Raw genomic sequence first — 72089 nt, forward strand, 5'->3', positions numbered from 1 at the left:
AAATGAATAAGGACAACTGCTTCCAACTCAACTCAGACAAAACTGAAGTACCGATTTTTGGGAAGAACACCTCTGCGAGGGACCACAGCTGGAGGCCTGCAGAACTCGGACCTACACCCACACCGACCTACCATGCATGCAGCCTCTGCATCATACACAACAGTCAACTGACAATGAAATGACAAGTCAACGAAGTCACCTCCTCATGCTTCCACACATTCTACATGTTCCATGGAATCTTCAGATGAATTCCAGCCAACACCAGGAAGACTGTCACTCAGGTCCTCATCAACAGCCGCCTCGACTCATGCTACGTTCTCTACACTGGCATCTCCAATGATGGGATGAGTGAATATGATGTCAATGAATGTCATGATATGTGTAAGCTTGACAACAGCAATATCAGTAAATACAATGGAAACATATGCCACAGCCTGCGCCCACATAGCCTCGACAATGCCCATCAATCCAATATCAATGTATACCCTAACATGTGCCTGCACAGCAGCATCGACATCAGCAATAATAATAACAACGCTTGTCATAATCCATGCTTGTAGGATAACATTATTGTTGCCAAGAAGAGCAATGTCAATGTACGTTCAGACCAAAGCATACATAACTTTGACAACACCAGTAAGAACAATGTCAATGTCCAAGATGACAACTGTATGCACAATGTTGGTAATGTAGATAAAAATGATACCAGTGGCTGCCATATTATTCTTAGGAGTTCCAATGAACTCACATCCTAGCTGCCTGATTCACCCAAGGTGACCTCCACATCAACCTCAAGTCAAACATACATGGTCAAGCAGGTCCTGTGATACATGCCAATGCTTACAAAGTACCAGGTCACAAGTGGGGGTCCCCCATAAATTACAGGCACACAAGCACCCAGGGAAAACCCTGATCAATTTCTCAGATAGATTATTGCACCAGAAACAAGTCTGAGGTAATTGAACCTGATGAATCCTATTTGGCTAAAGTCCCTCAAATACCAGAAAGCTAGACACCACATGTAGATAAGTACACTCATCCAATCCGGACCCAACATGCACACCACACGTAATGATCTCAAGCTCTTCACACCAGACTTTTAGGCACATACACACTGGCCCATATTAGCTCCCATCGAGGTCAAGAGTCCTCTGTCTCCTTCTTAGATGCACAAAAGTGATTGGTTTACGACTAAGATGCTCTTTTGGAATGTAGAGAACGTTATATTGTACCTCATGAATTGTATAAATTGATGGCCAAAACTGTGTACATCAAGAGATTGTGAGCTGATGCATTCTGTCCAGCCTCTCCCGACCGCAGTGTTTGATTAAACCAACTTTTTCCTGTTTTGCCAAACTCCTCTTGTCTTTTCATTTATTTAAGGAAAATTCATATCTGAGCAACACAACCCAGCTCTTCACGAAACTCTAGACCATTCAAAACACTGGAGCTAGACTCCTCTTGGACCTCCCCAAATGAACCCACATTTGCCCCTCACCCCAGAGACCCCCACTGGCTCCCCATCCAAAAGAGATACCAGTGCAAAATCCTCACGCACCCTTGCAAAGCCCTCCAAGATCTAGGACCTGCCTACATCAACCATTGATTGAACTTCCACCAATCCTCTAGACATCTGTGCTCCTCTTTACTCACCCTTATACACACACCCCACACCCGTCACAGCCTCAGCAGTGGTCACTCCATATTCATTGCTGCCAAGACCTGTAATGACCTTCCCCTCCAGCTCTGTACAGCCCCCTCACTGGCAGACTTAAGAAAAACACTGAAGACATACTCTTGATTAGTGAGTAAGTAGCGAGGAAATAAAAATGAGTGATGACTCCTCCCACAGGCTACATTCCAAATTACCAGCAGTAATGGATTATGATCTGAGGTATCCTTAGGACATACTTCCATATCTGCTCCCTCTATTAGCTGACCCCCAGCAAAGATCATGTCTATGCATGAATATTGCCTATTTGAGGAGGATTGATAAGTATACCCTGGCTTAGAAGGATGTGGTGACCTCCATACATCTATTAAACGATGCAGTCGCTGGAGTTCTACTACAGATGCCCTAGTTTTAGCAATGGTGGCCAACGCAGATATAGAGTGGTGAGGTGGATGGAGGAGGTGCACGGGGGGCAGGAGGTAATAATAAAAGAATAATAATAAAACACCAACATCGTAATCAGCCGGTCGAACTGCGAACTGACTGAGTTGGTCAGAAAGCCTCAGACATTGGTCAAAAAGCTTCCGACTAGAGGTGGGAGGCTTTCCGACCAACATCATAATCAGCCCCTAAGTATATGTTGGAGACAATAGGTCTCAAACAGCTAAAGCTGTCTGTAAGTGTGAACTAAAAACGTCAGAAATTGTAATTTAATCAGGCATCACATAATTGAGGGCTATTCTTCTTGATGAAGTGAAAAGGGAGTGGGGGAACAATGGCAGCACTTTTAGAACAATAGATGGCACAATCAATCAGTGACACTTATAAAGCGCGCTACATACCCGTAGGGTCTCAAGGCGCTGGGGGGGGGGGGGTGCCGCTACTGCTCGAACAGCCAGGTCTTCAGCTTCTTCCTGAAGGAGAGGTGGTCTTGGGTCAGGCGCAGGTCGGACGGGAGGGAGTTCCAGGTCTTGGCGGCCAGGTAGGAGAAGGACCTTCCTCCTGTAGTCGCTCTTCGGATGCGGGGGACGGCGGCGAGGGCGTGGTTGGCTGAACGGAGGTGGCGTTTGGGAGCGTAGAAGTTGACTCGGCTGTTGAGGTAGCTCGGGCCTTGGTCGTGTAGGGCTTTGTGTGCGTGGGTGAGGAGGCGGAAGGTGATTCTCTTGTTGACGGGGAGCAAGTGAAGGTCTCTCAGATGTCCGGAGATGTGGCTGGATCGTGGGATGTCGAGGATGAGTCTGGCTGAGGCGTTTTGGATCCGCTGGAGTCTCTTCTGGAGCTTGGCGGTGGTCCCGGCGTAGAGGGCGTTGCCGTAATCCAGTCGGCTGGTGACGAGGGCCTGGGTGACGGTCTTCCTGGTCTCTGAGGGGATCCACCAGAAGATCTTCCGTAGCATGCGTAGGATGTTGAAGCACGCCGAGGAGACGCTGTTGACTTGCCTGGTCATGGAGAGGGAGGAGTCCAGGATGAAGCCCAGGTTTCGTGCATGGTCTGTCGGTTTGGGTGCGGTGCCTAGGGCGGGAGGCCACCAGGAGTCGTCCCAGGCGGAGGGTGAGGAGCCCAGGATGAGGACCTCCGTCTTGTCCGAGTTCAGTTTCAGGCGGCTGGTCGTCATCCACTCGGCTACCTCTTTCATCCCTTCGTGCAGGTTGGCTCTGGCGGCGGCGGGGTCGTTGGTCAGGGAGAGGATCAGCTGGGTGTCGTCGGCGTAGGAGATTATGTTGAGGTGGTGTTTGCGTACGATGGCCGCGAGGGGGCTCATGTAGACGTTGAAGAGGGTGGGGCTCAGGGATGATCCTTGGGGGACGCCGCAGATGACTTCGGAGGCCTCTGACTTGTACGGTGGTAGGCGGACTCGCTGTGTTCTTCCGTCGAGGAAGGAGATGATCCATTCCAGCGCCTTGTCCTGGATTCCGATGTTGCTGAGGCGCCGTACTAGGGTGCGGTGGCAGACCGTGTCGAATGCCGCGGAGAGGTCTAGGAGGATGAGGGCCGCTGTTTCTCCATTGTCCATCATGGCTCGGATGTCATCGGTGGCGGCGATGAGGGCTGTCTCGGTGCTGTGTTTGGCTCGGAAGCCGGACTGTGAGGGGTCGAGGGATCCGTTCGTCTCGAGGAAGGCGGCCATCTGCCTGTTGACGGTCTTCTCGATGACTTTGGCTGGAAACGGGAGAAGCGAGATGGGGCGGTAATTCTTGAGGTCGGTGGGGTCCGCTGTTGGTTTCTTGAGTAGAGCGCTGAGTTCGGCGTGTTTCCAGCTTTCAGGGAAGATGGCGGTGTCGAAGGAGGTGTTGATGATGTCTCGCAGGTGGGGTGCGATGACAGCGTCGGCCTTGTTGAAGACGTGGTGAGGGCAGGGGTCGGTCGGTGATCCGGAGTGGATGGAGTTCATCGTGCGGATGGTGTCTTCGGTGTTGATCGGGGTCCAGGCGTGGAGGGTGGTGGTGGGGGGGGGGTGGCTGGTCGGTCGTGGTGTGCGTTGGTTGGTTGTTGAAACTGCTGTGTATGTCCGTGATCTTGTTGTGGAAGTAAGAGGCGAGGGAGTTGCAGAGGTCTTGCGATGGGGTGATGTCGTTGTTTCCTGCGCTGGGGTTGGAAAGCTCTTTCACGATGTTGAAGAGTTCCTTGCATTTGTGTGCGTTGTTGTCCAACCGGTCCTTGAATGCTGTTTTCTTGGCGGCGCGGATCAGCTGGTGGTGTTTCCGGGTGGCAAGTTTGTAGGAGGTCCTGTTGTCCGGTGTTGGTTCCCTTTTCCAGACTTTCTCGAGGGCTCGGCAGTTCTTCTTGGAGCTCTTGAGTTCGTCGGTGAACCATGGGGCCTTCTTGCTGCCGGGTCTGCTAGGCGGGGTCCTCAGCGGGGCGAGTTCGTCCGCGCAGTTGCTGATCCACTTCGTGAGGTTGTCGGCGGCCTGGCTGGGGTTCGCTGAGCTGGCAGGAGGGTGTTGGCTCAGGGAGGTGGCGAGCTGGTCTGCTGTGATCTTGTTCCAGCTTCTGCGGGCGGTCTGTTGCTGGTGTTGGTGTGTCGTCGTTCTCTTGAAGGTGAAGTGGACGCAGCTGTGGTCCGTCCATTGAAGCTCTGTGGCGTGGCTGAAGTCGATGTCTGTGCTGGATGAGAAGACGGCGTCGAGTGTGTGTCCGGCGAGGTGGGTGGGGGTGGACACCAGTTGCTTGAGTCCCAGGTTGGCGAGGTTGTCGAGCAGGGTGCTGGTGTTGCGGTCGTTGTTGTTCTCCAGGTGGAAGTTGAGGTCTCCCAGGAGGATGTAGTCAGCGGTGGGGAGGGCATGCGGGCTGATGAAGTCAGCGATGTCCTCGCTGAATTGTGTGCGTGGTCCAGGGGGTCGGTAGATCAGTGTGCCTCTGAGGGTGGTGTTCGGGTTGGTGTGGATCTGGAAATGCAGGTGTTCGGCGCTGGTCAGGGTGTTGTCGGTGCTGGTCGTGAGACGGATGGTGTTCCTGTGGATGATGGCGATGCCTCCTCCCATCTGGTTGGCGTTTCGGTCCCTCCGGACGATCTTGTAGCCCTCTGGGATGGCGATGGCGATGTCGGGAGCTGAAGAGGCGTTCATCCAGGTCTCTGTGAGGAAGGCAACGTCAGGGGCTGTGGCGTCTAGGAGGTTCCAGAGTTCTACGGCGTGTCTGTGGACGGAGCGGGTGTTGAGCAAGATGCACTTGAGGTGTGTGCTGCTGGTGTTCGATTTGGCGGGTGCTGGTGTGAGGCAGGTCCGGATGCAGGCGAACTTGCAGGTGTGGCAGCTGAAAGGTCCGTGGGTGCGTCGTGGAGTGGCTTGGTGGCACTCTGGGCGTCGGCCGGTGTTGAGTGCGCTGAGGGTGGCGGCGGAGTACGTCCTGCGGGTCGGTCGGGATCGTCGAGGTCCAGGGGTCCTGGCCCTGGGCGCGGTCCAGGCGCGGACGGGCGCAGACGGGCTTACCTTTGGCGCGCCTTCGGCGCACAATCGGCGCGCCCGCTGCGCGTCAACGCTGCGCGTTCGCACGGTCGCCATTTAAGGCGAAGTGCGCGGGTGGGCGGAGCAGCTGGGAGGCGGGAGCGGGGAGGGTTACAGAAGACAAAAAAGGGGCGGGGACACGCGGCGGTGGCGGGAAGGGAGGGCGGGGGGCGGCGCGGTAGGCGGCAAACACGGGGAAAATGCAAATACGATCAAAACAGGCAAACAGGCACAAATTCACGCAAAAAACAGGGGAAAAAGAGAGTTAAACCAAGTTAGACAAAGCAAGCACAAAAAACCGTCAAAACAACGGAAAAAACACTCGCAGCGGCGGCAGCCGGCAAACGAGGCAGCAGCGAGGCAGAGGGCAGGCAAGGGGCACACGCAGCAGCTGGTGGCCGTGCGGCGCGGGGGTGTCCCACAAGTGGGTCACACTCACCTGCGTCGCACGGTCGCCATTTAAGGCCAAGTGCGCGGGTGGGCGGAGCAGCTGGGAGGCGGGAGCGGGGAGGGTTACAGAAGACAAAAAAGGGGCGGGGACACGCGGCGGTGGCGGGAAGGGAGGGCGGGGGGCGGCGCGGTAGGCGGCAAACACGGGGAAAATGCAAATACGATCAAAACAGGCAAACAGGCACAAATTCACGCAAAAAACAGGGGAAAAAGAGAGTTAAACCAAGTTAGACAAAGCAAGCACAAAAAACCGTCAAAACAACGGAAAAAACACTCGCAGCGGCGGCAGCCGGCAAACGAGGCAGCAGCGAGGCAGAGGGCAGGCAAGGGGCACACGCAGCAGCTGGTGGCCGTGCGGCGCGGGGGTGTCCCACAAGTGGGTAACACTGGCGTATTACATTTGTAACCAATATAGTTTTATGCGATTGTTTGTCAAATCAAGCTAATAATGGCGTCAAGAACCTGCATCATACTTTACGTGGACAAACGCTCTATTATTTGAGAAAGGAAATGTTTTCATTCACTTCCTGACATTTACAATACACAATCGAAATAAACAAAAAAAACTGCTAAATGTGTAACTGTAAAATTATACAAAATCTAGAATTCAATACATTTTTCAAAAGGACATTATTATAGCAATGTAGAGTGTGATGAGCACCCGTGAAATTTAATTATATTAAAATACATTTCCAACTCACAAACAGAAGTGTTATAAAGAATAAGAAACTTCTAATCAATTACTTCAGTAAGGCATTCCAATGGTAATTGAGCATACTTATTGACTTAATAACTACAATTTATTTTGCTGGGAAACCGCAAAGGAAATAAAGCCCACTTCATATTAAAAAGCTTCTTTTTTTACCACTTGAATGCCTGTTCAGTCACTCGTTACAACGCAGAAAACCAAAGCAGCAACAGCCAATGAAATAATCAATGCATTATACTTTTTCAATAGCTAGCTCAGAAAATAATATCTCGAAGTGCTGTGAACAATACACATCACAATAACAAAAGGCTTCCTTAAATTATATTGACTGCGATGTACAAACAACGTCTCATTACTTACAGTGATATCACATATACAATATGCATGCATGTAGCATAGAGGGAAAATCCACCTTCTTAATAAGAAGGGATGAGTATATTTTTAAATATAACCTTTTGAATGTTCATTAACTAATTCTGCTGCTGCAAACACCCTCCTCGCAATCAGAAGAACTTTATTATTACTGCTGCTCCTAATACGGCGGTATTGTGTTGTGTCACCAATGCGGGCTCATGCATCTGACTTAGTTTGTCCCGATAGAAGCCCAATAGCTTTTAGAACCCTGGTCTTCCCCTCGAGTCATCGCCAAGGCTCTAAAGAGGAGCACAAGTTAAAAGCACTACTGGTTATCTTTTGAGGTGAATACTGTTTAATGATTGGAAACTCCTTATATTGAGCATGTTTTTACTGAGATGAAAATACTTCTTTTTATACATCGGTGTGAAGTCCTAGTTTGTGGTGTTTACATTGTGCTGCTGTAATAATGCGCAAATACTTTACAGATTGCCTCTAATGATAAGCATGCCTGCTGTGCACCAAGCTACCAGAGGGTGAGAACAGATCATCTTTGGTGTGTAACTGACTTACCCTGACTAGAGTGGTGGCTTATGCCTACGTTAGGTGCAAACCCTAGCAGTCCAGAAACCCAATTTGTAACAGCTGGCAAATATGGGAAGGAAATATTAGCCATTGGATGACTCGTGTCCTGATTATTACGTGGGGGGGAGGGGGCATGTACTAACCCACGATCTGGATTTTTACTTCATAGGTCAGATGACTGATGATTATGGTTATTTTCCTTTCAGATGAAGAGCTGCGGAGTGAGTGTGCATTGCCCAAAGATTTTTTTTTTTGTTATCTGCAGCTTCCACGTTTTTATCTGCATTTGCATGTGAATGAAATGAATCTAGCATATAATGATTTCTTGAACTTTTCAAAAACACACTATAAAGGCGGGTCATACGTATTTTTGTAGACATATTGGATGACAAAAAAGGACACAGGTTTAATAATTAAGCATCTAAATGGACCAGGCAATAGTTAGGGGGTGGAGGGAGCTCAACCATTATACACTACTTTAGATTTACTAATTTCTCCAGAATGCTTAGGAATTTTTATTACCCCCCCCCCATCTATGAATCAGGCATGATGGCCCACATCACAAGCAATTGTAGTGCAGTGTAATAATAGTGCACCCAGTATTACCAGTACTGGGGGATATGTCTTTCCAGAATGTTGAATTATTCGTTATTATTGCTATTATTGAGCAATAACATCCAGAAACCAGTTTTACTGCTCTGGTTTCCATATGTGTTCCCAGTATTCCTTGCTTGTTACAGGGAGGGCAATTTTCACCACCCTACCTGGATCTCTTTGTACCGGGTATCAATCAAAGTAGTATGTATCAAGAAATACTACTTGCACAACTACTGTATGTCTCCTAGTACCAATTTGTACCGAAACTCTTTTTTTCTGCCTCAAATTGTATGGTAGCTAATTGTCTTAACACCTCATTCAGAAAATGACACGGTGCCAGCAAATTGCAAATGTGTTTGCAGTCATTATTCACTATGAATTATGACTTTACTCTCTGAACACATAATTGAAAGTAGAAATTGGTTGTTTACCTTTTGAGTTTTCAAATCTGTTTGTGTCTTGGGATTTGAATTCAAGCCGTGTGGAATGGAAAATCCTCCCATTTCTGGAAAAAGTGGTAATTCTGGAGAAGAATCAATTGATGACATTTCCATAATCGTAACCAGAGTATAGTGGAAAAAATTCCAAAGAAAACACTCATCCGAATTTAGCACTACCCAGTACAACATTCATAGGTGCAATTACTTTGATCATGCTACCCCTATTTCCTCCAATGGATTCACATAGATGCGGAGGCCCTTAACAAAGGGCTTCGTGGCACATGTAAGAAGAAGATATTCAAGGCTAACTTTTTTACTGCATATTTATATAGGAAAAAAACACAAACAAATACTCACTCTGAGGCATGGGCTTCGCCAGGTATTACAGTGAGTCAGCTTTCAAATGATCTTCCTTAACTGAACGTTACAGAAGTCTCACCCCTCCAAGAGGTTTTTAAATGCTTTCTCTGCTATTTCAAATTTCACAGAACATTCAACATTTAGGATTAGCTGCCTGCTGCATTTCGAAAGTGTCCGTTCTCAAGAATTTGCATTTATGTTATGAAAATAAATTATTTCTTATGTTTGCTCTTGTAAATTATATTAAATTATCCTTGAAAGGAGGGGAGTAGGGAATACGGTAACCTTTTAAATAAATAACAAGCTGTGATGCTAACGTTTTCTATATGCTGAAAAATGTGTAATATGCCGTAAAGAGGCCAAGTGAGACACTGCATTCTCTTAATGTCCCAGAAGGAAAAACATTTAAGCATAGCAAAGCACTGAAATGGTGATTCTGTTTTACTACGGTAATTAGTATATTTGGCATAATAGCATTCTTGTTCCGAGCTGAAAAATATTCACAAGGAAGCCCTTCATTTCACTTCACTCTATGCTTCTTAATTACAAACAATGCTTATTTGGGTACGCCAGTACATACCTCGAGATCTTCAAGTCATATCTTCGTATCCTATAGGGACCAATTTAGGGCCTGAGTCACACAGTCGTTGCTTTGGCTTGCTCTCGTTATGCTCATGACTTACGTCTGATCTCTAGAAGTAAGCCAGGAGTAAACCAGCAATAAACTTGGCTAGCTGCCTCAACCAGAACTTTCAACCTATGTCTAAGCCACGCATAGGTGGAGGGAGAATGAAAGTATGCCTCGCAGTCAGTGCCACACACTCCTATTTTATTCTAAATTGAAAAAAAAAAATCCTGCACACATGGTTACTTACCTATCTGTAACACAACACGGAACAGAATGCGCTGGACTCGGGTGGCTTGCTACGTGGCTCAGTGTGATAAAGTCAGAGTAAGACTTGTGTTTTTGACTGGAAGGTGGGCCTTTTTGTTTGAGACGGGGACACCTCACATGTGTACCTAAGCAAATGAGGAAGTGAAATACGAGGTAATGAGTACCACTGAGCTGGTTAACTACAACACATATGGCCTATTTTAGACTTTGGCTGGCTGAATATTTCCATCTTTCATTGTGACAGATGATTGTCTGCCACCAATCTGGCAGCGGAAAATATACTGCATTTTGAGTATTTACTGTGGATGTGTGTGATTGTATCTCAACCCACGAAGTGGCTGGGATTCTCTGGTGTTTGACATATTTCATATTTATATTACACTGTTTTACTTATCTATCCCAAATAATTTTTTGTTAACTAAAGCATTGAGCAGATTGACTTCAAAAACTATTTAGTTTTATTTACCGTGTCATACTGTGTTCCTTAACCAGGCCCAATATTACAGTGGATTCCCAGTGTTTCCCTCCCTACCCTGATACAGCCTAGTATTGACAGGGAAATTGTCTTATTTTGAGCACAACAGTAGTGTGGCCCTCGAACAACAACCCTACTCATGCAAGGTGAGACCCAGTACCTTCGAACAGGGACAAAAAAGAGGACTTTCATTGCCATATGTACAAGGAATGTGGCGCAGGACAACAAGTCACAGGGAAAAGGCATGAATGTGATGTATTTAAGGCACACAACGCATTCCAGTCGTTCCCCCTGCGCTTGTGCACAATAGGCACCTAGCGCCAACGCAGGCACCCTTCCACAATGGTACAAAGGTACACAATGCATTCCAGTCGTTCCCCCTGAGCTTGCGCACAATAGGCACCTAGCGCCAACGCAGGCACCCTTCCACAATGGTACAAAGGTGCCTGTGTTGCATGTAGGATTGTTTTTGTGATGGAAACCGCACCTTCTTGCACCAAAGCAATCCTTAGAGGCATGTTCCTCTTTCTATTTGAGCTGCAGAAGGCAGCACACTTAGAAATAGGAAGTAACAACCAGAAATGCGGATGTTTCGCATCCTTTAGTAAATCTGGTAATGCATTAAAAACCATGGGAGTTGTGTGGCAACACCAACCACAATGCCATGTAATGCGATGCAATGCCTCCCTTTTGCAGAGTCATACAAAGCAGCGATTTGTGCTGCATTGCATTACATCATATTTTCGGAGCCATTCAAAGCCATGCAACCTGACTTTGAATGGCTTCAAAAATATGCCAAAGACGTTTACGTCATGCATGTACTACATTGAGTGGTGCAAGCATGACGCAAAGCTCTCATATACATAACCCTCAGTTTATACCATCTGAATCAACTTTCTCTTACTGCTTGCTTTGTCTAAGCTCTATTTGTGCTGTTAAATGTCATGACATGAAATGTATAATCAGTAAAGGTAGCATAGGCTTTTCCACGCTATAGCTCCCATCATCATTGGCCGGGTAACAATGGAGTAATGAAGTAATACAGCTCCAGTTAATACTATTACCATGTTGTATTACCACACCATCACTGGATCATTACATGTTTTGGGCCTGGAATGGCGAATAGCATGCAGGATGTGCAAATATCGTAATGTTTTCCTTATTGTTTCCCCAATTCCTGGCCCATATCTGGACACATATTCATCTTACTTTTGGCCGTTGGATACATTAATTGGATCCTGTGCTTGCTGGTGCTCAACACCAGCACTTAATTGGTTTCCGGTGCTCGGAACGGGCACCTAATTGTCAACACAATATTTACAACGGTCTACCACGTGGTGGCGCTACTCATCTAATTTAGAGATGAGCAGAACAACGGTTGTTTAGGAATATAATATACATTAAAATTGCTAATACTTGCCTCGCCAGCCATTCCCTTAGCTTTGGGGACCTGGAATAATCGGAACTGTCACATTGAAATGCGAGAGACATGTTTAGCCGTTGTTTTGGCAGCGATGACAGTGGCCTCCTGGTCAGAGCCCTGGCACTTAATATTTTACAAATTAAGCACTGGCCTAGAAACAAGGCTTCAATTATAAGGGGTTCCTATCCCTCCTTCCCTTTCTGTGAGGAATGGCACTCATCTTATCTTTCAAGTCTGTTCCCTTTTAACTTGCTTTCTCAGTGCTTAAAGTTGGATGCCTGTTAACGCAAATTTAGTGTCTGACACCTGCATACTTGACTTTAGGTCTTACACTCTTCAGTTAAACTCCTTACATAGTATGCTATTATAAATGGCATTCTCAAGATTTGAACATCTGTCTGCACTTGGCCTTGAAATTGATTTGATCTGACGTTTGTATGCTATTACATAAAAGAAAGAAGCTCACCGCGCCTTTTCTGCATTTTGCCATATCAAAGCTTGATTCAGATATTTTACACTTTTATTTCTTATTCTTTTTACCATCCACTTCCAGTTACACATTTTCCCTCCACTTGAAGTACTTAATTAGGTATTTTAAAGTGCCTCTTCTCCCTTAGTGTGTTATAGACAACATTTTGAACAATATTCCTACTATATTCTGACTCTTAACGCATGCCATACTTACATGTCATTTGTAATTTACTTGCTTTTCTATAAAAAATAAACTTTGTGTAAACCAAAGTGAAACAAAAAAATGGTACAATGGAAAACCTAAAGGTCTCGAAATTGCACTTAAAGATGCTCTTGTTTCAGCGAGAGCCCATTAGCATCAAATGTGCTACACATGAAAGAAAAAACAAGACATTTTCAAGAGATAGATGGGTATTCAAAGGATCTACTGAGTATTATCTCAGGGGGAAAATAACGAAAATGTAAAAAGTACATAGGAAACCGTGTACAACATTCCTTTAAAATACATGTTCACCTAAAGAAAATGCAGTACGCTTGACATAAATAAATACACCACAATACCTATTCTGAAGCAATATGTTTCCCACAGGTAATTTAATGGTGGTAGAATCAGCACTCCCATGAATGGTTCCCATTGGGAGGACAAATGATAGGATGTGGCAATGTCGGTTGTTTAGCAGAGATACATGGAAGCAAGGCAAGGATCTCCTAACCATGTTTAAAACCAACCCTCACCCTAGTGACACTGCATCTACTGCAATAATGATAGCCATTCGCCTGGCAGTATTTAAAAAATGTGCTGCATGCTATCAGTAAGACACTAAGGGGCATATTTGCAAGAGAACTGAAGAAGCAGGGGTGCGCCATATTTACGATACGGCGTACCCCTGTATGTTCCCTGGCTCTGGCCCTAAATTCAGTTGCCTAGCACCAACGTAGGCCCCCTTGTAAGGGTACCTGCGTTGAGGGAATGATTGTTTATGTGCCGGTAGGAGCCCCTTCACATCAACAACCACTAAAGGTGATTTGAAATTCCTAAGTGTGCTGCATTGTGCAGCACCAATAGAAGTTTCAAATCGTCATTTTTTTATGATTTTTAAGGTGTAGAAAGGGACACCTTCCCGTACATAGACATTCATAGCAGTTTGCTGCTTCTATGTGTGCTGCACAATGTAGCACACATAGAAACAGTAAAAAAATAGGAGAAATTCATAATTTCTCCTCATTTCAACATATTAAGACAGGTTATTTTTTGTCTTTATTTTGGTGCTGTCCCATATTTACGCCATCCTTGTAAATAGGGGGTAGTTTAAGAAAGCAATGGGTATTGCGGCGGAATGCCCACCACAACACCCGTTGCCCACTGTTAGAACTGGCTATTTCTGGTAGGCTAAGGCTGACGCCAAAGCCAGGCAGAACCCACCATTCTAGCCACGGCTAGAGAGTCACACGCCAAGATGACCCCTGCTCACCCCCTTGGTAGCTTGGCACGAGCAGACAGGCCTATCCCGGAGGCAATGTGTAAAGCATTTGCGCAAGCACACAACAGCAACAACATCCTAGGCACACCACAAAAGGAACTCCACACAAGGTTATATAGAAATAACTTCTGTATTGTCAAAACACATCAGATAGAAATCACACATGTACATTGTGCCAACTGGCACGGGCAATATTCACAAGGGATTATGTACAAGACAGGGCCACCCGGACCACTGTCAGGAATCAACACTTAGCAGAAATAGCACTTCTAGAACATAGAATATAGGATATAAAATCACTGTAGCACAAATTAGCAAGTATAGCACACAACCAGTAACTACTGGTAACAGGTAAGTACCACCTACACAACCCTAACCATCTTAGGAGAATGTCACGCAGGGAACCAGGACCTCACTAGGACCACCTGTACTGGAAAGAACAACCACCTAAGAATACAATACATTTAGGGGTGTAGGAAAGAACAAAACACATGATGTATAAACAACACATTCAGAGGTGTAAGGAAAGAAAACACATGGTGCACAAAAACACATTAAGAGGTGTAAGGAAAGAAAACATATGATGCATAAAAACACATTCAGAGGTGTAAGAACAAGGAAGACACATGATGCCTAAAAATATTCAGAGGTGCCAGAACACAACTCAATAGCGCAAAAAACACATGATGCCTAAAACATTCAGAGGTGCAAGGAAGAACCACACAATTTGCGCAAAAACTTACATAAGCCACCACCTGTGGCAGTCCCTAGGCCAACTGGCCTTGTTGGGGCTAGGACGCCATGTGTCCCAATGTCAGGGTCCTAAATGGTGCAGCTGCCCACTAATTGCTGGGCAGCTGGGAATCAATAATGATGGGGCCACGTGGGAGCCATGCAGGCTCTGAACAACTGGTCGCCCCATAGCCTCTCTGGGCTCCAAAACTAAGTGGCCCTCGAGAGCCTCGTAGGGCTCATAAAACAAATATGCCCCCTCGAGCCTATCTACAACAACTGTGGGACCCTGGAGCCTCGGGGCCAAAAATCAACAATGCCCCAGGTCGGAGCCTCCCTGGGCTCTTAATCACAAATGTCCCCGGGGTTCCTTCGCGGCTCTAACAAAGAAATGCCGCCTGGATGGAGCCTCTCAGGGCTCAAGAACAACGTAATGCCCTCAGAGCCTCGGGGCTCTAAATCATAAAATGCCGCCTTTAATATCGGTGGAGTCCCGCTCGGGGGACTCAGAACCCTGGCCCCATGCCGGAGGAGCACTTCGCAGGAGGGAGCGGGCACCGGCAATGTGCCCTGACGCCCACTGCTGCCCCAACCAGTACCGGGCCCCACTCACCGGCTCGCAGGCTTCCTCTGCGGGGCTCTCCTTCGCCGGCGCTTTCTCTCTCGGCTCCGAGCAGCGGTGGGGGCGGAACGTCCTGAACTCCTCGGTAGGGACTGCTCACGCCGGCGCTTCTTCCTCACTTGGGGCTCCCTCAGCACACGGGAGCCCCGCAACAGCCCACACTTCCGCTTCCCTTCCTTCCGCCTCAGGTCCCGGGCCGGCAGCCAATCACAGCGCGGCCCAGGAATGATGTCACGGGGGTGTCCCGGGCCGGCCGGCGGTGATTTTTCGGGGCAGTACCGAGGGGTGGGCACCCTCGAAATCCATTTAAAATATAGAAGCGAGGTGGGCACTCGCTAAGGGGCCCATAAACGGGAGAATACCCGTAATTATAAAAATAAAGTGCACACAAAGCACTCGGGGTCACACAAAGGGCAGGAGCGCTTCCCCCCTGGGGTAACCACAGCGCTCTGCCAGAAAATGAAAATAAAGTGCTCCAGTGCGCAGAGAGAGACCCAGGGGCATCTCAAAACAACCCCAGCACTCCCAAGGTGCTGGGGCAGCCCCCAAGACCCTAGGGCTACAAGCAGCCCAGCAAAACGGGCCCAGCAGTCCTGGAGGGATTAAAGTGGAGCAAAAAGCAGCTCCCAAGAAAAAGGAAAGTCCTCCAGCCTCCAAGTCCATCAGGCATCCAGGGGCTGGGCAGGGCTCAGGGAGGCACGCCTTCCCCTGAGCCCAAGCAGCAGCACACCCCTGGCAGGATTCAAGTCAGAAACAAGAACATTTTGTAAGGGGACACAGCCCCTTTTTGTACAGCAAAAACCTTTGTCTAGCAGGGCAGGCAGTGTGAGAACCAGCTACAACTGGTTATAGGGAACTCCTTTCAATGTGAGGGGCAGAGGCGACAGCCGCCCACCAGGAGGTGGAGCCAGAATTGTGGCAGGCAGGCACAGCCCTATTCACTCCCAGGTGCTATCTCCTCCCACCACTCTAGTTGCAGATGCAGTCATTCAACCAAGGGCTGACTCAGACAACCTCCTGGGGCTCTCCAGCCCCTGTCACCCTCAAACCAGACAGTCAATCTACAAGCATGCCCAGGCACACTCCTGGAGCCAGGCTTCAGCCAATCACGTGCCAGCAGACTCACTACACACACACACCCATGTCTAGAAGTGGCACTTCCACCCTAGACACATTCATGCCACATACATCATTACGCAGCATTCAATCTCACGAGTTCGCACATACCAACCTCGACCCTGCACTCCCCACACATCAGGAACTACCATGGTCACACATATTACCCATTCATTCCTATGGGAGGGCAGGTCACTCACCACACATACACAGAGAGCTCACGCACTTTACACTGTACCACAGTGAAAAAGTGCGCAAAGGCCCAAAATCACCAACACCAGGTTCCAGAAACAGGCTAGGAAAAAGCAAAAACTTTAGGGGCGAACCTGCCAAAAAGGGCCAGGTCCAACACAACCCCTTTCCAGCCAAAACACAGGGTAGACCAATCACTCCACTGATGGGCTTCCCTGCTTTGGGCGATAAAACACGGACACGGGCCCGCACGGCAGGGACACCCTCCGGTTTTGCGCCATTCTGAACCCACATAGATTTTTCTCAACAAGAGCTTTCTGGCACAACTAGGATACCCCACTGGTACTCTCTAGTCATCCACGGCCAGGACCAGGCCCTAGGCCATCCAAATGTCACAGGTCCTGACCACTTCACAGAGTGGGGGGCAGTAACCCCTGGCACACAATAGCCATTCTCCACTCTCCCTCTCAGTGTAACTACACCTACCACTGATCCTTCAACTAGGGACCATACCCTCAGGCTGACCAGAGGTCACGGGCAAGCATGCCCCACCCTACCTCTACTTCTGGGGTTCCGCACCCTCCCAGGGAAGCACCCACCAGAACACAACTCTCCTACCAGTTCAGGACCTCACTCCATTACTGGTCTACTACCTGGGATCTGGAAACCATTTCACTTCGGAGGTACAAAGCACACAGCACAGTCCATCTTCAAGCAGGTGGGGGGCACAGCACACAGCAAAGCCCCCTTTCCTCTACCTTAGTGGAAACAACCAACTGCAGGTGAGCCCCAGATCACACAGCAAGGGCAGCCACCTCAGTCTCTTTAGCTGATCTACTTTGGCAGAGATTCCTCCTTGACCTGGAGGTTTCCTAATCTCCCAACCTAGGATCTAAACCCTCAGGTTGCACCTAGGTCAGAAGTAAGGACACCGTCCCTCTGCACCCCCTTCCAGAGTTCTGCACCCTCCCACCTTGGAGCGGTACCCCTGGAAGCCAAAACCGGTCAGGACACTGATTACAGATGCCCTTCCCTCCAGGTCAGGCTGAACCTGAACCTGGCCTCCCCCCTCCTCGGGGAACGACCTCCAGAGGCCCCACAAGTGGTCAAGCACTCTGGACGGTCAAATGCCCAGCGAACCAGGACTTCTGCACCCTCCACTAGGAGCGGTAATGCCCAACACCAGGACCGCCGGAGTTCTGGTTACAGACACTCCCTGTCCTATAGACACAGGAAGATCCTCTTCAAATGACCTGCAAGTACAGCCTAGGCCCCTGACCTGGCGCTCCCTTAGGGAACCCTCCAGGCCCTGAGACAGGGTTTTGGGCCAACGTGGGACACACCATCCCACACTCACTCCGCCTCCACTGAGACAGGACGTGAGCCCCTACACCCCTACCATCCTACTGGGACCTAGCTGGGCTACACATGAACCTCTTCCCCTACACAGGATCATCAGATACAAAAGCCACTACTTTTAGAATCACTCCCTAATGCCTCTGCAAGACATCTAGCACACCGCCAGACATCCACCTTCTTGTCCAGTGCCTCTGCAGGACCTCCTGCACACTACCAGAGGTACACCTCCCGTGCAAGCTCCTTTTATCACACACAAAAAAACTCACACCACTCCTCCAGTTCAACACACCACTCATCCACACACTCCCCCTCCAGACTGGTGAGACAGTTCCTCACTGCCCCTGACTCTCAACCTGTACCCCTCTTACTGAGCACCAGGCACCATACTCAGGGAACTGGGAATGGGACTTCACGCACTGGACACATTTTAGCTGCCACCACTGGATCCTACCATACTGGGAAATTCAGACACACACACTACACTCAGGGAATAACCACCCTCCTGAGCAAGCCATTTCTCCTTCACACTCCCTCTCTTCCATCTACCCACACAGGGACAGGAACAGGGATTGGGCACTGGACCCAGCAAGGGATTCCTGATGTATGGGAACCTCCCCCTCTACTGGCGTCCCGGCCTGTCATTTTCTCTCATCTGCCACTAAACATAAAGCGCAGGAACACCATTTGAAAATGACACTCTTGAGGAAAAACAAAATCACAAACAATAATCCCAAACATGTGACTATCTAAAAATAAAAAATGCAGAGTTTTGTAAAGTAGCCAGCTGTCGCTGTGGCACTGCGCAAACACAAGTCCTAATCCTCACCGCTGTCCAACAATGTTAGAACTGGCTATTTCTGGTAGGCTAAGGCTGACGCCAAAGCCAGGCAGAAACCACCATTCTAGCCAGGGCAAGGGAGTCACACGCCAAGATAACCCCTGCTCACTCCCTTGGTAGCTTGGCAGGAGCAGACAGGCCTATCCCGGAGGCAATGTGTAAAGCATTTGCGCAAGCACACAACCGCAAAAACATCCTAGGCACACCACAAAAGGAACTCCACACAAGGTTATATAAAATAACTTCTGTATTGTCAAAACACATCAGATAGAAATCACACATGTACATTGTGCCAACTGGCACGGGCAATATTCACAAGGGATTAGGTACAAGACAGGGCCACAGGGACCACTGTCAGGAATCAACACTTAGCAGAAATAGCACTTCTAGAACATAGAATATAGGATATAAAATTACTGTAGCACAAATTAGCAAGTATAGCACACAACCAGTAACTACTGGTAACAGTTAAGTACCACCTACGCAACCCTAACCATCTTAGGAGAATGTCACGCAGGGAACCAGGACCTCACTAGGACCACCTGTACTGGAAAGAACAACCACCTAAGAATAAAATACATTTAGGGGTGTAGGCAAGAACAAAACACATGATGTATAAACAACACATTCAGAGGTGTAAGGAAAGAAAACACATGATGCATAAAAACACATTCAGAGGTGTAAGAACAAGGAAGACACATGATGCCTAAAAACATTCAGAGGTGCCAGAACACAACTCAATAGAGCAAAAACACATGATGCCTAAAACATTCAGAGGTGCAAGGAAGAACCACACAATTGCGCAAAAACTTACATAAGCAACCACCCGTGGCAGTCCCTAGGCCAACTGGCCTTGTTGGGGCTAGGAGGCCCTGTGTCCCAATGTCAGGGTCCTAAATGGTGCAGCTGCCCACTAATTGCTGGGCAGCTGGGAATCAATAATGATGGGGCCACGTGGGAGACATGCAGGCTCTGAACAACTGGTCGCCCCTGAGCCTCTCTGGGCTCCAAAACTAAATGGCCCTCAAGAGCCTCCCAGGGCTCGTAAAACAAATATGCCCCCTCGAGCCTATCTACAACAACTGTGGGGCCCTGGAGCCTTGGGGCCAAAAATCAACAATGCCCCAGGTCGGAGCCTCCCTGGGCTCTTAATCACAAATGTCCCCGGGGAGCCTTCGCGGCTCTAACAAAGAAATGCCGCCTGGATGGAGCCTCTCAGGGCTCAAGAACAACGTGATGCCCTCAGAGCCTCGGGGCTCTAAATCATAAAATGCCGCCTTTAATATCGGTGGAGTCCCGCTCGGGGGACTCAGAACCATGGCCCCATGCCGGAGGAGCACTTCGCAGGAGGGAGCGGGCACCGGCAATGTGCCCTGACGCCCCAACCAGTACCGGGCCCCACTCACCGGCTCGCAGGCTTCCTCTGCGGGTCTCTCCTTCGCCGGCGCTTTCTCTCTCGGCTCCGGGCAGCGGTGGGGGCGGAACGTCCTGAACTCCTCGGCGGGGACTGCTCTCGCCGGCGCTTCTTCCTCACTTGGGGCTCCCTGAGCACACGGGAGCCCCGCCACAGCCCACACTTCCGCTTCCCTTCCTACCGCCTCAGGTCCCGGGCCGGCAGCCAATCACAGCGCGGCCCAGGAATGACGTCACGGGGGTGTCCCGGGCCGGCCGGCGGTGATTTTTCGGGGCAGTACCGAGGGGTGGGCACCCTCAAAATCCATTTAAAATATAGAAGCGAGGTGGGCACTCGCTAAGGGGCCCATAAACGGTAGAATACCCGTAATTATAAAAATAAAGTGCACACGAAGCACTCGGGGTCACACAAAGGGCAGGAGCGCTTCGCCCCTGGGGTAACCACAGCGCTCTGCCAGAAAATGAAAATAAAGTGCTCCAGTGCGCAGAGAGAGACCCAGGGGCATCTCAAAACAACGCCAGCACTTGCAAGGTGCTGGGGCAGCCCCCAAGTCCCTAGGGCTACAAACAACCCAGCAAAAAGGGGCCAGAAGTCCTGGAGGGATTAAAGTGGAGCAAAAAGCAGCTCCCAAGAAAAAGGAAAGTCCTCCAGCCTCCAAGTCCATCAGGCATCCAGGGGCTGGGCAGGGCTCAGGGAGGCAAGCCTTCCTCTGAGCCCAAGCAGCCGCACGCCCCTGGCAGGATTCAAGTCAGAAACAAGAACATTTTGTAAGCGACACATCGCCTTTTTATACAGCAAAAACCTTTGTCTAGCAGGGCAGGCAGTGTGAGAACCAGCTACAACTGGTTATAGGGAACTCCTTTCAATGTGAGGGGCAGAGGCGACAGCCGCCCAGCAGGAGGTGGAGCCAGCATTGTGGCAGGCAGGCACAGCCCTATTCACTCCCAGGTGCTATCTCCTCCCACCACTCTAGTTGCAGATGCAGTCGTTCAACCAAGGGCTGACTCAGACAAACTCCTGGGGCTCCCCAGCCCCTGTCACCCTCAAACCAGACAGTCAATCCACAAGCAGGCCCAGACACATTCCTGGAGCAAGGCTTCAGCCAATCACGTGCCAGCAGACTCACTACACACGCACACCCATGTCTAGAAGTGGCACTTCCACCCCAGACACATTCATGCCACGTACATCATTACGCAGCATTCAATCTCACGAGTTCGCACATGCCAAACTCGACCCTGCACTCCCCACACATCAGGAACTACCATGGTCACACACATTCCCCATGCATTCCTATGGGAGGGCAGGTCACTCACCACACATACACAGAGAGCTCACGCACTTTACACTGTACCACAGTGAAAAAGTGGGCAAAGGCCTAAAATCACCAACACCAGGTTCCAGAAACAGGCTAGGAAAAAGCAAAAAGTTTAGGGGTGAACCTGCCAAAAAGGGCAGGTCCAACGCCCACCCCTTCACACTTGATGCTGAATGGGGCCTTATTAACATGGCGGCGTTAAGCCACAATGCTGCCTTGTAAATAGGGCCACTGGTGTATCGCCACAGGAAACTCATAAAAAGTTAAATTCCTGTGGAGATAAACTCTTGTAAATATGCCTCTAGGAGCATTTCTTTGCTCCCGTACTCCTGCAGGAATTTCCACAACAGTAAGAGCAAATAAATGGACTAGAACATGGTCCATTACCAAACACTTAACCAGACCAATATATGGCCATCATCCACTCCGCCTGGGTTGCATATTTACATGGTTACTGATTCGAAGGACATCAAGAAGCTTGTCTGGTTCACTTGTGGCCTCCTAAAATTCCAAAATGGAAGATTTGTGTTTCACTGTATTACAATAAGTGTATTCTCTGAAGTTCTTCACTCTTGATTGTATTTACTACAGTACAATTAAGTAACTTATGAGCAGACTGCAGGAAAAGTACATTTAGGGAGGAAAATGGGACCTTCTTTGAGGATGATTCAGGTATTTCGTTTTTTTGTGGCAGTATGTGTGTTTTTTACCATCACCAGTACTTTACAGTGAGTGCGTACACCAATCGATGGGTGGTCGTGTTGGTTCACACCTAATCCAGTTCTTTTCCTGCGTCTCCCCATGCGCCAACCCCTGATCTATCGCCCACTATTGCGCCGTTGTGTCAAGAATTTCCACTTCCTCTCTCAATATCCTCCCAGAACTTCCAGTCCTGGAATAACGGAAAAGGGCAAAGTGGTTAACAGCAACTTCCAGTAGGGACTTCTCTGTTTGAAAGTGTTAGGGCCTGAAAAGGGTCTTGCACCAGAGCCCTTGCATTTCCTTGATCCCATTCATCCTTTCTCCTCCTGCTACTTCACATCAGTCTCTCCCAAGTATCCGCATCTTGTTGCGCAGAGATAACAACTTTAGTTTCCAGTATCAGTCACAAGTGCTCCCACTCCTGTTAATCATTACCTCCTAATAGACCATTCAATCTACAGACCAAGAGAACATAGGTCTAATGGTTATCATGTGCTTGTGTCAATATTATTCGTAGGTAGAGACAATGGACCCAGAACTGAGGTTTTAGTACATATGTTGGGGGAGTTGAAAATGTGTACCCTTTGAGTGAAATCCAGACATGCCATGTCTCAGTTCACCACATTGACTCTGATGGCATCACCTACCTTTTAGATCCACCACTGTATTCTCTGTGGATCACCTTGGTTGCATCTCTACCTTATCTAGGTGGAAACTTGATATACCGTGTCTCAGTGGACCTCACCAACTCGTGTGGACGCATCTACATATCAACCTGGTGCTGAGGTGACTGTGGACCATATGGTTCATACCATCTCAACATATGGGCGGGACTCAAAAACCCACTACTGTGGTGTTTATGAATGGTCTTATGTCATTCTCTCTCCCCATCTGGGTGGAGCCCATATACCAACAACTAAGGTTTCTTTGGATCACTTATGGCATGCAATTGCCATCTCCTGGTGGAAAACATAGAACCGATATATTGGTTTGCATCTCGCAGTGCAGACCATGACCACTAGGTAATCCCATTATTGCAAAGACCCACTATCTTCAGATATTTTTGCAGTGTGCCATCTATACTCCTGGATGGAAGTCAAGGAGTATTTCATATTTCTATTATAGCTGTTTGTTTATTAGTTGGGCTCATCCAGGTTCACAGGATGTACTCTCCTAGGTGGTGCAGAAATTATTATAGGCTATTGTCTATGCTATAGTATATGTGGAAACTGCAAACACAACAATGATGGACAGAATGTGGATCAATGTCACACATTCACCCCAGTCCAAAGATCTGGGCCCAAATCCATCGTTTTTCCACTCCACACCACCCTGGGTTAGACAATGGCGATATGCAAATCAGCGCTGACCCTGTGCCCCATGGGAACAGTCCAGTCCGAACTACAAAAGCCATGTCCTTCCCAGAACAGAAACAAGCATCCGAGGACCGGACCGGTTTCGTGGTAACACCTCTCTTCAGCCCGGCTAGCTTGATTCCAGTGGTGTGGAGTGCCTGGGGCTCACGTCTGAGCATCCCCAGTACACTTAGAGCGGTAACTGCAAACACAACAATGATGGACAGAATGTGGATCAATGTCACACATTCACCCCAGTCCAAAGATCTGTGCCCAAATCCATCGTTTTTCCACTCCACACCACCCTGGGTTAGACAATGGCGATATGCAAATCAGCGCTGACCCTGTGCCCCATGGGAACAGTCCAGTCCGAACTACAAAAGCCATGTCCTTCCCAGAACAGAAACACGCATCCGAGGACCGGACCGGTTTCGAGGTAACACCTCTCTTCAGCCCGGCTAGCTTGATTCCAGTGGTGTGGAGTGCCTGGGACTCACGTCTGAGCATCCCCAGTACACTTAGAGCGGTAACTGCAAACACAACAATGATGGACAGAATGTGGATCAATGTCACACATTCACCCCAGTCCAAAGATCTGGGCCCAAATCCATCGTTTTTCCACTCCACACCACCCTGGGTTAGACAATGGCGATATGCAAATCAGCGCTGACCCTGTGCCCCATGGGAACAGTCCAGTCCGAACTACAAAAGCCATGTCCTTCCCAGAACAGAAACAAGCATCCGAGGACCGGACCGGTTTCGAGGTAACACCTCTCTTCAGCCCGGCTAGCTTGATTCCAGTGGTGTGGAGTGCCTGGGACTCACGTCTGAGCATCCCCAGTACACTTAGAGCGGTAACTGCAAACACAACAATGATGGACAGAATGTGGATCAATGTCACACATTCACCCCAGTCCCAAGATCTGGGCCCAAATCCATCGTTTTTCCACTCCACACCACCCTGGGTTAGACAATGGCGATATGCAAATCAGCGCTGACCCTGTGCCCCATGGGAACAGTCCAGTTCTGGGAAGGACATGGCTTTTGTAGTTCGGACTGGACTGTTCCCATGGGGCACAGGGTCAGCGCTGATTTGCATATCGCCATTGTCTAACCCAGGGTGGTGTGGAGTGGAAAAACGATGGATTTGGGCCCAGATCTTTGGACTGGTGTGAATGTGTGACATTGATCCACATTCTGTCCATCATTGTTGTGTTTATAGTATATGTGGAGGCATCATGCCACTTCTGGCTGAGTCATCAGACTTGCTACTGTGAAGGCAGTGAATCTCATCAAACAGTCCATGCCAACACATACCTAAATTTGGAAAGATGCAATGCTTACAAAACACTCGTTATCCAATAGCATTGTCAGACCATCATTTAAGTATTTATTACTAAAAGGTGATGGAAAGAACTACAATCTACTGAGTGATAGCTGAACAATCACTACAGCAACCCGAAACAGAAAACACTAACTGAAAGAAAATGAGCACATCCATAACAAAGAATTCAAGTGATTGATATTCTGGAAACTGAACTTCCACCGCACTCGGTCACATTACAAGCATCTAAATTCATAACCTGTTGGGAACATCAAACTAATAAATAACCAAGTGATTCTGATAGCTAAGCTTCCAAAGCTGGAGACTTCCACAACGACTGAGACTGTAACATTGAGATGTAGACACCACACACAACTGGAATAGTGTGACCAGATCCAAAATAAAGATGTTAAGTACTATGAAGTCCGCCAGTTTTTCTACACCTGTCTGATCGCATCAACTACTTCACCCTTACTTGATCAAGCTAAGCTGATGTCACCAACATTTTCATAAAAGTGGAAAAACTATCTAACCTCAAGTACCACTAGCTGATGAGTGTATTCTAAAGAATCATCTCAACTCTTCCAAAATGGATGTACTGGCCAGTTGATGGTGCCATAATTATGGCCCTATATCCACTTAATACATGGCTTAGGACTGCCACTAACCACATTGGCTATAGTGAAAAACCTTGTTATGACCATGAATTCCATACACAAGACAATTAATTGTCCAGAGACACATTCTACACAATGATAACAATATGGCTTATCTTCCTTTAAATATGACTTTCTCAGACAACTAAGGCATCGTTATTCTTAATGTTGCCACATCTTGATTGCCAATAGAGTCTACATCAAAGTCTATTATTAAATCGGCCCTCATATGGTGAATTGTGAAGTGAGAAGACTGCAAAATATCTGTCCCCTCATCACACCAAACCTTTTGTGTTCAACCCCATATAGTGGGCTACTGTTTGTGGAGCCTCAGCTGGCTCCACCAATCATATTTTCCTGACCCAGCTGTCAATCTACCACTGAAATGCCAGGTTGTGGGGCTCTGGCTAAGCTCGGAGGGAGGTTACAAACAAAGCGTGCAGCAGTGTTTTGGACCACCTGAATTTTAGTGAGTAGATTCTCATTGATAGGAGCCAGGAGGGAATTGCCGTAATCAAGGCGACTGATTAGCAAAGCTTGAGCCAAGGGTATTCTTGAGAAGAGTGGTAAGAGAGGGAAGACTCTTTTCAGCAGATGGTGCAGGCTGTTTGACAAAATTGGGAGAGGATGTAGCCTAACGGCTAGAGCGGTTGACCTCAAAGCTGGCGCCCTGTGTTAGAGTCTCAGGAGGGATGATCTACATCCTGTGATTCTGGTCAAATCACTTAATCTCCCCGTGCCTAATGAAATAAATAATGTATCTGCCTGTGATGCAACTGGTGTTCATGTAAAGTGCTTGTGAGGAGGAGCATGCTTTCACCCCATAATAGACCCCCGCCGGGGCTCTCGAGATGTGTTACTGCCCGCGGCCTCAGACAGCCAAGGGTTAACTAACCCAACCTACTTTTCCTCACAGGCGCACCACGGGGAGAACACCGACTAATGGGAGGAGGCCTGGGGAGATAGAAAGAGGGACCCGACGGGACGAGAGGCGTACCCGGAAGACGCCAGAATCAAAGAGGACAGCATGCCGCATCAGTAAGGAACCTCGGAGATCCTGCAGCAGAGGACGGCTGAAACCCACGAGGACCTTCCGGAGACCAGTGCTATCCCCAAGGAGAACGAGGACGACATCTCCGCCGACGCCGAGGCCTGGTCAGAGGATTGGTGGACGCTCCTGGAGGACGCCTGTATGCCGCCGTAACTCTGGAGAGTTACGGCTTCCGCTGTATGTGGCACGGGACAGGGCGTTTGGGGGGAGGAAGGGACGGTTGTTGTGGGCATGGGGCACTGGGATTTGTACGTTTATTTTCTCTTTTATTTGCATGGGGAGGGAGCGGGCACACAACTAAGACACTGTCAGCCTTGGCTCACCGCGACCACATTGCTCTGCAGAATCAGGCAGTACATGCCTATTTAGACTCGTGAACCTGAAGTAAGGGACGAGCCTGTTCTTTTATGTGCAGTCTTTTCTTTAAGCAGGCCCCACCTTTCAACTCCTACCTTCTACACGACCCTTAGTTAGGGTGCATCCGGTGTTTCCACCTACTCTGGTGATGGTACTGTTGCAGATATAAGACCCCGTGACAGCTTTCTTACCGCCTCTTATTTCTTTTCTCTACTGTACCTGGGGAACGTCATCACCACCCACCTGGAGAAGAAGAAACCGACGGAGAGGTCCCAAACACCACCCAAAGCTAACCATTACGGATTCTGCCCTACAATTTTTTTTTTTGTGCATTGTATATTGAATAAAAACATAGATCCATGTATAAAACCTCCTAGCCTCTTTTTCCGCCCATCCCTCTCACACTCACAGTGCTCTGATACCTTTGGATCATGTTTGCTCTATATAAAACTCTTTAAAAAGATAAATATATATATGTATATATATATATATATATATATATATATATATATATATATATATATATTACCTACTGGCGGTCGCCAGTAGGTATATATAGTTAGGATTTTTTCTCTATGGGATTTTTGAAATTTCTATGTCTAATAACTTTGGCGTTTGTGGACGGAATTGGCTGAAATTTTCAGGAAAATGGAACATTTTGTTTCTGAGCAGCCCCTGAAAATTTGGGGGGGTTTCGTCAAGGGGGGGCCGAGAAAAAAGGGGGGTCCCAAAACGTGTTTTTAACATTGAGTTTTCCATAGGGCGGTTGGCCTCACTTTTAGCCCGAACGGCTGAATGGATTTGCACGAAACTTGGCAAAATTGTAGGGACTGGTAGCCCGATGTGCCTTTGCTAGGTCTCAATATATGTGCTTCAGTGGATTTTGAGAAATTAACGTTCAAAAAAAGATATATATCTGTAACAGCGGACCGGGCAGCGCTCCGGTTCGCGGACTTTTCGCGGTACGGAGCTTTGTGAAGCGAAGCTGATTGGTTCTCCGGCGTCTGTGAACATTCCAAACAGTCCGTAGCGGCCGCCATCTTGTCTCTCGGTAGGATCGAGAGACAAGAGGAGGCCAAAGCGAAGGGGCAAATGACCATAAGGGGGCATAGTAGATCCTCGCTGACCCCCTAGGTTTGATGTGGAGGTTTTAAAAGGGCCCCGCGGGGCAAAAAAAAATAAAAATAATAATAATCGAACGGCTGAATGGATTTGCACGAAACTTGGCAAAATATTAGGGATTGGTAGCCCGATGTGCCTTTGCTAGGTCTCAATATATGTGCTCCAGTGGATTTTGAGAATTTAACGTTCAAAAAAAGATATATATCTGTAACAGAGCTCCGCTTCGCGTACTTTTCGCGTTACGGAGCTTTGCGAAGCTGATTGGTTCTCCGGCGTCTGTAAACATTCCAAACAGTCCGTAGCGGCCGCCATCTTGTCTCTCGGTAGGATCGAGAGACAAGAGGAGGCCAAAGCGAAGGGGCAAATGACCATAAGGGGGCATAGTAGATCCTTCCTGACCTCTTAGGTTTGATGTACCATTTTGCCAAGTTTGGTGTAATTCCGTTCAGCCATTTAGGCTGTAGACATATGTAAATGTCCTATGGAAAATTGCATGGGGAAAACACATTTGAAAGTGTTGAAATTTAGAACCAATTAAAATGTTACTTTGGTTTTGTATTTGTGTGTGATGAAAGTTAATTGGTTATGTATATATCTCAAATGAGAGGAAACCACAGCCATTTTGTGATACTACTGTCTGAGGTACATTTGTGAGGAATTTTTGGTGGTGAATTTCTGGTGTTTGATTTACACAGTACTAACACTTCTCCTACTTTTAAAAAGGTGAGTTGTTAATTTGTAAGGGGAACTATGTTGTACACTTGAAGATAATTTGAAAAAAATGTTCTGTTATTTATTTGCAGTCCTTCTGTTATACTAAATACTTGATAAAGTTAGTTTTATATTATGTATTACTAAAAACGATAAATGAAAGTGATTATTTTTTTCTGCAATTTACAGCAAGCAATTTCAAAATAAAATGGCTCACAATGAAGAGACCGCGGCAATTTCTTTTGAATTGTCCACTACATTGATTGAAATTGACAGCACCAATAATGAAATATTGTCACAAGGAGGAGATGACTTGAATGATTTTTTTGATCAATCTGTTGATGGCGAATTTATCGAATGTTTGGAGACCATAGAGTTACAAGAATCATCATTGCAGACTTTTAATGAGGAGATTCCAGATGAGATGATTGAAGAGGAAATTCCTGATGAGGACATGTTACTAGTTCTTTCAAATTTAGAAAATTCAGAAGAATAAATTTATATTTAGAAATCAAAAATTGTTTGAGACATTATTCATTTTTATTTTTAATTTATGAGGTTGTAGCGAAGTGATTGTAGTATAGAATGAGACTTATAGTATAGAGTGCAACATTTTTATGTTACATGGTAAGTTTACTCATATTTACTTCCCTTCTCCCACTATATTATCTCCAATGTGTATTTGACATCTCTTCTTCATCTCCGGCCTCCTTTCTCTCACTGTGTGTCTCTGATGCATCTTATCGCTGCTATTTTGTGTAATTACAGAAGAGAGTAAAATAAAATAGTTCGGAACGTGAAAAGGGGGCAAAGTAGAGTACCCCTCACCCCCTAGGCCTTCTCAGGCGGTCCCAAAAGGATCAGTTTCTGCTTTCCTGAGAGATTATGGTATGAGTTCCATATACCACAATAACTTGCATTACAACATGCAAGATATATATCTCCTATTACCAACTTTTGGAGATATTCGCGCTAAGCGCGAATATCTCCAAAAACTAACACCTACCCTGAGCAGTTCTTAGCCATGTTATCCAATGGGAGGTGGATAACATGGCTAAGAGCATTAGCTCGGTAATGCATGAATATCGCTGACTTTTTAGCGATATTCATGCATTGCGGCCGTTTTTTATCGCATTTGCGATAAACCTTGATAATAGCAAGGTTTATCTTCGATAATTTCTGACGAAGCTTAGCGGTAAAAAATTCGTTGGTAAGCATCGTTAGCGATAAATATCGCTTAACTTTGGTAATATGCACCAACGTCTGTTAACGTTCGATTCGAAGGAAATGAGGAAGTGTTGAAAAACATTGTTAGCGCCATCTTGCCTTTTTTGAAATGCCACACTTTTGTCGTGCACGGCAGCCATTTTAGATGCCTTGACCAGACCCACTCTCTGCACGCTGTCGATTCGTAGCATGGCTCCCCACCCTCGCAAGCATCTTCCCCAGGCACTGGTCACCCCCGCTCTCTGTGTTATGCATGGGCAATAAACCTCCCCCCATCTGCGCTGCTCTTCCCTGAGAATCACACTCTGTGCCCGCCCGACACCTCCCTTTCGCCCTATTCACTACCGCACCCTCTGACACTCCTCTTCCTCTGTGTCCGATTGTCCAGGCTATCAGCTAGCCCTGCAGATGTAGTTTATGGCCCCAGCTGTAAAGAATCACCCCTCTTCAAAGGAGTTATAGTAGATCAAGGCCCACACCCGATGAGATCCGTCACACCACACGTGTTCCTACTATCTGAAAACCATCCTGTATTGTGATTGGGGAGGGGACCGAGCCTGAAGCGGAAGATTCCAGGGATGACTCTTTGTACATCAAAGTTTTTACATTTATGTGTCACATTAAAAATATATAGCACTCCAACAAAGTAGTAGGATTATAAAACTTTAATAACTTATAAATATATACAACAAAACAAAAACAGTAAAAACATTTAAACAACGAAGAGACCGTGGCAATTTCTTTTGAATTATCCAATACATTTATTGAAATTGACAGCACCAATAATGAAATATTCTCACAAGGAGGAGATGACTTGAATGATTTTTTTGATCAATCTCTTGATGGCAAATTTATCGAATGTTTGGAGACCATAGAGTTACAAGAATCATCATTGCAGACTTTTCATGAGGAAATTCCTGATGAGGACATGTTACTAGTTCTTTCAAATTATGAAAATTCAGAAGATGTTGCCTGGGGGTGGGTCGTCAGTAGCAGTCTGTTGTGCGAATAGTTCCAAGGCAGCAGAACGCGCTGAAATCTAGATGCCACGAAGGTGATGTCTAGTAAGTTGCCGCCCAGCAAATAACGGCGTGGGGCGCCACGGGGGTGTGTGAGTCCAGTAGGCACCACAGCTATTCTTACCGGCATTGCAGAATTACTGCTGGGGACAATGCCTGTGCTGTAGCAGGGTCACAGCAGAAACAAAAAGGATTCTGTTGAAGATGTTGTTGGTTTTCAATTTGAAAACAGTTCTGGTGTCAACTGCTATGCTAATGTAGTGGTTAATGTTTTGTTTTCTCTAGAAAATGTAAAAGAGGGGGAGGCAGTCCAAAGTTCTGGTAAAAGGGCAAAGGAAAGGATCGGTGGTTTGAACTATCAGTCAAAAAGGGGAGGGGGTGCAACAATTTTTCCTACCGGGTCACAGTGTGCTTTCACCGGAACTGAGGTTTGCAGGATTCTAGTAATTCAAAGTGAGGCTGGCGCCAGCATGGGAGCGCCGACGTCCCGCGGATACAGTTTCGTCACTCCACGGGCGATCATGGCAGTCATTCCCCATCGGGGGTGTCTGCGGGGGTCGGAGACTCCCGCGGCTCCTCTAGAATCTTCAAGGTCGTGGAGGACTACGGTGGTGGAGTCAACCAGTGACCGGGCCATTTCTTTATGCTGGGCCCGCTCTTGCCAGGTCGACCGCCATTTTGAGAGTTCGGTAGCTACTGGCGATCGCGGGGTCAAATGAGCGGACGGGCTCCACCCTGCCGGGCGAGACGTTGCAGCATCGCCACAGTGGAAGAACCCTTTTCCGGGCGCCTGGAGCGCTGAGGGTGCAGGTGGGAAGCCTCCATGGGGAGGCGGGAGAGGCCTGTTCGCACCGTCTCTCCCTCCTAGTGCACCCCACGGCGTCTCGCTTGAGATTTGTTATGGCCGGACCAGGCGATGAGGACGAGGGGGGGGGGTCGGAGGCATGTGCAAGACATCCCCCCCAGTGTTGTCAAAGCCATTATTGAAGAAAGAAGAAATGTCCCGTCCGTCTTCGGGCCGGGCTTCCGGTGGATGTCGGCCGGACGCCCCTTGCTCTGGCCCCATGAACGGGTTCCTTGGTTTATCGGCTGCAGCCGGATCCCATCGGCCCCGGCCGTTGGTGGCCGGACCGGTAGAGAATGTGGCGGGACTACCTGAAACTGTCAAGGGCCACCGCGGCCGGACTGGGTGAGAGAGGGGAGGGTCGAGGACACGGACATTCCCCCCCCTGCAACTCTCCAGCGTTGTCAATCCCCCTGGCCAGGTCCCGCTGGCCTCGGCCTCTCCTCCGGCTACACCCTACGTGATGATCTCCGAGGCGTGGCAGCAGGACCCGCCTTATATGTGTTGCTTCCGGCTGGGCGTAGCCGAAAACCTGTTGCCCTTTGGAAGTTTCTAGAATGGGGCGGATGTCTGCTGACTTCTATCTTTCCCAGTTTGCCGTTATTTGGCCATGGCAGGCGGTGGGACAGACACGTTTTGGGGCAGTGAGGGGCGATGTTTTCAGGTTTCTTATTACGGACTTACTTCTAACGTTTCTTGTTTCTAGGACAATAATAGGTTTTATCATTACGTATTGTTATCGTTTCTTTGTTTGTTATTTAATAAAAAGTTCATCAGTGGCCTACTGATTTTCGTTTTCCTATTCTTTTCTTTCCAGGTTGTTTCATGCTAAAGTTTCTGTTAACAGGATACAGTGATCACTTCGTTATTATTGCATATGTCCTTTTCACTAGGGGTGCTCTCTTGTTGGGCCAGATGACCTATCTCTAGTAAATGGTCTGGGTGAAACAGGTGCATCAATCAGTGGGGAGTAGATAGGCATGACAGATTACAACGGGGGAGAAAGGCCCGCATTACGTACCCTTTCACTACTTGCAAAGATTTTCCTACGTTTATTTGCAAACAGGGAATACCTCCAAAAAGAACTAATTCCCAAAGAGTCAATGTTCGGACAATCAATCAATCAATGAGGAATGAAATAGGTACGACGTGTTAAAGGCTTGCGTTACCTACCCTTCACTATCTGCAAAGGGAGAGAGAATATTCCTATTCTTCCTCGTTTGCAGGCAGAGAAGATCCTTAAGAGAACCATCTTCGAACAATTCAATGCTCGATTCAAACAATCAACAAGGGGTACTGTGAACACAAATGAACGCCGCTTATGTACATACACATTGCTATTTTCAACAGGTTGTTCCTAATGTTTCTATTTTAGCGAGGTCAAAAAGAGATCCCATTAGTGGCCTACTGATTTTGCTCGATTCCTTTTGTTTTTTTACACGATTTTTCGCTATCTGCAAAGACTAAACAGAGTATTGCGACTCTGTGCTTGTTTGTAAATAGAGAATGAACCAAAGAGAACAATCAATCAAATGGAGAGAGAAGCAGGCACGACGGATTACAACGGGGGCAAAGGCCTGCGTTAACTACCCTTCACTATCTGCAAAGAGAGAGTACTCCTAATAGAAATGAGGGGTGGGGGGCAGCATTCAAAGCAGATCAGTGTGCATAAACACGAAAATGTTTTTACTTACCACGTACTTGACATTCGACAGCTTATGATATTTGCTATTAAAAAACCATTGAAATTCACTGAAAAAACCATAGGTTATAGACCATATATAGTTAGGAATTAGCATTTACAAAACCTTGAAAATTCACTGAAAAAACCATAGGTTAGAGACCATATATAGTTAGCTGGACATTTTATTGACATAAAACCAATGAAATTCCATATATAGTTAGTTGCACTAACTATATATCGCGCACCCGCAATCCACTGCTGATGATGTCACATATTACATCATTCATGACATGGTCAGTGACATCACTGATGACATCACTGATGACATCTCAAATGACATCACTGATGACATCACTGATGACATCTCATTTGACATCAATGACCACATCACTGATGATATCATTCATGTGACAATACAATGCAATCCTCACATTTTAATATAACCTCTGTTTCACCCAGTGTTAAATACAGAGTATAATTTTTGAAACCATTGACACACCAATACTAGTTACTACATACGCACTCACTGATTCCTACGTCTACACACACCTTCACTCATTCACCCATACAATCATTCATACATACAATCACTCATCTTTACAACACTATCATATGCACTCATACACCTATACAGACACTCACAGTCTGCCACTCATCCATGGAGTTACTCACACACCTAGTCAGTCCTGTAAAGAATCAATGACACTTCCATTTTCTTGTCTATACAGTTAAACATAGAGCACCTTACATTTTCAAACATATACTAACACATACTTACCTTCTTATACAATCATTGATACAAGTACACATTGATCTGCACAGAGTCACACACCTCCCAGCCAGCCACACACACACTCAGTCTCCCATACAAATACTTGGGCAATCAATCAATAACCCATATAGTTACTCATATAGCTACTGATCAACACATGCAGCAGTTTACAGAACAACAGACATAATGATGCACAAATTAAGACAGTTTAGTCACTAACCCATGCACTCAGTGAGACACATTTAATCACTCACTCATACAGTCAGTCATGCACCTACTAAATCCTTCGTCCAGACACTTACACATCCACTCATTCTTCAATATGTAAGACATATTTAAACTTTACAGAAACAAAAAATCACTGGATGTTGTTATCAGTGATGTCATCAGTGATGTCATTTGAGATGTCATCAGTGATGTCATCAGTGATGTCACTGACCATGTCATGAATGATGTAATATGTGACATCATCAGCAGTGGATTGCGGGTGCGCGATATATAGTTAGTGCAACTAACTATATATGGAATTTCATTGGTTTTATGTCAATAAAATGTCCAGCTAACTATATATGGTCTCTAACCTATGGTTTTTTCAGTGAATATATATATATATATTATATATATATATTACCTACTGGCGGTCGCCAGTAGGTATATATAGTGAGGATTTTTTCTCTATGGGATTTTTGAAAATTCTATGTTGAATAACTTTGGCATTTGAGGACGGAATTGGCTGAAATTTTCAGGAAAATGGAACATTTTGTTTCTGAGCAGCCCCTGAAAATATGGGGGGGTTTCGTCACGAGGGGGCCGAGAAAAAAGGGGGGTCCCAAAACGTGTTTTTCCCATGCAATTTTCCATAGGGCGGTTGGACTCACTTTTAGCTCAAACGGCTGAATGGATTTCCACGAAACTTGGCAAAATTGTAGGGACTGGTAGCCCGATGTGCCTTTGCTAGGTCTCAATATATGTGCTCCAGTGGATTTTGAGAAATTAACGTTCAAAAAAATATATATATCTGTAAGCGCGTTCCGGGCAGCGCCCCGGTTCGCGTACCTGACGCGTAACGGAACTTCGCGAAGCAAAGCTGATTGGCTCTCCGGTGTCTGTCAACATTCTAAACAGTCCGGAGCGGCCGCCATCTTGTCTCTCGGTAGGATCGAGAGACAAGAGGAGGCCAAAACAAAGGGGTAAATGACCATAAGGGGGCATAGCAGATCCTCCCTGACTCCCTAGGTTTGATGTGGAGGCTTTAAAAGGGCCCCGCGGGGAAAAAAAAAAAAATGTTTTTTTTGCGTGGGGAGCGCCCGGTATGCGCACCGGGAAGCGGTCTGGGGAGCGTACTATAAGGAAAAAAAGAATGATAGACTTTTTAAATATTGTATGTTTATTGATTGTTCATTTTGTTGGGTTTTTTTTGTGCTTTTTTTTATTAAATATAAATTTATTTTTGTGATTCTTTTTCCAAATTTAACAGAACATTTAACAACACATTGTCGGAAATGTCCTAATTTTCAATCAGCGAATCTACTGCATTTACACATTGAACTAATTCATGGTCCCGTGATTCATCCATGAAATCTGAGTCATAATTGTCCTCAATATCTTTTTCTGTGTTGTTCTCCAGAACAATTTTGAAGGAAATATTCTGCTCTCCTTCCATTTTCTTGCTGTAATTTGCATAAAAAATAAATATATCAGTAGAGATAGGGCCCTGTTGGGTTTAAGTTCAGACAGGTACTTGTGAGTTTATAACAGAGAAGTAATCTATGGGCACTGTATGGTTTCAGGCGTGAAGTAGTACTATTAAAAAGTGCCTGTGAAGAAGCCTAAGTAAATTCATAATTATACCACAGAAACCTAAATCAATCCATAATTATAATAAACAAGCCTTTCTCAATATCTAACTCTTACAGAGGGACAGTATATAACTATCTAAAAATGTTTTCCCAAATTAATTTAAAGTGCATGACATAGTTCTCCTTTCAAATTTACAAAATAACATCTTACCTTTTAAAAACAAGTTTAAGTTGTCAGTGAAAATGCTCTTGCAATGTACTTCAGAAAGTAGTAGTCAAAATGGCTGTGTTTCTCTCTCTTTCTTTATATATATTCAGGTACATAACCAATCAAATGTCAGGTAAAAAAAGTAGAAAATGAAAGCAACATTTTAATGGGTTGTCAATTCCAACAATTCAGATGTGTTTTGTGAAGTAATTTAACACAGGGTATTTAGAGAGGTCTACAGGCTAAATGGCTAAATGGAATTCCAACCAAATTTGTGAAAATGGTAGGGATTGGTATGTAGTATGAGCTAATCTATATTTGGTGAAAGTGTCTCCAGTGTTTTTTCTGTATATTACTTTCCCACCTTTTTTGAGCGAGCGCTTCCCGGTGCGCGCCCCGGTACGCGAACCGGCAGCGTTACGGGAGTCCTCCATTTTGTGTTTCGGTAGAATTGAGATACAAGATGGAGGGCAAATAATGTTGAGAATGGGTAGAAGGGGGTACGGTAGACGTATCCTGACCCCCTAGGTTTTCTGAGGGTGGCTGAGGAGGCCCATATGTGCGAAAAAAAAGCATTTTTTTCAAATTTTCGCACGGTTAGCGTCCGGTGCGCGTACCGGGTAGCGCTCCGGGGAGCGTACTTTGGTGAAAATTAGTGAAAAAAGTTAAAATAATAATTGTGAGTGATCAGATGTAGGGTAGCTCTGAAAAGAGATTTTGGGTCCTGTGGCTGATTTAGGTACCTACAAGTAGGTACCAATGCACAGTCTTAAATTCAGGATGAAAATTCTGTTCCCTTCATCTGAGAAGTGAACTCCATCTGCTCTGTAGATATCTTGCATGTAGTAACGCAAGTTATTGTTGTAGATGGAGCCCATTCCATGGACTCTCATGTAAGCTGAAACAGACTTATTTACATGCTTCCTCGATTTCTCAATTTGTGGACAAAATTGGTTGGACCACCTCCATTTCTGTCTTTGGCATATATTTGAATATACCAAGGCAGTTTGAGGAAAAAGTGCCATCAATTGGTCAAAGGTGTCTTTTAAAAGCATTTCCAGACCTACCCCAGTCAAAGTGCCCAAGTCATTTCCTCCACAGTGCACAATTAACAGGTCAGGTTTTGGCAAATGCAAAAAGGTTTTCACCAATGGTATCAATTGGTGACATCTTAATCCTCTGTGGCCAATCCAGTTGATTTCCACATTTTGTAAATTGAGGTTGTGTAAATTTCTGTTATCAGCGTACCTTTGAGCCCAGTGGATGTAACTATGTCCAATAATCCAGACAGAAAACATGGTGAGAGGAGGTTCTGCTGCAGTCAGATGAAGTGTGGGAATGAACTGGCAGTTGGAACAGTAGGAGTATGTAATGAAAAAAACTGTGGAGTTTCTGTGGTAATTAATCAGTAGCAGTGATTGGTGGATTTTGATTGCTGAAAACAGAAAGTTAGGGTGCATGGATGAGTTCTTTGAAAGATGTAATTTGAATGGTCAAGAAAAAATCATTTTATGAAAGATTGCACTGGATACGCAGGTGTACTGAGAGTTCAGAGTTCAAATGAAACATTGTTGTGTGAACTTGCAAACATGAGAGGTCTTTCAGGAGGTGGTTGCTATGGAAAAAAGGCAGAAAGGGCAGAAGGGGGAAGGGTGTTGATTTGAAAAAAGTGAGGGAAGAGTTTTGATTGGGTGACATGAGAGATATGTGTGATGAATTACAGCATTTCTGTGCCATTGTTGGTTGCAGCCTCTGGAGTGCATACCTTTTGCTCTGCTGAAGACAAATTTGTGTGTGTCTGAGACTGTTTTGAAACTCAAAAAGTATTTGCTAAGGTGAGAAAAGATTCATTTAATTTAGATAGAGAATAGTATGCTTTAGGGAGAAAATTATGAAGAAAGGTGTGTATTTAAAATGTTGCTTTGTTTCATAGGTTGCTTTGGGGCATATTTACAAGGCCTTTGAGTCCCTTTGATGTTATTTTTCCCATTTTAATTTAAGACATTTCCCCGTGGTGCAAGGTATTTGTAAAAACGCCCCCATGTGTGCTTGGCAAATTTAGATTTTGTTTCCTTGAGTTACATAGCCATGCTAAAAGTGATGCAAAAATGGTGCAAGGGCCTTCAAAATACGCTTTCATGTGTGTTAGGGCATTTTAAGTCACTTCCCCATGAATGTAGTTGAATAACTGCTTTACTTGATGTGTTTAAAAACATTTATTGAAGTCATTTAAGTTTCTTAATATGTACTGCTAAAGTTTCATAGGCTGCTTGGGGCATATTTACAAGGCCTTTGAGTCCCTTTGATGTTATTTTCCCCATTTTAATTTAAGTCATTTCCCCGTGGTGCAAGGTCCTTGTAAATACGCCCCCATGTGTGCTTGGCAAATTTAGATTTTGTTTCTTTGAGTTACATAGCCATGTTAAAAGTGATGGAAAAATGGCGCAAGGGCCTTCAAAATACGCTTTCATGTGTGTTAGGGCATTTTAAGTCACTTCCCCTTGAATGTAGTTGAATAACTGCTTTACTTGATGTGTTTAAAAACGTTTATTGAAGTCATTTAAGTTTCTTGATATGTACTGCTAACGTTTCATAGGCTACTTGGAGCATATTTACAAGGCCTTTGAGTCCCTTTGATGTTATTTTCCCCATTTTAATTTAAGTCATTTCCCCGTGGTGCAAGGTCCTTGTAAATACGCCCCCATGTGTGCTTGGCAAATTTAGATTTTGTTTCTTTGAGTTACATAGCCATGTTGGAGAAGCGTGGCTCAGTGGTTAGAGGCGGCAGACCCGGAAGCTGAGATCAGCCGTGGACCAGGGTTCGATTCCCCGCCTCGGCGGGTCTCGGGCTCTAAAAATTCCACGGACTCGACAATTCTCGCTCCGGTGCCTACTCGACTCACGGGGTCACACTCTGCGACTCTGGGCAATAGCTTGCTTAATCTCCACTACGGCCCCTCGCGGCGGGATGCCTGGCTTTCACCTTGTGAATACCCTGCCGGGGTATCTCACAGGGGAATACCAGGACGGGTTCCCTAAGCAAGCGCCTTGAGACCCCTGGGTGATTCGTGCGCTATATAAATCAAAATACATTTACATTTACATTTACATGTTAAAAGTGATGGAAAAATGGCGCAAGGGCCTTCAAAATACGCTTTCATGTGTGTTAGGGCATTTTAAGTCACTTCCCCTTGAATGTAGTTGAATAACTGCTTTACTTGATGTGTTTAAAAACGTTTATTGAAGTCATTTAAGTTTCTTGATATGTACTGCTAACGTTTCATAGGCTACTTGGAGCATATTTACAAGGCCTTTGAGTCCCTTTGATGTTATTTTCCCCATTTTAATTTAAGTCATTTCCCCGTGGTGCAAGGTCCTTGTAAATACGCCCCCATGTGTGCTTGGCAAATTTAGATTTTGTTTCTTTGAGTTACATAGCCATGTTAAAAGTGATGGAAAAATGGTGCAAGGGCCTTCAAAATACGCTTTCATGTGTGTTAGGGCATTTTAAGTCACTTCCCCTTGAATGTAGTTGAATAACTGCTTTACTTGATGTGTTTAAAAACGTTTATTGAAGTCATTTAAGTTTCTTGATATGTACTGCTAGAGTTTCATAGGCTGCTTGGGGCATATTTAAAAGGCCTTTGAGTCCCTTTGATGTTATTTTCCCCATTTTAATTTAAGTTATTTCCCCGTGGTGCAAGGTCCTTGTAAATACGCCCCCATGTGTGCTTGGCTAATTTAAGTACTGATAGGGTGTGCTTCTACATAGGACCTGTGTTGTGTTTTCAAATTATGACCAGAAAATCTTTTTTTTTTTTTTTTAAAACACTTTTCACATTTATGAGAAGGTCATATTGGTGTCTGCTTCTTTAAATAAATATTGAACTGAGAAATATTAAACTGAGGCTTCTGTAAGTGTCAAAGGAGGTGAGTAATGTACATTGCTCTGTTGCATACAGTCCTCATCCTCTGCGTACTCTTGGATATGCTAGACTAAATCTGCTCAATGAGATAACTAAGCTGAGGAAACACAGGTGATGTGATTGTGAATTGAGCATAAATATTTGCACGTTTTTCAATTACATCACCTGTGTTTCCTAACATTACGAATCACATTGTGCAGATGAGGTTTAGGCCTGTCCAGGGAGATAGAGGAGGTCTGGCCTTTGTTCAAGAGTGCAGTGGACATGACTCACTTCATTGGTAGGCCTGCACATGTATTATCTCCTCTGTACTCTTCAACAAGCCTAAATTTCATCTGCAACCCTGAGTAGGCCTCACCTCAAACAAACCTCTGGATAGGCCACACCTTATCGTCATCCTGAATCAATCATTTAAAATGTTAGGGGCAGATTTATGATGGGCGTGCGCCTCTTTTGTGCCGCTGTTGCGTCACTTTTGTGATGCAGCAGTGATGCAAAAGATGCACCATGTTGCAAGACAGGCCTCACTTCATCTCCAACAAGATACCGTCAGTTTAAACTGTAAACATTTAGGACTGTGTAGGGGGCATGGAGAAGCTGATTCTTCTGTAAATGTCAAAATTGATGCATACAGTGCTCAACTTCTGCGTAGTCTTTGATATGTTAGTTTCCATCTGCACAATGAGATACCTAAGCAAAGGAAACACAGGTGATGTGATTGTGAAATGAGGAAAAGAAATTCCACATTTTTCAATTACATCACCTGTGTTTCCTAACATTATGAATCACATTGTGCAGTTGAGGTTTAGGCCTGTCCAGGGACACAGAAGAGGTCTGGCCTTTGTTCAAGAGTGAAGTGGACATGACTCACTTCATTGGTAGGCCTGCACATGTATTATCTCCTCTGTACTCTTCAACAAGCCTAAATTTAATCTGCAACCCTGAGTAGGCCTCACCTCAAACAAACCTCTGGATAGTCCACACCTTATCGTCATCCTGAATCAATCAATTCAATTTCAAAGCTTTTATTCGATTTGCAAACAAATCATACAAGCAAAACATGAAATCAGTCCATTGCAATAAAAGAAAAAGTTGTTACAAAGTTTCTACAGGGGAATCCAAAATAATTCATATGGGAATAGGGCACATACTAACAAGCGTTTAAACATTGGATCTCAATTAAAAGACATGAAGATGACAAAAAGGTATAAAAGTTAAAATCGTACAGACAGGAATAAATAAATTGGCACAAAATGCTTATCCTGGCAGCTGTACGTTAAATAACAAGCCCCTGCCTGGATCATGGGACAAGAAAATTTTGATTTAAAATTTTAATACAGACAGGAAAGTATGGAAAATATAGCAGCACTAAACATTTCCTGGCAGCTGTATAATAAAAGTATGAAAAATCAAAAGGAAGAAAACATGTACAGACAGGATGGAAATAAGTTGAACACTGCTAAACAAGTGCACACCCTGGCAGCTGTACATTTTGAGGAAGTACAGACAGGAATATAGAAATCATAGCAATACAATACTTTTCCTGGCAGCTGTACATTTCAAAATATAAGTGGCAACAAAAAAACATATGTCCACGTTCTCTAAAGCTGATAGTAGCACAAGGGCTTTCTTAAAAGACGGTATATTATATTTAATAAATATAGGTTTTAAATACCTTAATCTTAAAAAGTGATAAAATTTACAAAAAAGTAAGAAATGGCAGCAACTCTGGCGTGAAACGTTGTCACAAGGGCAGGGGGTTTCAGATTTCTGTTTCTGTACTGGGAAAGCAACTAGATGGTGTACAATACCCAACCTGACGCGGGTTAAAACATATTGATGAGATGGGCGGCAGACATATAAGAGATAGGCTTGTAACCCCGATGGTAAGTTAAGTTCTCTGTAGAACTTCACAGTAGTTAGCTTACCATATACCTTATCTCGCCCTTTCTTTTTGTACATCAGAAAAGTTTGTTTAATCTCTTTTTTGGGTATTTCTACCGCAAGTTCGGGGTTGGTAAGAACATCAATATCAAACAAAGTCTTATACCAAAAACTAATATATTTCAGCCAAAGAATACGTAAAGAAAAGTCCAGGCCTATACAGTCAAGAATAATTTCTTGAGTGAATCGAGTTTCTGGCTTAGCCCAAATAGAACGCCACAATAAGAGTGGACGAACGGCTGCTAAGTCCGAGATGAACTCGACCCCAACCTCGTCATGAATTAATTGAATAGAAGCGGAATGGGGAACACATAGCACTTTTCTTAGGAACTTGTTCTCCTCTTTTTGGAGAGAGGTGCCGTCTATGTGACCCCACACCCCAGCCCCGTACAATGCCGAGGGAACACAGCGAATGTTATAGATGTTAATCATATCACGGATGCTTCTCGAACCGAGCTTAGAAGAAAATCGAAAAACGCTGCTAGTACAGCGAGTCATTTTCAACCTGGCATTATCAAGCTCTGATTTCCAGGACCCATCGTTAGCATAGGTGATTCCTAAATAACAAAATGTTTTAACTTGTAACATTTTATCGCTGTCTAGATAGAAATTCGACTTTAGTTTATTGGCTGACTCACCACACAACATAACATAGGTCTTGGATTTGTTTACACAGAGTCTCCTGTTTTGTATAAACAACATAAAACCATCAATGAGACGCTGTAAGCCTATCTGAGTGCGTGATAAAAGTACCGCGTCATCCACGTAAAGTAAGATTGAGACAGAATTGCCTCCAATCTGCGGGGCGTCTGCTGGTATGGTAGCCAAGGTGCGGTCAACACAGTTAATAAAGAGAGAAAATAAAAGAGGAGCTAGTACGCATCCTTGGCGGATGCCCCTAGATACCTTAAAGAATGGTGTACATTCACCATGGGTGCCATATCGGACTTTACAGGAAAGTTTCTGGTAAAGCCTAGCCAGAAAATGTACTATTTCTTTCGGCGCTCCTAACTCCAATAAAACCTGCCAAAGAATGCCGTGATCAACTAAATCAAATGCGCTGCTCAGATCTGCAAAACATAAAAATAAATTGCCATCTTTGGCCACTGTATATTTATTAATTAAAAGATCCAAATTCACGCATTGCTCCAGGGTGCCCATCCCCTTCCTGAAGCCGAATTGCACTTTAGTTAAAATATTCATATCTTCTGCCCAAGTTTCTAGTCTTTTAAGCAGAATTCTACTTAAAACCTTTACTGAGGCATCCAATAAATAAATTGGCCGATAGTTGGAGGCCTCGGATTTACTGCCTTTTTTATATAAGGGGATGATAACTGATTGACCCCAAGAGGGAGGAAAATTGCCTTCCGCTGCACAGTTAAAGGACCTGACCAAAATGGGGGCCCACAGATTAGGTTCTGTTTTTAATAAATCTATGGGCACCCCATCGGGTCCCGGGGCTTTCCCCCCCTTGCTATTAGCAAGGCCTTCTAGTCCCTCTTGCAGCGTAATCTCTAACGGTATAGGTAACCACATTGGCGAATCAGCAAGCGGTAGGGTTAATGATACCCTTTCTGGATTAAAAATATTAGTGAAGTGAGAGACCCAGTCCTCACAGGCAACATAAGAAGTAATTTCTGGGACACCTTCTGTGTTTAAAAATGGACTGTTGACTATTTCCCAGTAGAGTTTACTGTTTTTTGTCTCAACTGCTTCATTCAATTTATCCCAGGCTTCTCTCTGTAGTACCTTTTTCCTGTTAGAGATAGCCAGTTTGTAATTAACCCTTGCTTCTTTGATGCTAATGCCATCGCGAGGTTTGAGCCCTAAAACACGTTTTAGTTCCCGTAGGGCTACGGTACAGGGCTTGTCAAACCATCCCAGTTTAATCGTTTTATAAGCTGAGGGTTTCTTGGTGAAGATACCCTCGATGATGGTATTGATATTAATAAATTGGGATATCAGGAGATCGTGGTTAAAAACATCTTTAAGGCAATAACTAATCTCTATTTTACAGCTGATTATTACCTCCCTTTGTTTGGCCGCAGAATTGACCCCCGTCCATTTGATTCTCGGACCATTGGGTCCTTGGGACACTATATCGGTGGTGCAGGTTTCCCCAGTTCTTTGTGTGACACCCCTTGAAGGAAGGGTGACACAAATACTGTTGTGATCGCTAAGACTTTCCTCTCTCACGTACAAGCTTAAATAGTCCCCATTGCTTGAGAACAAAATGTGATCGATGAAAGTCCCAGCTTCCCTCCCTGTAAAGGTGGGACATGTGGCATTCTGCTTATTTTTGTTACAGTTTAATAGGGATAAATCTAATTTAGATAGCAGTTTGTTTAAGGTGGAGCCGTAATGGCAATGTGGGAAGTGGGGAAATTCCTCACTCCTTCCCGCACCCCTGTTAGAATTATCCGGCTCCACACCAAAGCCGCATGAGTTGCCCTTAGATTGCTGACATGGCTGCAGATTAAAATCCCCAGCCCATAGAATGTCTAACTGCTTGTTTGAGATGCCTATAGCCTTAGCAATTTCCTTTTCCAGGGGGTACAGGATATTCCCTCTGGAGGCATCAAAAATATTATTATAAAAGTTGACGAGAACCAGGTCCTTACCCTTAGCACATGCAATCCTTAATACCTGGCTGTGAGCTCCCACATTTGAGCTACTTCTAACTTTGTAGGTTTCCAATCTGTTGGAAAGGAGAATCAAAAGACCCCCCTTTGCCCTGCCAGAGTTGGATTTGGTGGCATTCAGGCAATAAGAAGAATAACCTTCTACATTGACATCCTCCTGACTCCAGGTCTCTTGGAGGAGGACTATATCGAACCCTTCTCCTATAAATCTGGACCAAAAAGGGGTATTTAACTTCCCTGCGATACCGGCGATATTCCAGGATATCAATATAAGGTCACCCGGCTTAGTTACCTGAGCTGGTATCTTTGAGGGTCCGATTACTAACCTGCATGTGGGGGATTGGGTGTTAAAAGGGTAATGACAAAGGGGAGGGGATTGGGTAAAAGAACTTTCAGGTGTGGGAGACTTATGTAGAACCATATGACCACTAGAAGACACAGGGGCCACTGTAAGAGCAGAGTTAGGACTAGGGCTGGCAGGGTCAGATCGCACATCCGCACCAGATGCCGACCGCCTGTTGGCAGATGGAATCGATGGTAATGGGACATAAAGTCAATCAACCATCTCCAGGCAGTCAAATCTGTTAGTGGTTTGGATACCCTGCCACCCGCCGTCTACAAAACGGTTGTTATTGGGATACCAGGGACGGGGTACCCAATCCCTACCTCTGAACGGTTGAATTTGCCAAGGGTCGCCATAGTCCCATTGGTGTTCTTGGTTCATAGCCCAATTTGGCGGTGGAATTGGGTAGTGGTAATTAGAAGTAGGGGGGTAAAAAAAGGAGAGTCGATGGGTGTCAATTCCCCCTTTCTTCTCTAGATCGGGCCAAGAACAAATGTGGTTCACAGTAGAGGCATCCTCGCATGTAACAATAACACAGTCCCCTTGAATGCTCTTGGGGATCTTACCCACCCAAGATACCCTACGTACCGAAGATATTCTACAGGTGAATGGGGGCTTCAAGGGCCTGTGAATACTAAGCCACTGCAGAATTTTATTCCGGAGGGACCAGTGGGGTTCATCAGTTCCCTCTGGAAGTTCCGGTACTCCTGTTAAAATTGCAGTAAATGGAGATACCTCCGGAGCCAGTTGAAATGGGCGTTTAGGTCTAGGCCTCTTTATGACTGCATGGGAATTAGCTTTGGGGGCCTTATTTTTGCAGGTAGATTGCTGTAAAGGCTCATTAGTCAGGGTACGATTGGCATCATTGGAGGTAACTTGTGGGGTCTGCACATCAATAATTTGCTGAGTAGAAGATGGTGTCTGGGGTATTGGTTTATCTTTCAGCTTAAATTTGAAACAATTAGTACAGGTGTTAGCAATGGACGGTGTTAAAATTGTAGGATCCTTTGTTTTAGATTTGGTATTAAACATAACTGTATTGACAGATGGTTTGTCTATGTTAGTCTTAGTTGAAGGGACCCCCGAACAGGACACTGCAGATGGAACCACAGATGAACCCCCCCCAGGTTTAACTATTCCTGCCCTTGGATGTATGGAAGATTTATCAATAAGTATGGCAAGCTGTTTCTCAATGGCCATAATACTCCGTTCCAGGGGCTGGAGTTGTTGTTTAAATAAATCCCTGAGTCTTTCAAACAACTGGGTATTATCAAAGTCAGACAAACAGGGAGCACCCCCCTGAACAATACCCTTGTAAGTACAATGTGAGTTAGGCGAAACAGATGTTACAGAGTTAGTACAGATAGGTATATTCGTGACTGGTGCTATAGTAGTCCCTTTCTTTTTCTTATTTTTAGAATGTTGGTTGGCCTTATTCCCTTTATTTGTGGGTATTGACTGCTTAGGAATGGCGCCTTCTCTCACCCCCATGGAGTGGATACCTTGAGTTTGGTCATCAACTACAATCCGCTCCAAATCCGGGGTAATCTCAAGGTTCTCAGTGGAGTCCAGTTCCAATGACAGGTTTGTGGCCGATAGATCTACGGCATTGGGAATGGAATGAACTTGTGCTATAACATTTCCAGATTGAGAAAGGCTGGGAATAGATGTAACTGCTGGGACTGGGGTTAAAGCTGTAGCTATGAGACCCAAGGAGGATCTCCTAGCAAACGCAAGGTCCTGGGATACCCTGCGCTCTAAAAGAGAAATGTTTAAATTAATAGCCTCAGTAGTAGTAGAGATAAATTTGTCGATGGGACCTATAAACTGCGCAGTTCTAAGTGCGGTCTTACTCCTGGATCCCCTTGTTTCTGACATAATAAGAATATACAGGCACAGAGGCGGTAGTCCAAAAGAATCAAAACACAGAACTAAAGAGTACCTTTAACTGAAGAGAAGGTCATCAAGCGATTGCAAACCAAACCAAGGGGAGGGGGCCCAGCCCAGACTGGTTCAGTCTGGAACGGGCTGAAACGGGCCCGCCCTTGGCCCGGGCTTCGCCCGGCGTCCCGCTCGCGTCCCGCGAGGCGGGGCTGACCTCGGCTTTAAGCGCCTCCTGGCGCGGCTTGTAACGTTGCAGCCCACTTGGGCTGATGGGGCTTGTAGTCCCCTGACCCGCGCTCCACTCAGCGGCTCAGCCTGGTTAGCGAGCGGCGGGAGGCGGGCAGGATATGCAGGGACACGGTGTTCTTCTCCCCGGATGAGGCGTCTACACAGCGGTACGTCTCTCTGTGCCTGGTGGCGATTCCGCTGTTGTCAGGGCTGACCTCGGCTTTAAGCGCCTCCTGGCGCGGCTTGTAACATTGCAGCCCACTTGGGCTGATGGGGCTTGTAGTCCCCTGACCCGCGCTCCACTCAGCGGCTCAGCCTGGTTAGCGAGCGGCGGGAGGCAGGCAGGATATGCAGGGACACGGTGTTCTTCTCCCCGGATGAGGCGTCTACACAGCGGTACGTCTCTCTGAGCCTGGTGGCGATTCCGCTGTTGTCAGGGCTGACCTCGGCTTTAAGCGCCTCCTGGCGCGGCTTGTAACGTTGCAGCCCACTTGGGCTGATGGGGCTTGTAGTCCCCTGACCCGCGCTCCACTCAGCGACTCAGCCTGGTTAGCGAGCGGCGGGAGGCGGGCAGGATATGCAGGGACACGGTGTTCTTCTCCCCGGATGAGGCGTCTACACAGCGGTACGTCTCTCTGTGCCTGGTGGCGATTCCCAATCAATCATTTAAAATGTTAGGGGCAGATTTATGATGGCCGTGCGCCTCTTTTGCGCCGCTATTGCGTCACTTTTGTGATGCAGCAGTGATGCAAAAGATGCACCATGTTGCAAGATAGGCCTCACTTCATCTCCAACAAGATACCGTCAGTTTAAACTGTAAACATTTAGGACTGTGTAGGGGGCATGGAGAAGCTGAATCTTCTGTAAATGTCAAAATTGTTGCATACAGTGCTCAACTTCTGCGTACTCTTTGATATGCTAGACTCCATCTGCACAATGAGATACCTAAGCAAAGGAAACACAGGTGATGTGATTGTGAAATGAGGAAAAGAAATTCCACATTTTTCAATTACATCGCCTGTGTTTCCTAACATTACGAATCACATTGTGTAGATGAGGTTTAGGCCTGTCCACGGACACAGAAGAGGTCTGACCTTTGTTCAAGAGTGCAGTGGAAATGATTCACTTCATTGGTAGGCCTGCACATGTATTATCTCCTCTGTACTCTTCAACAAGCCTAAATTTCATCTGCAACCCTGAGTAGGCCTCACCTCAAACAAACCTCTGGATAGGCCACACCTTATCGTCATCCTGAATCAATCATTTAAAATGTTAGGGACAGATTTATGATAGCCGTGTGCCTCTTTTGCGCCGCTGTGCGTCACTTTTGTGACGCAGCGGGGGTGCAAAAGATTTGCTATGTTGCGACATATTTACAACTTGATGCATCTAGGCAGATGTGTCATGCTGTAAAGTCCTGTGCCACATGAAACCTGCGTCAGATTTCATGTGAGCGTTTTGTTGTAGGGTGGGCAGTCATTTGCATGAAAGCCCTGTAAAACTAACACAGTAAAATTAAGAAGATTTCACTGAGTCACATTTATGGCATTGCTGAATCAAATCCTTACGCCAGTTTGAAACAGGCATAAGGAGTGATGCACCATGCAATGTGTGGCTTGCCCCTGTGCATTGCAGTAGATATGTCGCACTTACAACGTGATTCCTGCAATGCGCCGTTTTTGTGGAACAGATGCGTGACGCATCTGTGCTGTTTTTGCTCAATGGTGCTCTGCATTGTAAATGCGGCACATCATGGGTGGCAGAGCAGTGGCGCACGTTAACTGGTGCATCCCTGGGGATGCGGCAGTTAACATAAATCTGTTCCTTTAAATTTAATTATTAGCAGGGGACACAGTGTTGGTGAGGCTTATCCAAGGTTAAGAAGAGATGAGTCCTGTTCACTGAAAAATTGGACATAGGCCTCACCTCCTCAGCATCGCTGGACATGGTTAAATAATATCTGCAAAATGTTACTCTTGTTAAACAATTTTACAATTATAGTCTCTGAGATTTGTCTCTTACTCTGCAACATCTCATTGTTGTTCTCTTTCTTTAAAGATAACGACAACATCAATCATGAGTGATAATGAGCAATCTGTTGATCTCGATATTATCATTGAAATTGTGATTGAAACATCAGTGGAAGTAGATCCCTTGGATGATTTAAATCCTGAGGATGATGAAGAACATGGTGAGGATGCCGATTTGTCAGAATTGTATGACATAGGGTGGGAAGCTGACCTGCTTGAGCCTATGGAACTATAAACAGTTATTTTTAAAAGTTACTGGAAATGAAAAGTAACCATGTTAACCGTTTCATTTAAAATTAAACACATCTTCAAAAACAGCTTGTGTGAAGTGTCTTAAATAAAATAGGGAAATATGCTGATAAAAATTAGTTCAGATTCACATATAAAAGAGCAAAGGTCAAATGTAGAAGCATTCTATTTCTTTGTTACTATTTGTGAGTACTAAATTTGCCAATGCACTAAAAATTATTGTATGTAAAATTGACAAGTAGTGTGTTAATTTTTTGACTACTGTTATTGATTTACTGTTTGGTAATAGTGGTTAATAACATTTTTTATTATATTTTACCACAGATTCAACTGCAGATCATTTCAAAAATACAGTATGCCATCGAAGCAAAGAAGCCGAAAGGCTACAAAACGTCAAAGACAGCAGCTTACTACATGCTTGCAGCAGTTCTCTACAATAAAAAGTCGTCAAGTCACCAAGAAACCTCCGGGTAAGACAACAAAATCATTCATAAGAAATATTTGCAGAAAAAAAAATATCAGTACAGAACATGTTTTAGTCCAGAAAAAGAGAGCCAATTTAAACGGAAAGGAAAGGCCAATCATAAATGTTACTGCTAGAGCAGGAGATAACTCTGTGCATGGTAGTAGAAGGAAAAATCAGTTTAGGGACATTCGTAGACGAATGTTTCGCAACAGGATAATTGGCAATTTGTTAAAAAGTGTTAAGAAACGTCAACAAAAAGTGGCTTTTTATAAGAGAAAGAGAAACATTGAGAAAATTATTGATCAGGCATTCGAAATTAACCGAAAGTTATTTATTTTGATAATCAATAGAATTAGGAAACTAAACAAGGTAATTTATGATTTCAAAACAAATAGTAGATGGAAGAGAACAGTTAATCGTAGTAATTTTTGTGAAGTTTTTTCAGGAGAATGGATGCATAGTTCAAGTTGTGAGGCATTTTTTAATGAGGAGAGTTATTTCCAGGATAATGATTTGGTGCATGCAGTTGACACCAGTGGTCGAGCATATGAGGTGAAAGATGGTTGTCCGGTTGAAAAAGAAAAACTTGTGTCAACAGAGGCAGAAGAGGTGTTAGGTAATGAGGTTTTAGGAAGACGTCCTAAGGGACCAGTGTACACCTGGAAGTGTAGTAGTATTTGCAGTGTGCGACAGGATTCCATCAATTTGCTTTGTGATTTTGTACGGACATTTAATAAGAAAACTTTAAAACAGAAAATGAAGTTGTTGCAAGAATTAGATCCTTGCAGAGTGAGAGAAGTGACAGGTTTGCATGGTCATTCACTGGCTTGTCTTTCCAGGAGAGTATGCCAGAGTGTTTTTCATCATTTCAGGATGCTAGCAGTGCATCATAATAAAGTGAGGAAATTAGTTAGAATGTTGTATTATGCTAAGAGTCCAGCAATTATGCTTAAACAATTATGCACTGCTCTTTTGCATGGTTCTGAAGTAGATGTGAAGAATATTTGTGAAGAAATTGAGTTTTGTTACTTTGCAAGTAAAGAGAAGAATGTTGAAATTGACCCAGAAGAAGAAGGTAATGTGGAAGAGAGTGTACAGGTTTCCAGTACAGATAATTTTCAGAAGGAAATTGCCACGTTTCAGGTGAAATCAAGTGAGAGGCCTAATTTCACTTGTGTGTGTTGTCGACGCACTTATTATAAGAATCAGACTAAGTTAGTGGATTTATATGCAAAAAGTGAAAGGGAAAATAATAGTGAATGGAAGGATTTCGCAACATACTTGATGGTAGAAAATTGTTTTGATTTGGGATCGGATCAACGTGTGTGTACTTATTGTTGTAACAAATTAAATCAAAACCAGAAGCCTGCTAGAGCGGTTCATAATAATCTGGAATTGGTTGAGATTCCTTCTGAATTGAAGGATTTAAATACTTATGAATCTATTTTGATTCAAAGTGTCCATCCCTTTCAGGCTATTGTACGAATGGAGCCAAAGACAGGGAAATTGCCTCCATCAGATTTACAGAGAGGATTAAAGGGAAGAGTTGTTTATTTGCCTCTAGATTTGAAGAAAAACATTAATACAATTGGAGTAGAGAAAGTGGAAGAGGAACCTCTGGTTATCTTAGTTAATGGGGTTCCGACAAAGAGTAAGAAAATCTGGCAAGATTTAGTGGATGTTAGGAAAGTCAAAAAGGCAACATTGTATTTGAAGAAAAACAATAAGTACTACAAGAATGTATATGTTGCAGAAGAGGAAGTAAGTGAAGAAGAGGATAGCAATTTGTGTGCTGGTCAAATTGAGAAAGTAGAAGCCTCTAAAAATGAAGAAATATATGAACATTATAGTGTTCATCCTTTGCATTCCAAGGAAGTCATGGGGAATGCTATTGAGTTGTTTCAAATGAAACAAGCCAAAGGAAGTCCCATTAGTGTTTGGGAGGAAAGTTTGGAAGCTCGGTGTTTCCCACAGCTATTTCCAACAGGAGGAAGATATGATGAGCGACCTGATCAAATTCCTGCTTCTGAATACCGGACTTTACGATTGTATGCAGAAGATCCTAGGTTTCGTCAATGCATTCCCTATTTGTTTCATCTACTGTTTGAAAGCGATCTGTCTGGACTGTCATATGCAGTGAACCACATCTTGAAAAGTGGTGTACAGATGCAAAATATCTCGGCAAGGGACTTTATGGATAAAGTCAATGTGCAAGACAGTATTTTGGATTCTCACCTGATTAATCTCATGGCGTGTCAGCGTGGTACTAATGAGTACTGGTACCGTCGTCATGGTGATTTAAAATGTATGCTGAGGAACTTAGGAACTCCCACATGGTTCCTCACTCTCAGCTGTGCCGAGTATGGCTGGGAAGACTTACTTGAATTTCTACGAGAGGCAAATGGAAACATTAAAAATATCGAATTCAAGACACCCGGAGAACTGTGCTCTTTGGATCCAGTGAATGTATGCAGGTACTTCAATCATAGATTTGAAGCTATGATGTCTTTCATCATGAACAAGAAAAATCCACCTCTTGGAGAGGTGTTGGATTTCTTCTGGAGAAAGGAGTACCAAGCAAGAGGTGCTCCTCATATACATATGCTGCTGTGGATCAAAGATGCACCGAAATTTGGAACAGATCCGGATGACTTAGTGATGAGTTTCATAGAACAGTATTCTACATGTGCTGTTCCAAAGGCAAAGGAAGACAAAAGCCTAAGAGAACAAGTTTTACGCTTCCAAAGCCATCGTTGTGGAAAGTACTGTCGTCGTAAATTCAGAAACAAGGACAAGTTCTACACAAAATGTCGTTTCGCTTTTCCACGACCGGTGATTTCTAAAGGAAGAGTGAACAGTTTGATGTCTTCGCTGCGACATAATGTGATGAAGAAATCACCCAAAAATACCTACAATTTGAAAAGGAACGAAGAGTCCAAGTACATCAACGACTACAACCCAGTGATTTTGTCCATGTGGAATGCTAACATGGATGTACAGTTTGTGGCTGATAACTGTATGGCTGTGGCTCGGTATGTGACATCTTACATCACCAAAAAAGAAAAGACAGAATTGAAGGATATGTGGGAGGACATTTCCCATGAAAAGAGCCTCAGTAAGAAGTTGTACAGTTTCAGTCTGAAGATGTTGTCGCATCGAGAAATCGGAGCTTACGAATGTTCTGACCGGTTGTCTTCAGCAAGTCTCTATGCTAAATCCAGGAGTATCATTTGGGCGAGTCTTGGTCTTGCTGCAACGCGTAATCGAGTTCTGAAACCTGTACGGGAAATTGAGTATTTGGCGGAAAAGGAGCCAAACAGTACAGATATTTTGAAGACCAACATGTTGGATACATATTATCCAAATAGAAGCAGTCACCTCGAGAATGTTTGTCTGTATGAGGTTCTACAAAATTACATATTCAAGAGGAACATCAAAGAAGATATTGATAAAGGAGTGTATGCTGTAATTGGAAGTGAGGGATGTCTGGTCAAGCAAAGAAAATGACACTTGGTAAACCATCGAAAATTGAGTGGCGAATCTCCTGAAAGAAAAGAGTTTTTCTATTTAGCACTTTTGCAACTTTTCAAGCCTTGGCGTGCAGAAGAGGAACTGCTTGGAGATTTCGTCTGTTACGAAGATTCTTTCAATGCCGCCAAGGAGACCATAGAATGTCCTGTTTTTCCCAAATATCTAGAAATGTTGAATGCGGAAATCGAGCAGGAAGCAACGATTGCAGCCGAGATTGCTAGAGACAGTTCTCAGGACAGTCAGAGTTCTGTTTCATTGAGTCAGGATCCACTAGGAGGACCAGTTATCGAAAATGAAGCTGCCACTGCCATGATTGAAGTGGAAAGAGCCATGGCACATGCTCAGGAGGATGCGGTTAACTTAGACTTGGAAAGACAACTCAACGTTGAGCAGAGGAAAATATATGACGAAGTTACCAACCAAATAGATCATGGATTAAGTCATGAGAAGAAAGAGTGCTCATGTACGTCGTTGAAGCCTGTCCGACTGTACGTGAGTGGAGAAGTGGGAACTGGAAAAAGTTTCCTCAATAAAGCAATTTCATGTTATTTGCAGAAAAGGACTGAGTCATCGCTGTCTTGTGTTGTCACCGCTCCAACTGGACTGGCAGCACATAACATTAAAGGTATTACTTTGCATCGTCTACTGATGCTGCCAGTGGAGCATGATAACAAATTACAATACCACAAGTTATCTGGAGATGCTTGTTGTGAAGTTTCAAGAGTCTTGAGGAAAATGAAACTTCTTATCATTGACGAAGTAAGCATGGTTTCAAATGTCATGCTTGCCTTTGTGCATTTGAGAATGCAAGAAGTTCTCAAAACAGAGTATGATGTGTTATTTGGTGGCAAACACATCATTGTTTTCGGTGATCTTCTGCAGCTGACACCAGTGAAAGGACAACCTGTGTTCAAAATGCTCACGCATGAAGATACCAGGAAGTGCCTAGGGAGCATTGGTAACGTTAATATATGGTTAAACTTCAATTATGCTGAACTGCGTGAAAATATGCGTCAAGCGAAGGATGAAGATTATAAGAATATTCTACAAGATGTTAGAATCGGAAAAGTGACCGAGCATGGGAAAGAAGCTTTACATGCACGATTACTATCAAATTTGTATCCAGAAGAAGACGTTGTGCCTGAGAATATTTTTCAGAAAATTACTGAGAAGAAATCTGGAATATGTTTGATGCCAACTCTTCAGAATGTGCCATCTTCAACAACAAAATGTTGAATTTAGAAAACCAAGAGATTGTGAAACTGGAAGCTATTGACAGAATAGAGCATATGGGAGCAACAATTATTTTGTCTGAGAATTTGAAATCAAAATTGGATTCATTAGAGAAGACTATATCTAAAACTGCTGGTTTTGAAAAGACTCTGAATGTGTGCCTAAATTGCCGTATAATTTTAAGAAGGAATTTACATGTTGAATTAGGTCTGGTAAATGGATCAATGGGTAATGTTGTTGATTTTGAGAAATACAGAAATAGAGATGGAATTGAATTTTTAAAAATTTAATTTGATGGCATTGAGGAAGTACAGCTAATTGGTCGTTGCTCTGCTAGGTTTTTGCTTGTAAAAGACTTATATGTTCGCCGTAAGCAGTTTCCTGTTTGCTTGGCATATGCAGTGACAATCCATAAATCGCAAGGTTTAAGTGTAGACAGTGCATTGGTGAATATTGGCAGTTCTGTGTTCAAGGAAGGTATGGCATATGTGGCATTGTCACGAGTCAGAACTTTATCGGGATTGTACTTGATTGAGTGTGATGTCACAAACATTTGTGCGGATCTAGATTGTGTTAAGGAATACAATAGGTTAAGAAGAGAGTATGCGCCACATTTGCCTCAATATCCTTTGTTTGAGAAATGTGTGGTAGGCCGGAAATGAAGAAATGTGACCAATAGTAGGGAGGTTGTAGCAAAAAGACGAAAAGTCGATGAACCCAAAATTATAAGCAGAAAAAAAATAGATTCTGTTGAAGATGTTGTTGGTTTTCAATTTGAAAATAGTTCTGGTGTCAACTGCTATGCTAATGTTTGTTGGAACTTTAAAAGAAGAGATTGTGCTCAATTCGGATCAAAGATTTTGCAGTTTGTTGAATTCTGTGTTAGAGAAATGTAGCACTGATAGAACAAAAATAGAAAGTGTGTCTGAAATTCGAAATCTGTTAGACAAATGTTCAGGTCAAACGCAATTCTCTCAAAATATTCAGCAAGATTGTCAGGAGTTTTTAATGTATATACTTGATGTATTGCAAGATGAAGGTGTAGATGTAGATCACCTGTTTGGCCTTTCTTATCAATGGCAGCATGACTGCGAGAACTGTAGGGTATCAAGTACTACTAGTGTAGACTCAGAAAGATTTATATATTTAACTTTGCCAGACAGTAAATCAGTGTCCTTTAATGAGCTAGTAAAAGCAGCCGATCACAACATGGAGTGTAGCCAATGTAAGTCTGAAATGTTGTCCACATTATTTATACGAACATATGGCCAGTATGTCATTTTAATGTTCCAACGATGTAGGCCTGATGGAACAAAATTGACAACTTTAATTAAAAATGTTGTGGCTTCGCAGTTGTCAATATCGGTAAGGACTTTTGTAACTGCAGCAATTATATATCATGACGGTCCTTCAACAGCATCAGGACATTACACAGCTTATTTGAAGTCTAGAAACGGCTGGTCATTCTGCAATGATTCTGTTTCAACTTTTAAAAAAAAATTGCCTTTTGACCTTAAAAATTCTTACCTGGTGTTTTTACAACCAAAGTTTTAGGGAAAGAATCTTGGGATTTGCTCTGAGGAATTTCAAGAGGTTCTAATGGCTCCTACACTATTTGGCCTTGAGGATAAGTGTAGTACAGAGTAAAAAGTTATTTTTGAGTTTTAAGTAGTTCCTGAAAAAAAAGAAGGTTTTCTTACAGAAAGTGGTGGGCACGGATTAGTTAAAGGACAACAGAGTATTCCCCAAAGCAAACGGTGTTCTTACCATAGCACTTGACGTCATGGAAAAATAACTGCACTTTGAATGAGTTCAGAAAAACTGTTTCTTTTAATAAGCTAATTCAAGCAGCCAATCAAAACATGGAGTAGATGTAATGTAAGTCTGCAATGCTGTCGACATATTTTGAACAAACTTTTGGTTATAATGTCATTTTAAAATTCCAACTATATAAACCTGATGAAAGTAAGTTTTCAACTTTAATTACAAATGTTGTGGCTACACAGTCGTTCATTTTAGGAAGAACATTTCTAACTGCAGCTATTATATGACATGATGGTCCTTTGACAACATCCACTTATTACACATCTTATTCAAAATGTAAAAAAAGCTGATGTTCCGGAAATAATTCACATTTCACAATGAAACAATGTTGCCTTTTTATTTAAAAATATTCTTACTTTCTGTTTTCAGAAGAAAGAATTTAGGGTAGGTAACTGGCCTATAATGATTCTAGGAGTTGATATAATTGTATGTACTGTTTTAAATTGCTTTGTGATTAAAAGTGATGTAGAGAATTAAATAATTGTAGTAGTCATAGAGGTAGTGTAAGTCTGCTTCATAGTAAGCAGTATCAGTGTCATAGGAAATGTGGAACATGAGTGAGCAAGAAGGGTGAGATATTACTAGTACAGGATTGTGAAAGTGATCTTGAACGTTTTCTTTCTGAAAGTTGCGGAAAAAGAAAATGACGGGATTTGCTTAGAAGAATTCCAAGAGTTATAAATGGCTCTTACACGATTTGGCCTTGAGGAGAAGTGCGGTAGAGAGCGAGAAGTCATTTATTGTATGTAACATATTTGTCAAAACGATGGAGCTTTTCTTTCAGAAAGTGGCGGGCTGAAAATAATAACAGCACAACAGAGTATAAGCTGTTCATAGGACATCCTTCGACGTCATGGAAAGTAAGTTACTTTTGAGGAGTTCTGATTTCTGATTGGTTATGTTATATGGGTTTTTTAAACACAATCATTTTGATTGTTTTTTTCCCCGCTGTTATATGATGAATACCTTCAAGTGACTGTTTTTAGTGAAATTTGATATATTCTGAGAACAGCAAAAATAAACCATTTAACATGTATAATTAATTCTGTACTTTTTGTATTTATGATATACATTTAGAACTGTGTAGGAGGCATGGAGAAACTGAGGCTTCTGTAAGTGTCAAGGGAGGTGAGTAATGTACATTGCTCTGTTGCATACAGTCCTCACCTTCTGCGTACTCTTGGATATGCTAGACTACATCTGTACAATGAGATACCTAAGCTGAGGAAATACAGGTGATGTGATTGTTAAATGAGCAAAAATATTTGCACGTTTTTCAATTATATCACCTGTGTTTCCTAACATTACGAATCACATTGTGCAGATGAGGTTTAGGCCTGTCCAGGGAGAAAGAGGAGGTCTGGCCTTTGTTCAAGAGTGCAGTGGACATGACTCACTTCGTTGGTAGGCCTGCACATGTATTATCTCCTCTGTACTCTTCAACAAGCCCTTTGATGTTATTTTCCCCATTTTAATTTAAGTCATTTCCCCGTGGTGCAAGGTCCTTGTAAATACGCCCCCATGTGTGCTTGGCAAATTTAGATTTTGTTTCTTTGAGTTACATAGCCATGTTAAAAGTAATGGAAAAATGGTGCAAGGGCCTTCAAAATACGCTTTCATGTGTGTTAGGGCATTTTAAGTCACTTCCCCTTGAATGTAGTTGAATAACTGCTTTACTTGATGTGTTTAAAAACGTTTATTGAAGTCATTTAAGTTTCTTGATATGTACTGCTAGAGTTTCATAGGCTGCTTGGGGCATATTTAAAAGGCCTTTGAGTCCCTTTGATGTTATTTTCCCCATTTTAATTTAAGTTATTTCCCCGTGGTGCAAGGTCCTTGTAAATACGCCCCCATGTGTGCTTGGCTAATTTAAGTACTGATAGGGTGTGCTTCTACATAGGACCTGTGTTGTGTTTTCAAATTATGACCAGAAAATCTTTTTTTTTTTTTTTAAAACACTTTTCACATTTATGAGAAGGTCATATTGGTGTCTGCTTCTTTAAATAAATATTGAACTGAGAAATATTAAACTGAGGCTTCTGTAAGTGTCAAAGGAGGTGAGTAATGTACATTGCTCTGTTGCATACAGTCCTCATCCTCTGCGTACTCTTGGATATGCTAGACTAAATCTGCTCAATGAGATAACTAAGCTGAGGAAACACAGGTGATGTGATTGTGAATTGAGCATAAATATTTGCACGTTTTTCAATTACATCACCTGTGTTTCCTAACATTACGAATCACATTGTGCAGATTAGGTTTAGGCCTGTCCAGGGAGATAGAGGAGGTCTGGCCTTTGTTCAAGAGTGCAGTGGACATGACTCACTTCATTGGTAGGCCTGCACATGTATTATCTCCTCTGTACTCTTCAACAAGCCTAAATTTAATCTGTAACTCTGAGTAGGCCTCACCTCAAACAAATCTCTGGATAGGCCACACCTTATCGGCATCCTGAAACAATCATTTAAAATGTTAGGGGCAGTTTTATGATGGCCGTGCACCTCTTTTGCGCCGCCGTTGCGTCACTTTTGTGACACAGCAGCAGTGCAAAAGATGCACCATGTTGCAAGATAGGCCTCACTTCATCTGCAACAAGATACCGTCAGTTTAAAATGTATATATTTAGGACTGTGTAGGGGGCATGGAGAAGCAGAGGCTTCTGTAAGTGTCAAAGTTGTTGCATACAGTGCTCACCTTCTGCGTAGTCTTTCATATGCTAGACTACATCTGCACAATGAGATACCTAAGCAAAGGAAACACAGGTGATGTGATTGTGGAATGAGCAAAAAAAATTGAACGTTTTTAAATTACATTACCTGTGTTCCCTAACATTATGAATCACATTGTGTAGATGCCTCACTCAGTCTGTATCTGACACTCTTTCCTTCACTTCCTCTGTCTCCTCTCTCCCTCACTCTCTTTTCCTTATTCACCCTTTCCTTATATAGTTTACCTTTCTCACTTTCTTTTAGTAGCTTACACAACTTCAATTTAGTTTTCTCTTCTATCCTTCTTTTCTGTCACTGAAAGTATCTTCTTTTTTTTTCTCTTAGTAATTTACTCTATTTCAATTTCTTTTTGTGTCTGACTGTCTATCACCGTTTCTTTCTCTTTTTTTCTGCATGTTTATCTCTAACTTTATTTCTTTGTAAAATTGGATGATTGTCAATCTTTTCCCTTGTCTTTTCTAATTTTTAAATACATGTTTTAATATTTTTCAAATTTTTGTTCTTTCTTTCACAGATTGAAAGTATAAAAATAACAAGTGACTAAGTTAACGACAATTATAAGGCAAATGTTTTGTACTCTTTTCGTTACATTTCTATCAAATTTAACTTCTATTAGTTCCACTGCTTCATTTCTTTAACCCTCAGTTTCCTGCTTTTGCTATTTCCCTCATTCCTTTCTCTATTACTTACTTACTCTACTCCTTCCACTCCTTTTCTCAGTCCCTCTGTTCTCATAGTTCCTCACTCCTGTTCTATTACTCTCACTGTCTCTGACTGATCACTCTTTCACTACTTGTTCATTATGCTTTCTCCCTGTAGTTCAAGCACACTAAGGGGCATATTATCAACACAGGCAATAAAATTATCGCTGCTTTTATTGGCAGAAAACTGCCGCAAAAGCGGCTTTAGCGGCAGTTTTCTGCCGCAAAAGCGGCTTTAGCGGCAGTTTTCTGCCGATAAAAGCAGCGAAAATGTTATCGCCTGTGTTGATAATATGCCCCTATGTTATTTACATTTCTTTGCTGTTTCAATCATTCCTTTTCTGTCACTTCTTCTTTTCTGCTTTCTGTTTTTTCTCTCTGTTATTCCACATGTTTTAACCTTAGTCACTATCATACATCTTGTTTTATTTCTATTTACTTTTGCTCACTGTTTTCTTAACACTTTCCCTCAGGATTGTTCTTTTAGTCCGGTTCTATCCCCACCTCTCATTCCACATCCTTTACTATTTTTTTTCTTATTTTGAACATTCACTCACATTCTCTAAGAAACTCTTGTTTATTATTCTTCTACTCTCCTTTTTTTCTTTCACTTCCTTATCTATTTTGTTTTTCACAATTATACCCTCTTCCATCTTTTCTTCGGTAAATAGATCTATTAAACAGTATCTCTCTGTTACTCCCTCTAGCTGTCTTTCTTTTAACATTACTCTCTGTTTCCTTCCCTTATACTAACTCTTCTTTGTTTTTTAATTTTTTTTTTGGTTCGCTTCCGGTTCGCGTACCGGTGCGCGTACCGGGAAGCGCACCAATAAGAAAAATGAAGTCAAGAGTGCTAACAATTTTAGTAATTTTTTAAAAATGGGAGGTAGTTCTGAAAAGAACTTTTTTTTATGTTTTTGTTGTTTTATATATTTTTTTAATTTTTCTGAACATTTTTTGTTTTTTTTGTATTTTTTTAACAATTTTATGGTTTTTTTGGATTTTTTGGGGGGAAACAACGAAAAACAGCCATTATAAAGGGCTCAACAAAAAACAAGAAACAAAAAACTGGGAATTAACAGTGGCTCGAGAGGAGCAAAAAAAAAACAAAAAAACTACTGCTTTCTTCTCTTGCTGCAGTTGTGGTTGTCGATGGAAGCATTAATAAGGTGAATGCTTAGTTCCCCGTAGCAGAGGGTCTTTCCGCAAAAAATGCAGACCATTTTTATTACACCACATTTTTTTTGTATATTTGGTACTGTTTTGCGCCCTTCTGGTGCTGCAAATGAAGATTCACCTGAGGAGGTGCTGGCCTGATGGTCTCTTTTTTTCTGAGCCAGATCCTGTACCTCAGCTTATGCCAGATTGTTAGGGTGCCACCTCTGCATGTGGCGGATAATTGTGTAGTTCCCAAATGAATATTTTATATTTGGGTTGCCCCTGGACATGACCTCGTTGCAAATTAAGCATGTCACCTTCGGGGCATTCACTTTTTTTTGCCCAGCAGGGATGGAAAAATACTGCCATATATAATGAACTTTGACATGGCTTTGTCTTGGTTCTTCAGGCAAGTATGTTATGGTTTGTTGGTCCTCATCATCTTCTTCCTCCTCTTCTTCAACTCCTGGAAGGATCTTGGGTGGTGGACCTTCCTTTCTGGGTGGTGGTGGTGGTGGTGGGGGTGCACTAGCTGCAGCTACTACTGAAGCCATGTCTCACAAATAGCTCTTGCTTTCTCAAAGAAAAAAGTAAGAATGAGGAAAAAAGGAGGGGGCTTTCATCATTTGTAGAAAAAAAAAGTTGAGAACCAATGAAAAGTGTTATTTTCAGGTCACATGTCCCGACGCAATTACGCTACGCGCACAGGAGCGCTTACGTTGCGCGCTTTGGGTCGCGCCACGGAGCGCTACCGGGTACGTTTACGGAGCACGCCGAAGAAACGCATCACGCGGTTATGCGATGCGTCACGTTTACGCGGCGCATCACGCGACTATACGAAACGTCATGATGTTGTTTTTGTTCGCGGGTAAAGCGCTCACGGGACGCTCACCCGTACGTTCACCGGTACATGCCCCGGGAGCGCCCCGGGGCGCGTACCGGGGCACATAATAAAAAAAAATATTTACACATTTTAAAATTTCTAATAAAAATTATTACTTTCATACATATAGATATTTGCTATTAAAAAACCTATGAAATTCACAGAAAAAAACATAGGTTATAGACCATATATAGTTAGGAATTAGCATTTACAAAACCTTGAAAATTCACTGAAAAAACCATAGGTTATAGACCATATATAGTTAGGAATTAGCATTTACAAAACCTTATTTTACTCACACAAAACCATTGAAATTCGCATATATAGTTAGTTGTAATAACTATATATCGCGCACCCGCAATCCACTGCTGATCATGTCACATATTACATCATTCATGACATGGTCAATGACATCACTGATGACATCACTGATGACATCTCAAATTACATCACTGATGACATCACTGATGACATCTCATTTGACATTACTGAGCACATCACTGATGACATCATTCATGTGATAATACGATGAACCTCTTCAGACTCTAATATAACCTTAGATACACTCAGTGTAAACAGACACTCACAGACTGTCACTAATCCATGGAGTTACACACACACCTAGTCAGTCATGCAAAGAATCAATCACACCTCCATTTCCTCAACTATACAGTTATACACACCTTACTTATTCAAACATATACTAACACATATTTACTCTCTTATACAATCCCTGATACAAGTTCACAATGATGCATACAGCAACTCACACATTCACTTACTCTTATGCACAGTTATTTATATATGTCAACTCTCACATGTACTGTGTTTTACATATGTACTTACTTTGACATGTAGCACTGAGATATCCATTCACTCACCAATACACTCATGCACACAGTCAACCGCCCATACAGCTGTTTCCACATGCACTTTTGAACCCATACATCTAGTGAATCAACTGTTCACACATTTATGCACAGAGTCATACACCTCCCAGCCACCCACACACACACTCAGTCTCCCATAAAAATACTTGGGCAACCAATCAATACCCATATAGGTACTCATATAGCTAATGATCAACACATGCAGCAGATTACAGAACAACCGACACAATGATGCACAAATTAAGACAGTTTAGTCACTAACCCATGCACTCAGTGAGACACATTTAATCACTCACTCATACAGTCAGTCACGCACCTACTAAATCCTTCATCCCAACACTTATAAATCCACTCATTATTCAATTTGTAAGACATATTTTAACTTTACAGAATTATACAGTCACTGGATGTAGTTATCAGTGATGTCATCAGTGATGTCATTTGAGATGTCATCAGTGATGTCATCAGTGACGTCACTGACCATGTCATGAATGATGTAATATGTGACATGATCAGCAGTGGATTGCGGGTGTGCGATATATAGTTAGTACAACTAACTATATATGCGAATTTCAATGGTTTTGTGGGAGTAAAATAAGGTTTTGTAAATGCTAATTCCTAACTATATATGGTCTATAACCTATGTTTTTTTCAGTGAATTTTCAAGGTTTTGTAAATGCTAATTCCTAACTATATATGGTCTATAACCTATGTTTTTTTCAGTGAATATATATATATATATATATATATATATTCCAAACACCTTTGTCATCCCTTTCGATGACAAAAAGGAAAGCACGCAGGTCTCCGATTTCCAAGTGTTTATTTACAGACCCCCTACCCCTCCAGCAGACGCGTTTCGCCTCACGGATTCGTCAGTGTTGGCGTGTGCAATGAAACCGACCATTTTATTTCCGTGAAGCCTCACAGAAGCCCAGTGAACAACAAACATGGACTATTTTCATCAGTGCTATTATAGCGGCCATCTTGGAGATTGTTTTCTCTGGGTCATTATTCACAAAAACAGTCGATTTCGTGAAAAGTGCTAGTGCAATAAGATAAATAAAAAGTGCAATCTTTAAAAACAGTTGTTTTGGGAAAAGGACAAATACGCATTGAATTCATTCCCATAATTATAGCGTTTGTAGTTCTTATTTACAGCAGTCTAACTTCCAATCCCATTGATGTTATCAATTATAGTCTATGCTGCATTAGAAAACTGTATTAACATCAATATGTGCACAGTAACCAGTGACAACATTTGTAAATATCATATATTTTTTTATTAACCCATTTCCCTTCTGTTATATTGCCCTGAATGGGCTTACTTTAGTGTTCTTATACCCTGTATGGGCCTTCAAATATGTCTTTTTGGTGGAAGGGAGAAATATAAATGTATGGCGTCTGTGAATCAGACGACGCAGTACTTTCTGAGGCATGTTTAAGGTTTATGGACACTTGATGTTATTTTAGTCCCCCTCCTCTCTTTTTGTGTTCCATATGCTTCTAACTGTCCTTTTCTTTTTTCCTGTACCTGCATTCTTTTGTTTTTTTCTCTTTTTTATTTAAGCCTTTTACAGATGGATCCATAACTCCTCGTCATTGATCAGCCCTATAGGCGTTTTTGTCTGCAAATTGATAATATATTTTGATTCCAACACCTTTAGAGCTCTCACACAATCGCCACCTCTCTCCCTTCTGTCTGCTTGATCCAGACAAAAGAACGTGAGCAGGTCCCAATCACTCTTGTGATGTGTCTCGAAATGACATGTCACAGGATATATTTTATCGCGATTCGTTATGGCACGCATGTGCTCCAATATGCGTTTTTTTGTTTGGTGAATTGTACTCCCAATGTGTCTCTTGGAGCACGAACACTCCAGGCAATACACCGTGAAGTTAGAGTTACAGTTGAGTAATTTTGAAATTTCTCTCGTGGGATGTGGATCATTCGGTCTTCCCTTATAGCTGAATGTTTTCTTGCTATGTTTACAGGCCTTGCAGCGAAGGCACGCATAAAAACCTTTTATGTTTTTCATAGCTTTTGGCCTGGCAGGAATTTCAAAGTGTCTATGAACAAGGTGATCACCTAGTGACTGGAAGCGTCTGTATGTTATAGAGGGAGGTGCTGGCAAGATTTTTTTTTAAATGGTGTTAGTTTGTAAGATGTGCCAGTTTTTGTTAAATACCTGTACTAATTCCCCTGATTTCATGTTGAAATTAGTGATCATTCGTGTTAGACCGTCTCCCTTCTGTTTCACGTTGTCCACCAGTAGGTCTTTTCTGTCTATTCTCCCTACCCTTTCAGCTGCATCTTTCAATATTGCTTTAGAGTAGCCCCTTTTCTGGAACCTTGCTGTGGCTTTATCCTTGGTTTTTCTGAAGCCCTTCCCGTCGGAGCAATTAGGCTTGAGACGGAGTAGTTCTCCAAAAGGTATGTTGCATACCAGGCTTTTTGGGTGGTAGCTTGCTGCGTGTATCACAGCGTTACCAGCACTTTAAAACAAATCAAATGTATGAGAGAGAGGGGTTATGGAGAGGTGAGGGGCACTTTTTCACATTATGGTGGGGTGTGGTAAAAAAGAGTGTTGCATCATGCGCCACCACCGCTTCAGTCGGCCCTGCTTCTACCCTGCAGTCCTTTTTCAATTGATGCTCACTACCAACCAACTGTCATGTGTCATATTACACACTATTTGCATCTACTCTTTCACCCTCTTCCCTGTCGTCACTCTACCATTCCTACCCGCTAGCTTTTCTTCCATTCTGCTCCCTAACCCACTACCTTCTTCTCGTTTCCAGTACCTGCTAACTAAACCCCATTTCTAATTACTCATTGCCAGTTTTCACTATCGGGATTCTCTCTTCTGTCCTAGTGCATACTATTTGACATTGGTCTGCACCTTCCTTATTAATAATAAATAATAATAAACAATTTATAAAGTGCATGGCTACTTCCACTGAAGTGTCCCAACGTCAATGCAAACTAGTTGCCATAATGAAACAAGGCCTAAAAGGAAAGTTATAGTTAGTAAACAAACACACTCTGAGAACCTTCTAAGCCTTTTAGCCTTGGTGGTAGCAAAAAAAAAGGCCCATAATTGTCTTGTGGAACTATCAACCTCTATAAGTTTGAAGATAGCAAGATCTTTTGGAGAGATAAGGTAATCAGTAAAGATCTCTCGAGCAATGACAATTATTCTCATTTACCACTGGCTGTTTAATCAAATGAATCAAATACAAACATATTCTGGCTTCACTGGGCACCTCAGGCCTCTAGGATAGTTGGCACCTGAGGCACATTTAATGGCCGTGCCGCTGTAATTCCATTGCCATGGACCTCATCTTTACACTAATTATTCATTGAAAAAAATCCTACCTCGTTCTGTCCATAAAATGTTTACATGATATGGGCATTGCAGTGAAGCAGGATCGCTGCACCCGCTGCAGGGCAGTACCAAAGGCATAGGTAACAGAAGAAGACTGTCAATAGGGGCAGTGCAGGCCCTGATATTCATGGACTCCTGTATGCACAACTGGAGGGTGCCACATGCTGCAGTAGGCAGATGGTGAAACGTGGTGCAGGCAGGTCTGTCACACGGGCCTGTCACTAGCTCTCCAACACCAAACAATGAATGATACCACTTGTACTTTGGTGCCAGGATCTCAACCTGCTTGCACCTCTGAGAAACTGTCTCTGCTGCGCATACGTGGTCAAAACATGTATAATATTCATAACTCTTCTCTCTAAAGTATGCAGAGCTAATCTGAGAGGAACATGCGTAGCACCCCCTGGCGGTAAACAACCTTTACAAAGCAACATTTACCACGCAGTGCCTTTACGACGCAACTTTTATAACGCAAACCATTACAACGCATTGCTCTGGGGGGCGCTCTAGGATAGGGAATAGGTTTAATTTACTGTCCAACACCTTCCCTACTATCCACGGGGACTGGAGTTGGAATAGTAAATTAAACTATTCACTATCCAGCGCCCCAAAGCACTATGCGTTGTAATGGTATGCGTTGTAAAACTCGCGTTGTAAAAGCATGCGATGTAAAAGCATCCGTTGTAATGTCATACATCCCCCCTGGCCTCCTTCCTGTCCGTTTCTTTTTTACAAAAGATGCAGGAACTCCACACCACATGGACCCCAATTCCTTTGGCCATGCTTACAGCATACACATAATTGTTGGGTATTCCTAGTTTGCTACTTTCTTTTTGCACGACTGACTTTCAGCGCACCTTCACACAACACAGTCTGGCAGATTAGTACACTTTAAGTGTTGAACAGGAGTATGAGAGCCGAGGCCCAGGGTTTTTAGGGGACCAAAGAAAGATATGGACTGGCCTGGCCCCACCAGGACCCCATGGCTACGGCCCTGATCCTAGGACATGTTTCAGGGCATCACCCCTCATCAGCTAGGCTACCTTAATTCCAGTGGCATGGAGAGCATGGGACCCGAGTCTGTGCATACCCATCCCATTCAGGGTGACATGCAAAAAGAACAATTGTAGAACAGAATACAGCACAATGCCAAACATTCACCCCAGTACAGATATCTGGGCCTAATTCCATTCTTTTTTTTGCTTCCTGTTCAGACCCAGCCATATGCAAATCAGTCTTGACACTGTTCCACATGGGAACAGACCAGCCCGAACTGCCAGACCAGGTCCTCCCGGGACTGGAAACAAGCATCTTGGGACTGGTTTTGGGACAAAAGCCCTTATCAGCCTGGCTAGCTTGGCTCCAGTGGCATGGAGAGAACGGAACCCACATCTGATCATGCCCGTCCCACTAAGGGTGACAAATGCAAAAAGAACAATTGATGGACAGAATGCTGCATAATGTCAAACATTCACCCCAACACCGAGATCTGGGCTTAAATCCATCATATTTGTTTGCTCCCTGTGTCATTCCAATTCATACCCAGCCATATGCAAATCAGTCTTGATTGTGTTCTCCATGGGAACAGTCCAGCCCGAACTGCCAGGCCAGGTCCTACCTGGAGTGCAAATGAGCATCCTGGGACCAGTTTCGGAGCATCGCCGATCGTCAGCGAGGCTAGCTTGACTTCAGTGTCATAGAGAGCACGGTACCCACGTCTGGGCAAACTCGTCCCACTCGGGGTGACAAATACGAAAACAAAAATCGGGCTGGACTATTCCACGAGGCACTGGGGTAATACTGATTTGCATATGGCTGGGTCTGAATTGGTGTGGCAAATTAAGCTAAAGAATGATAATGGATTCAACCCAGATCTGTGACAGGGGTAGGGTGTCTGAAAAGTTTTAGTGCTCCGCCCATCATCTTCTTGCGTTTGCTTTGGTGCACTGGACATAGCCCGAGTCAATGCTATACACTTAGAACCTAATAATTATGCAAAGTAGGTATAGAAGCCATGCTGGCATAATGTGGGACGTAGTTGGTGGTCATCGTTTGTGCCTATATTCCCTCATGCATGATTTTAGATTGTGTACAGTTGGAACAGAGAGTATGGACTCGAACTAGGAGTTGCAGGAGATCACAATCTATGTCTTATTCCCACAGTGCACTCCCATTGATGCCAGTGAGGCCAATTTTAATGTGCATTGTAATATCATGTATGAGACCATTAACTGTGCATGAGCAATGCATGAGCTTGTGTTGCCTAGTTACCTTATCTGATTAAATGCATTTTTTTAAAGATTTGTTGTGCCAATTGCGATGCAGCACACGCAAAGAAATTAGTTTTATTTATTTGTTTGTGTACTTACCTCTGTGTGGCCGTATTCTGGAGTTTACTACCCCCTACCCTGCCCCTCCCATACCCCACGTCAGCGCCCGGCAGCACTCCCACTCGGCCTCTACTGGCCAGGTTACATCCTTGCCTGACACCCCTTTGGGAACTAATGTGCGTAAAGCACTCTCTCTGTGGGGCAGAACATACTCTTATTGTAAGGTCTTGATGGAGTTGTCTGATAAGTATTAGCAGTTCAGAATCCACTCCCATGTTACCCATCAATTCCCACAGCTTGAAGTTGTTTACAAGGTCAAAGGCATTTGATAAGTCGATAAACGACAAGTGCACTGAACCCTTTTTTGCACTGCTATACTTCCTTACTCTCACATTGAGATTTAGGCATTGTTCAATTGTTCCTATGCCGGATCTGAACCCGAATTGTTAATACCTGCCAGTTGATAATGACCATCTGTGACCCCTGGCGGTACCACTTCTTGGTGGTCCAAGTCATTAGTGAACACAGGCAAAACTGAACCTCAAGAAATCCATGTATTAAAAAGCTTGAACAGCCTCTAATCCCACAACGCACTACTAAAGAAAAAACAAATAAGGAGACGCGGTTTGTGCACATTCAAGAGCACCACTGACTGATCTCCCTCCCGATCCCCGGTTCGAATTTCTACCTCTCATGTCGAACGGAGATATTTTTGGCATTACTAATGGTGGTGTGAGGCAGCTTATGTGTTGGTGACCCAAACGGTGAGTTCCAATTGGAGTCTTTGGCCTTCTCCATTTAGACTCCCACTCCTCTTCTTCATCGCTTTTCCTGCCTTTTTGACTTGGTATAAAGAAATTCTAGACCAAGTCATCCAGGCCAAACAGTTCCAGTAAGGTCAGAAACTGTAAGCCAATTATCTCAAAGTAAAAAAACAAAAGTCCAAAGCAGAGGTTTTCCATGATGCCTCCGATAAACAATTATTCAATGAACAGGAGATTATGATTGATTTCGCTGACTTTTGCTCCAAATTATAAACAGAAGACACCCCTCCCACTCATGAATCCCTTGATTATTTTTTCCATACAATTCCAGAACTACAAGTCTCACAGAGTGATTTTACCACACTGGAGTCTCCTGTGCTGAGTTGCGCACTGCCATCTCCAAACTACCAAAGGACAAGGCAACAGGCCCAGACTGTTTTACGGTACAATTTTACTCTAAATTCTCAAATCTTTTGCTTCCCTAACTTTTATTACTTATCCAACATCTTCTTGTCTCCAACATCATGATAGGTTCTTTTTCCGAGGCTATGATCTGTTTAATTCTGAAACACGAAAAGGATTTAGCTGAGTGGAAAAACTACAGGAGAGTCTCCCTTATTAATACAGGTTGCAAAATTGTCCCAAAGATTTTAGCACTTTGTGCAAATGAGTTAATCCCTTCTCTTGTTGGTACTAAACAGTCTGGTTTTGTGAAAGGCCATAATATTTCTTATAATTCCGGTACCTTCCTAAATATTGTTTCTGGTACCTCTAGGAGCAAAACCTCCTTAGGGAGGGTCCCCTTGGATGCTGAAAAGCCTTTGACAGTGTAAATTGGGATTTCATGTTTAGAGCCCTCAAATGGCATAGTTTTGAACCTAGATTTCTTCAGTACATCAACATTCTTTATACCTCCCCTTCCACCTCGGTCTTCACTAATGGACTTCAGTCTCAATATATTCTTCTTACCAGAGGCACCAGACAGGGTTGGCCCCTATCACCATTACTATTCATCCTTGATTTAGAGCCATTCTTGGAACCATAGGAAGATCTCAGATCGTCACTGGTTATAACCATGGCCAATTACATACACAATTTACTGCATATGCGGACAATATTTTACTTTACATTTCTAATCCCCATACCTCCATCTCTGAGTATTTACATTTGTTATCTTATTACTGTTCGGTTTCTGGATATCGACTAAACATTGACAAGTCCAAAGTACTGTCACTTAACAGTTCTGCCTCATGTTTAAGGACACAGTTTTTCTGTGGAATTCTTCTAAGATCAAATGTTTAGGGATTCTTTATTACCCTTCTATCTAAAAACACATCAAGGCTAACATAGAGGCCCTAAAGCATAACATCTCTACACTCTCTGCTCAATGGTCCCTTCAGCACCTTTCTGGGTGGGGGAATTATGTTCCTGCCGATTATTAAATTCTACTTGCAAATGTTTCCTGTTGGACTTTGCCCTTTTAAGCTACAGTTCCCTAAACTTTTTTTGCTTTCCCCCTAGACCCTTTTCGTGGCATAGTGTTGCCAATTTAGATGCTTTGGGCACTTTGCCACTGCTGATCAGTGTCAAAGTGCAAGTGCTCCCTGTGTAAAGCGTAATGGTAATTGGTTGTCCATGATTGGTATGTTTGCCTTACTAGTAAAGCCCCTAGTAAAGTGCACTATGTGTGCCAGGGCTAGTAATGCAAATGCTACTATTGGGCCTGCAGCACTAATTGTGCCACCCACACAAGTAGCCATTAAGAGAGAACTCAGGCCTGCCACTGCAGTGCCTGCACACCGTTTGTTAAACAGCCATGATGTCCTGACAAGTACACTCACTTGCCAGGCCTTACCCTTCCCTTTCTATGCATATCAGACACCCCCTATGGGAGGTCCAGGGTACCCCCTGCACAGGGTGCAGTGCATGTGAAAGTTAGGACATGTACTAAGGTGTGTACCATGTCCTAGTAGTTAAATACTCTCCATTTCGTTTTGCACTGTTGAAAGGCCAAATTGCCCTTAGGACAAAATGGGGAGGCTGGGTAATATGTTTTCAGCCTATCTTCCCAAGGGCTTACGATGAAGAGGTGAAGTTTAGAGTGCCTGAACTCACAATGTAATAACACATCTTTTTTATGAAGGTGGTTTTTGCATTGTGTGTTTAGAAACCACTCTTTTAGAAGTGGCTGGGTTGTTGTGCTTTAACATTTCTGTGTGTCTCTCCCTGGTTGTGGATTGACTGTCTGGATTTGAAAGTGATAGGAGCTGGGGAATGTCTTGACCCAGGGGAGGAGGTGAGACAGCAACCTGCATCTAGAGTGTAGGGGGGAGGAGTAGCCCCTAGAGGAGAAGAGGCCTGGGTTGTTGCCATAAAACAATGGTCCTATCTCCTGCTGTGTGATTGAGAATCCAGACCCCCACTCATCAAATGAAGGGATTCTGGTTTGACCAGGGGGCTGTGCCCCCCTGAACACAAAGACTTCAAAGACATTTAGGGGTAAAACTATGAGAGCTGAAACCCCTGAACTTTGGAATGGAATGGAAAGGAGACATGGATTGATCAAGACTGAAAAGGATTGACCCTACTTCGTGGTCAAGAGGAACCTCTGCCAAGGAAGAAACAGCTGAAGAGACTTAAGGAAAGGACGGACCCTTGCTGTGTGTT

This window comes from Lissotriton helveticus, chromosome 8 (genome assembly GCF_964261635.1).
Source record: "Lissotriton helveticus chromosome 8, aLisHel1.1, whole genome shotgun sequence".
NCBI lineage: Eukaryota > Metazoa > Chordata > Amphibia > Caudata > Salamandridae > Lissotriton > Lissotriton helveticus.